The 71,496-nt window shown below is 40.9% G+C and overlaps 2 protein-coding genes across 3 annotated transcripts; both read left to right on the forward strand.

Annotated features, from left to right (window-relative positions):
- Positions 1-21,796: 21,796 nt before the first annotated feature.
- LOC129842992 (dual specificity protein phosphatase 3-like) lies at positions 21,797-38,732 on the forward strand. Of its 2 annotated transcripts, none has more exons than XM_055911816.1 (3): positions 21,797-22,191; positions 32,853-33,085; positions 35,499-35,731. In XM_055911816.1, the coding sequence occupies exons 1-3, from the start codon at positions 22,010-22,012 to the stop codon at positions 35,630-35,632; spliced, it is 549 nt and encodes a 182-aa protein (XP_055767791.1). In that variant the 5' UTR covers positions 21,797-22,009; the 3' UTR covers positions 35,633-35,731. The 2 variants fall into 2 exon arrangements, with proteins under 2 accessions (XP_055767791.1, XP_055767710.1); XM_055911735.1 differs by having other exon boundaries at positions 21,798-22,191; positions 35,494-38,732.
- A 24,125-nt stretch (positions 38,733-62,857) lies between these two features.
- On the forward strand, positions 62,858-70,053 carry LOC129842905 (sclerostin-like). Its single transcript, XM_055911641.1, has 2 exons — positions 62,858-63,431; positions 66,564-70,053. Exons 1-2 carry the CDS (start codon positions 63,191-63,193, stop codon positions 66,983-66,985), a joined length of 663 nt encoding a protein of 220 aa, XP_055767616.1. The 5' UTR covers positions 62,858-63,190; the 3' UTR covers positions 66,986-70,053.
- Positions 70,054-71,496: the final 1,443 nt, after the last annotated feature.

The following is a 71,496-nucleotide window of genomic DNA, read 5'->3' on the forward strand; positions in this document are numbered from 1 at the left end:
GGGTTGTTTTCTTTTCTTCTTCTTGTAATAGTTGTTGTGGGGGGGTTGTTTTCTTTTCTTCTTCTTGTAATAGTTGTTGTGGGGGGGTTGTTTTCTTTTCTTCTTGTAATAGTTGTTGTGGGGGGGTTGTTTTCTTTTCCTCTTCTTGTAATAGTTGTTGTGGGGGGGTTGTTTTCTTTTCTTCTTGTAATAGTTGTTGTGGGGGGGTTGTTTTCTTTTCTTCTTCTTGTAATAGTTGTTGTGGGGGGGTTGTTTTCTTTTCTTCTTCTTGTAATAGTTGTTGTGGGGGGATGGTTTTCTTCTTGTAATAGTTGTTGTGGGGGGGTTGTTTTCTTTTCTTCTTCTTGTAATAGTTGTTGTGGGGGGGGTTGTTTTCTTTTCTTCTTCTTGTAATAGTTGTTGTGGGGGGATGGTTTTCTTCTTGTAATAGTTGTTGTGGGGGGGTTGTTTTCTTTTCTTCTTCTTGTAATAGTTGTTGTGGGGGGGTTGTTTTCTTTTCTTCTTCTTGTAATAGTTGTTGTGGGGGGATGGTTTTCTTCTTGTAATAGTTGTTGTGGGGGGGGGGGTTCTTTTCTTCTTCTTGTAATAGTTGTTGTGGGGGGGTTGTTTTCATATTGCAATAGTTGTTGTGGGGGGGTTGTTTTCTTTTCTTCTTCTTGTAATAGTTGTTGTGGGGGGGTGGTTTTCTTCTTGTAATAGTTGTTGTGGGGGGGTTGTTTTATTTTCTTCTTCTTGTAATAGTTGTTGTGGGGGGGTTGTTTTCTTTTCTTCTTCTTGTAATAGTTGTTGTGGGGGGGTTGTTTTCTTTTCTTCTTGTAATAGTTGTTGTGGGGGGGTTGTTTTCTTTTCTTCTTCTTGTAATAGTTGTTGTGGGAGGGTTGTTTTCTTCTTGTAATAGTTGTTGTGGTGGGTTGTTTTCTTTTCTTCTTCTTGTAATAGTTGTTGTGGGGGGGGGTGTTTGATTTTCTTCTTCTTGTAATAGTTGTTGTGGGGGGATTGTTTTCATCTTGTAATAGTTGTTGTGGGGGAGGTGGTTTTCTTCTTGTAATAGTTGTTGTGGGGGGGTTGTTTTCTTTTCTTATTCTTGTAATAGTTGTTGTGGGGGGGTGGTTGTCTTCTTGTAATAGTTGTTGTGGGGGGGTTGTTTGATTTTCTTCTTATTGTAATAGTTGTTGTGGGGGGGTTGTTTGATTTTCTTATTCTTGTAATAGTTGTTGTGGGGGGGTTGTTTTCTTTTCTTCTTCTTGTAATAGTTGTTGTGGGGGGATGGTTTTCTTCTTGTAATAGTTGTTGTGGGGGGGGGGGTGTTTTCTTTTCTTCTTCTTGTAATAGTTGTTGTGGGGGGGTTGTTTTCTTTTCTTCTTGTAATAGTTGTTGTGGGGGGGTTGTTTTCTTTTCTTCTTGTAATAGTTGTTGTGGGGGGGTTGTTTTCTTTTCTTCTTCTTGTAATAGTTGTTGTGGGGGGGTTGTTTTATTTTCTTCTTCTTGTAATAGTTGTTGTGGGGGGGGGTTGTTTTCTTTTCTTCTTCTTGTAATAGTTGTTGTGGGGGGTTGTTTTCTTTTCTTCTTCTTGTAATAGTTGTTGTGGGGGGGGTTGTTTTATTTTCTTATTGTAAAAGTTGTTGTGGGGGGGTTGTTTTCTTTTCTTCTTCTTGTAATAGTTGTTGTGGGGGGGTTGTTTTTTTTTCTTCTTGTAATAGTTGTTGTGGGGGGGTTGTTTGATTTTCTACTTCTTGTAATAGTTGTTGTGGGAGGGTTGTTTTCTTCTTGTAATAGTTGTTGTGGTGGGTTGTTTTCTTTTCTTCTTCTTGTAATAGTTGTTGTGGGGGGGGGTGTTTGATTTTCTTCTTCTTGTAATAGTTGTTGTGGGGGGATTGTTTTCATCTTGTAATAGTTGTTGTGGGGGGGTGGTTTTCTTCTTGTAATAGTTGTTGTGGGGGGGTAGTTTTCTTTTCTTATTCTTGTAATAGTTGTTGTGGGGGGGTGGTTTTCTTCTTGTAATAGTTGTTGTGGGGGGGTTGTTTGATTTTCTTCTTCTTGTAATAGTTGTTGTGGGGGGGTTGTTTGATTTTCTACTTCTTGTAATAGTTGTTGTGGGAGGGTTGTTTTCTTCTTGTAATAGTTGTTGTGGGGGGGTTGTTTTCTTTTCTTCTTCTTGTAATCGTTGTTGTGGGGGGTTGTTTTCTTTTCTTCTTCTTGTAATAGTTGTTGTGGGGGGGTTGTTTTCTTTTCTTCTTCTTGTAATAGTTGTTGTGGGGGGGTTGTTTTCTTTTCTTCTTGTAATAGTTGTTGTGGGGGGGTTGTTTTCTTTTCTTCTTGTAATAGTTGTTATGGGGGGGTTGTTTTCTTTTCTTCTTCTTGTAATAGTTGTTGTGGGGGGGTTGTTTTCTTTTCTTCTTGTAATAGTTGTTGTGGGGGGTTGTTTTCTTTCCTTCTTCTTGTAATAGTTGTTGTGGGGGGGTTGTTTTCTTTTCTTCTTCTTGTAATAGTTGTTGTGGGGGGATGGTTTTCTTCTTGTAATAGTTGTTGTGGGGGGGTTGTTTTCTTTTCTTCTTCTTGTAATAGTTGTTGTGGGGGGGTTGTTTTCTTTTCTTCTTCTTGTAATAGTTGTTGTGGGGGGGTTGTTTTCTTTTCTTCTTCTTGTAATAGTTGTTGTGGGGGGATGGTTTTCTTCTTGTAATAGTTGTTGTGGGGGGGTTGTTTTCTTTTCTTCTTCTTGTAATAGTTGTTGTGGGGGGGTTGTTTTCTTTTCTTCTTCTTGTAATAGTTGTTGTGGGGGGGTTGTTTTCTTTTCTTCTTGTAATAGTTGTTGTGGGGGGGTTGTTTTCTTTTCTTCTTCTTGTAATAGTTGTTGTGGGGGGGTTGTTTTCTTTTCTTCTTGTAATAGTTGTTGTGGGGGGGTTGTTTTCTTTTCTTCTTCTTGTAATAGTTGTTGTGGGGGGGTTGTTTTCTTTTCTTCTTCTTGTAATAGTTGTTGTGGGGGGATGGTTTTCTTCTTGTAATAGTTGTTGTGGGGGGGTTGTTTTCTTTTCTTCTTCTTGTAATAGTTGTTGTGGGGGGGGTTGTTTTCTTTTCTTCTTCTTGTAATAGTTGTTGTGGGGGGATGGTTTTCTTCTTGTAATAGTTGTTGTGGGGGGGTTGTTTTCTTTTCTTCTTCTTGTAATAGTTGTTGTGGGGGGGTTGTTTTCTTTTCTTCTTCTTGTAATAGTTGTTGTGGGGGGATGGTTTTCTTCTTGTAATAGTTGTTGTGGGGGGGGGGGTTCTTTTCTTCTTCTTGTAATAGTTGTTGTGGGGGGGTTGTTTTCATATTGCAATAGTTGTTGTGGGGGGGTTGTTTTCTTTTCTTCTTCTTGTAATAGTTGTTGTGGGGGGGTGGTTTTCTTCTTGTAATAGTTGTTGTGGGGGGGTTGTTTTCTTTTCTTCTTCTTGTAATAGTTGTTGTGGGGGGGTTGTTTTCTTTTCTTCTTCTTGTAATAGTTGTTGTGGGGGGGTTGTTTTCTTTTCTTCTTGTAATAGTTGTTGTGGGGGGGTTGTTTTCTTTTCTTCTTCTTGTAATAGTTGTTGTGGGAGGGTTGTTTTCTTCTTGTAATAGTTGTTGTGGTGGGTTGTTTTCTTTTCTTCTTCTTGTAATAGTTGTTGTGGGGGGGGGTGTTTGATTTTCTTCTTCTTGTAATAGTTGTTGTGGGGGGATTGTTTTCATCTTGTAATAGTTGTTGTGGGGGAGGTGGTTTTCTTCTTGTAATAGTTGTTGTGGGGGGGTTGTTTTCTTTTCTTATTCTTGTAATAGTTGTTGTGGGGGGGTGGTTGTCTTCTTGTAATAGTTGTTGTGGGGGGGTTGTTTGATTTTCTTCTTATTGTAATAGTTGTTGTGGGGGGGTTGTTTGATTTTCTTCTTCTTGTAATAGTTGTTGTGGGGGGGTTGTTTTCTTTTCTTCTTCTTGTAATAGTTGTTGTGGGGGGATGGTTTTATTCTTGTAATAGTTGTTGTGGGGGGGGGGGTGTTTTCTTTTCTTCTTCTTGTAATAGTTGTTGTGGGGGGGTTGTTTTCTTTTCTTCTTGTAATAGTTGTTGTGGGGGGGTTGTTTTCTTTTATTCTTGTAATAGTTGTTGTGGGGGGGTTGTTTTCTTTTCTTCTTCTTGTAATAGTTGTTGTGGGGGGGTTGTTTTCTTTTCTTCTTCTTGTAATAGTTGTTGTGGGGGGGGGTTGTTTTCTTTTCTTCTTCTTGTAATAGTTGTTGTGGGGGGTTGTTTTCTTTTCTTCTTCTTGTAATAGTTGTTGTGGGGGGGGTTGTTTTCTTTTCTTCTTGTAATAGTTGTTGTGGGGGGGTTGTTTTCTTTTATTCTTCTTGTAATAGTTGTTGTGGGGGGGTTGTTTTTTTTTCTTATTGTAATAGTTGTTGTGGGGGGGTTGTTTGATTTTCTACTTCTTGTAATAGTTGTTGTGGGAGGGTTGTTTTCTTCTTGTAATAGTTGTTGTGGTGGGTTGTTTTCTTTTCTTCTTCTTGTAATAGTTGTTGTGGGGGGGGGGTGTTTGATTTTCTTCTTCTTGTAATAGTTGTTGTGGGGGGATTGTTTTCATCTTGTAATAGTTGTTGTGGGGGGGTGGTTTTCTTTTTTTAATAGTTGTTGTGGGGGGGTAGTTTTCTTTTCTTATTCTTGTAATAGTTGTTGTGGGGGGGTGGTTTTCTTCTTGTAATAGTTGTTGTGGGGGGGTTGTTTGATTTTCTTCTTCTTGTAATAGTTGCTGTGGGGGGGTTGTTTGATTTTCTTCTTCTTGTAATAGTTGTTGTGGGGGGGTTGTTTTCTTTTCTTCTTCTTGTAATCGTTGTTGTGGGGGGTTGTTTTCTTTTCTTCTTCTTGTAATAGTTGTTGTGGGGGGGTTGTTTTCTTTTCTTCTTCTTGTAATAGTTGTTGTGGGGGGGTTGTTTTCTTTTCTTCTTGTAATAGTTGTTGTGGGGGGGTTGTTTTCTTTTATTCTTGTAATAGTTGTTATGGGGGGGTTGTTTTCTTTTCTTCTTCTTGTAATAGTTGTTGTGGGGGGGTTGTTTTCTTTTCTTCTTGTAATAGTTGTTGTGGGGGGTTGTTTTCTTTCCTTCTTCTTGTAATAGTTGTTGTGGGGGGGTTGTTTGATTTTCTTCTTCTTGTAATAGTTGTTGTGGGGGGGTTGTTTTCTTTTCTTCTTGTAATAGTTGTTGTGGGGGGGTTGTTTTCTTTTCTTCTTCTTGTAATAGTTGTTGTGGGGGGGTTGTTTGATTTTCTTCTTCTTGTAATAGTTGTTGTGGGGGGGATGTTTGATTTTCTTCTTCTTGTAATAGTTGTTGCGGGGGGGTTGTTTTCATCTTGTAATAGTTGTTGTGGGGGGGTTGTTTTCATCTTGTAATAGTTGTTGTGGGGGGGTGGTTTTCATCTTGTAATAGTTGTTGTGGGGGGGTTGTTTTCTTTTCTTCTTCTTGTAATAGTTGTTGTGGGGGGGTTGTTTGATTTTCTTCTTCTTGTAATAGTTGTTGTGGGGGGGTTGTTTTCATCTTGTAATAGTTGTTGTGGGGGGGTTGTTTTCATCCTGTAATAGTTGTTGTGGGGGGGTGGTTTTCATCTTGTAATAGTTGTTGTGGGGGGGTTGTTTTCTTCTTGTAATAGTTGTTGTGGTGGGTTGTTTTCTTTTCTTCTTCTTGTAATAGTTGTTGATGGGGGGGGGTGTTTGATTTTCTTCTTCTTGTAATAGTTGTTGTGGGGGGATTGTTTTCATCTTGTAATAGTTGTTGTGGGGGAGGTGGTTTTCTTCTTGTAATAGTTGTTGTGGGGGGGTTGTTTTCTTTTCTTATTCTTGTAATAGTTGTGGGGGGGGTGGTTGTCTTATTGTAATAGTTGTTGTGGGGGGGTTGTTTGATTTTATTCTTATTGTAATAGTTGTTGTGGGGGGGTTGTTTGATTTTCTTCTTCTTGTAATAGTTGTTGTGGGGGGGTTGTTTTCTTTTATTCTTGTAATAGTTGTTGTGGGGGGGTTGTTTTCTTTTATTCTTCTTGTAATAGTTGTTGTGGGGGGGTTGTTTTCTTTTCTTCTTCTTGTAATAGTTGTTGTGGGGGGGTTGTTTTCTTTTCTTCTTGTAATAGTTGTTGTGGGGGGGTTGTTTTCTTTTCTTCTTCTTGTAATAGTTGTTGTGGGGGGGTTGTTTTCTTTTCTTCTTCTTGTAATAGTTGTTGTGGGGGGGTTGTTTTCTTTTCTTCTTGTAATAGTTGTTGTGGGGGGGTTGTTTTATTTTCTTCTTATTGTAATAGTTGTTGTGGGGGGGTTGTTTGATTTTCTTCTTCTTGTAATAGTTGTTGTGGGGGGGTTGTTTTCTTTTCTTCTTGTAATAGTTGTTGTGGGGGGGTTGTTTTCTTTTCTTCTTCTTGTAATAGTTGTTGTGGGGGGGTTGTTTTCTTTTCTTCTTCTTGTAATAGTTGTTGTGGGGGGGTTGTTTTCTTTTCTTCTTGTAATAGTTGTTGTGGGGGGGTTGTTTTCTTTTCTTCTTCTTGTAATAGTTGTTGTGGGGGGGTTGTTTTCTTTTCTTCTTCTTGTAATAGTTGTTGGGGGGGTTGTTTTCTTTTCTTCTTCTTGTAATAGTTGTTGTGGTGGGTTGTTTTCTTTTCTTCTTCTTGTAATAGTTGTTGTGGGGGGGGGGGTGTTTGATTTTCTTCTTCTTGTAATAGTTGTTGTGGGGGGATTGTTTTCATCTTGTAATAGTTGTTGTGGGGGGGTGGTTTTCTTCTTGTAATAGTTGTTGTGGGGGGGTAGTTTTATTTTCTTATTATTGTAATAGTTGTTGTGGGGGGGTGGTTTTCTTCTTGTAATAGTTGTTGTGGGGGGGTTGTTTGATTTTCTTCTTCTTGTAATAGTTGCTGTGGGGGGGTTGTTTGATTTTCTTCTTCTTGTAATAGTTGTTGTGGGGGGGTTGTTTTCTTTTCTTCTTCTTGTAATCGTTGTTGTGGGGGGTTGTTTTCTTTTCTTCTTCTTGTAATAGTTGTTGTGGGGGGGTTGTTTTCTTTTCTTCTTCTTGTAATAGTTGTTGTGGGGGGGTTGTTTTCTTTTCTTCTTGTAATAGTTGTTGTGGGGGGGTTGTTTTCTTTTCTTCTTGTAATAGTTGTTATGGGGGGGTTGTTTTATTTTCTTCTTCTTGTAATAGTTGTTGTGGGGGGGTTGTTTTCTTTTCTTCTTGTAATAGTTGTTGTGGGGGGTTGTTTTCTTTCCTTCTTCTTGTAATAGTTGTTGTGGGGGGGTTGTTTGATTTTCTTCTTCTTGTAATAGTTGTTGTGGGGGGGTTGTTTTATTTTCTTCTTGTAATAGTTGTTGTGGGGGGGTTGTTTTCTTTTATTCTTCTTGTAATAGTTGTTGTGGGGGGGTTGTTTGATTTTCTTCTTCTTGTAATAGTTGTTGTGGGGGGGATGTTTGATTTTCTTCTTCTTGTAATAGTTGTTGCGGGGGGGTTGTTTTCATCTTGTAATAGTTGTTGTGGGGGGGTTGTTTTCATCTTGTAATAGTTGTTGTGGGGGGGTGGTTTTCATCTTGTAATAGTTGTTGTGGGGGGGTTGTTTTCTTTTCTTCTTCTTGTAATAGTTGTTGTGGGGGGGTTGTTTGATTTTCTTCTTCTTGTAATAGTTGTTGTGGGGGGGTTGTTTTCATCTTGTAATAGTTGTTGTGGGGGGGTTGTTTTCATCCTGTAATAGTTGTTGTGGGGGGGTGGTTTTCATCTTGTAATAGTTGTTGTGGGGGGGTTGTTTTCTTCTTGTAATAGTTGTTGTGGTGGGTTGTTTTCTTTTCTTCTTCTTGTAATAGTTGTTGATGGGGGGGGGTGTTTGATTTTCTTCTTCTTGTAATAGTTGTTGTGGGGGGATTGTTTTCATCTTGTAATAGTTGTTGTGGGGGAGGTGGTTTTCTTCTTGTAATAGTTGTTGTGGGGGGGTTGTTTTCTTTTCTTATTCTTGTAATAGTTGTGGGGGGGGTGGTTGTCTTCTTGTAATAGTTGTTGTGGGGGGGTTGTTTGATTTTCTTCTTATTGTAATAGTTGTTGTGGGGGGGTTGTTTGATTTTCTTCTTCTTGTAATAGTTGTTGTGGGGGGGTTGTTTTCTTTTCTTCTTGTAATAGTTGTTGTGGGGGGGTTGTTTTCTTTTCTTCTTCTTGTAATAGTTGTTGTGGGGGGGTTGTTTTCTTTTCTTCTTCTTGTAATAGTTGTTGTGGGGGGGTTGTTTTCTTTTCTTCTTGTAATAGTTGTTGTGGGGGGGTTGTTTTCTTTTCTTCTTCTTGTAATAGTTGTTGTGGGGGGGTTGTTTTCTTTTCTTCTTCTTGTAATAGTTGTTGGGGGGGGTTGTTTTCTTTTCTTCTTCTTGTAATAGTTGTTGTGGGGGGTTGTTTTCTTTTCTTCTTCTTGTAATAGTTGTTGTGGGGGGGTTGTTTTCTTTTCTTCTTCTTGTAATAGTTGTTGTGGGGGGGTTGTTTTCTTTTCTTCTTCTTGTAATAGTTGTTGTGGGGGGGTGGTTTTCATCTTGTAATAGTTGTTGTGGGGGGGTTGTTTTCTTTTCTTCTTCTTGTAATAGTTGTTGTGGGGGGGTGGTTTTCATCTTGTAATAGTTGTTGTGGGGGGGTTGTTTTCTTTTCTTCTTCTTGTAATAGTTGTTGTAGGGGGTTGTTTTCTTTTCTTCTTCTTGTAAAAGTTGTTGTGGGGGGGTTGTTTTCTTTTCTTCTTCTTGTAATAGTTGTTGTGGGGGGTTGTTTTCTTTTCTTCTTCTTGTAATAGTTGTTGTGGGGGGGTTGTTTTCTTTTATTCTTGTAATAGTTGTTGTTGTGGGGGGGGGTGTTTGATTTTCTTCTTCTTGTAATAGTTGTTGTGGGGGGATTGTTTTCATCTTGTAATAGTTGTTGTGGGGGGGTGGTTTTCTTCTTGTAATAGTTGTTGTGGGGGGGTAGTTTTCTTTTCTTATTCTTGTAATAGTTGTTGTGGGGGGGTGGTTTTCTTCTTGTAATAGTTTTTGTGGGGGGGTTGTTTGATTTTCTTCTTCTTGTAATAGTTGTTGTGGGGGGGTTGTTTGATTTTCTTCTTCTTGTAATAGTTGTTGTGGGGGGGTTGTTTTCTTTTCTTCTTCTTGTAATCGTTGTTGTGGGGGGTTGTTTTCTTTTCTTCTTGTAATAGTTGTTATGGGGGGGTTGTTTTATTTTCTTCTTCTTGTAATAGTTGTTGTGGGGGGGTTGTTTTATTTTCTTCTTCTTGCAAAAGTTGTTGTGGGGGGTTGTTTTCTTTTATTCTTGTAATAGTTGTTGTGGGGGGGTTGTTTTCTTTTCTTCTTCTTGTAATAGTTGTTGTGGGGGGGTTGTTTTCTTTTCTTCTTCTTGTAATAGTTGTTGTGGGGGGTTGTTTTCTTTTCTTCTTCTTGTAATAGTTGTTGTGGGGGGGTTGTTTTCTTTTCTTCTTGTAATAGTTGTTGTGGGGGGGTTGTTTTCTTTTCTTCTTCTTGTAATAGTTGTTGTGTTTTTTTTTCTTTTTTTCTTCTTGTAATAGTTGTTGTTGTGGGGGGGGGGTGTTTGATTTTCTTCTTCTTGTAATAGTTGTTGTGGGGGGGTTGTTTTCTTTTCTTCTTGTAATAGTTGTTGTGGGGGGGTTGTTTTCTTTTCTTCTTCTTGTAATAGTTGTTGTGGGGGGGTTGTTTGATTTTCTTCTTCTTGTAATAGTTGTTGTGGGGGGGATGTTTGATTTTCTTCTTCTTGTAATAGTTGTTGCGGGGGGGTTGTTTTCATCTTGTAATAGTTGTTGTGGGGGGGTTGTTTTCATCTTGTAATAGTTGTTGTGGGGGGGTGGTTTTCATCTTGTAATAGTTGTTGTGGGGGGGTTGTTTTCTTTTCTTCTTCTTGTAATAGTTGTTGTGGGGGGGTTGTTTGATTTTCTTCTTCTTGTAATAGTTGTTGTGGGGGGGTTGTTTTCATCTTGTAATAGTTGTTGTGGGGGGGTTGTTTTCATCCTGTAATAGTTGTTGTGGGGGGGTGGTTTTCATCTTGTAATAGTTGTTGTGGGGGGGTTGTTTTCTTCTTGTAATAGTTGTTGTGGTGGGTTGTTTTCTTTTCTTCTTCTTGTAATAGTTGTTGATGGGGGGGGGTGTTTGATTTTCTTCTTCTTGTAATAGTTGTTGTGGGGGGATTGTTTTCATCTTGTAATAGTTGTTGTGGGGGGGTTGTTTTCATCTTGTAATAGTTGTTGTGGGGGGGTTGTTTTCATCCTGTAATAGTTGTTGTGGGGGGGTGGTTTTCATCTTGTAATAGTTGTTGTGGGGGGGTTGTTTTCTTCTTGTAATAGTTGTTGTGGTGGGTTGTTTTCTTTTCTTCTTCTTGTAATAGTTGTTGATGGGGGGGGTGTTTGATTTTCTTCTTCTTGTAATAGTTGTTGTGGGGGGATTGTTTTCATCTTGTAATAGTTGTTGTGGGGGAGGTGGTTTTCTTCTTGTAATAGTTGTTGTGGGGGGGTTGTTTTCTTTTCTTATTCTTGTAATAGTTGTGGGGGGGGTGGTTGTCTTCTTGTAATAGTTGTTGTGGGGGGGTTGTTTGATTTTCTTCTTATTGTAATAGTTGTTGTGGGGGGGTTGTTTGATTTTCTTCTTCTTGTAATAGTTGTTGTGGGGGGGTTGTTTTCTTTTCTTCTTGTAATAGTTGTTGTGGGGGGGTTGTTTTCTTTTCTTCTTCTTGTAATAGTTGTTGTGGGGGGGTTGTTTTCTTTTCTTCTTCTTGTAATAGTTGTTGTGGGGGGGTTGTTTTCTTTTCTTCTTGTAATAGTTGTTGTGGGGGGGTTGTTTTCTTTTCTTCTTCTTGTAATAGTTGTTGTGGGGGGGTTGTTTTCTTTTCTTCTTCTTGTAATAGTTGTTGGGGGGGGTTGTTTTCTTTTCTTCTTCTTGTAATAGTTGTTGTGGGGGGTTGTTTTCTTTTCTTCTTCTTGTAAAAGTTGTTGTGGGGGGGTAGTTTTCTTTTCTTATTCTTGTAATAGTTGTTGTGGGGGGGTGGTTTTCTTCTTGTAATAGTTGTTGTGGGGGGGTTGTTTTCTTTTCTTCTTCTTGTATAAGTTGTTGTGGGGGGGTTGTTTTCTTTTCTTCTTCTTGTAATAGTTGTTGTGGGGGGTTGTTTTCTTTTCTTCTTATTGTAATAGTTGTTGTGGGGGGGTTGTTTTCTTTTATTCTTGTAATAGTTGTTGTTGTGGGGGGGGGGGTGTTTTATTTTCTTCTTCTTGTAATAGTTGTTGTGGGGGGATTGTTTTCATCTTGTAATAGTTGTTGTGGGGGGGTGGTTTTCTTCTTGTAAAAGTTGTTGTGGGGGGGTAGTTTTCTTTTCTTATTCTTGTAATAGTTGTTGTGGGGGGGTGGTTTTCTTCTTGTAATAGTTGTTGTGGGGGGGTTGTTTGATTTTCTTCTTCTTGTAATAGTTGTTGTGGGGGGGTTGTTTGATTTTCTTCTTCTTGTAATAGTTGTTGTGGGGGGGTTGTTTTGTTTTCTTATTCTTGTAATCGTTGTTGTGGGGGGTTGTTTTCTTTTCTTCTTGTAATAGTTGTTATGGGGGGGTTGTTTTATTTTCTTCTTCTTGTAATAGTTGTTGTGGGGGGGTTGTTTTCTTTTCTTCTTCTTGTAAAAGTTGTTGTGGGGGGTTGTTTTCTTTTCTTCTTCTTGTAATAGTTGTTGTGGGGGGGTTGTTTTCTTTTCTTCTTCTTGTAATAGTTGTTGTGGGGGGGTTGTTTTCTTTTCTTCTTCTTGTAATAGTTGTTGTGGGGGGTTGTTTTCTTTTCTTCTTCTTGTAATAGTTGTTGTGGGGGGGTTGTTTTCTTTTCTTCTTGTAATAGTTGTTGTGGGGGGGTAGTTTTCTTTTCTTCTTCTTGTAATAGTTGTTGTGGGTTTTTTTCTTTTCTTCTTGTAATAGTTGTTGTTGTGGGGGGGGGGTGTTTGATTTTCTTCTTCTTGTAATAGTTGTTGTGGGGGGATTGTTTTCATCTTGTAATAGTTGTTGTGGGGGGGTGGTTTTCTTCTTGTAATAGTTGTTGTGGGGGGGTAGTTTTCTTTTCTTATTCTTGTAATAGTTGTTGTGGGGGGGTGGTTTTCTTCTTGTAATAGTTGTTGTGGGGGGGTTGTTTGATTTTATTCTTCTTGTAATAGTTGTTGTGGGGGGGTTGTTTGATTTTCTTCTTCTTGTAATAGTTGTTGTGGGGGGGTTGTTTGATTTTCTTCTTCTTGTAATAGTTGTTGTGGGGGGGTTGTTTTCTTTTCTTCTTCTTGTAATCGTTGTTGTGGGGGGTTGTTTTCTTTTCTTCTTCTTGTAATAGTTGTTGTGGGGGGGTTGTTTTCTTTTCTTCTTCTTGTAATAGTTGTTGTGGGGGGGTTGTTTTCTTTTCTTCTTGTAATAGTTGTTGTGGGGGTTTGTTTTCTTTTCTTCTTGTTGTAATAGTTGTTGTGGGGGGGTTGTTTTCTTTTCTTCTTGTAATAGTTGTTGTGGGGGGGTTGTTTTCTTTTATTCTTCTTGTAATAGTTTTTGTGGGGGGGTTGTTTGATTTTCTTCTTCTTGTAATAGTTGTTGTGGGGGGGTTGTTTGATTTTCTTCTTCTTGTAATAGTTGTTGTGGGGGGGTTGTTTTCATCTTGTAATAGTTGTTGTGGGGGGGTTGTTTTCATCTTGTAATAGTTGTTGTGGGGGGGTGGTTTTCATCTTGTAATAGTTGTTGTGGGGGGGTTGTTTTCTTTTCTTCTTCTTGTAATAGTTGTTGTGGGGGGGTTGTTTGATTTTCTTCTTCTTGTAATAGTTGTGGGGGGGTTGTTTGATTTTCTTCTTCTTGTAATAGTTGTTGTGGGGGGGTTGTTTTCATCTTGTAATAGTTGTTGTGGGGGGGTGGCTTTCATCTTGTAATAGTTGTTGTGGGGGGGTTGCTTTCATCTTGTAATAGTTGTTGTGGGGGGGTGGTTTTCATCTTGTAATAGTTGTTGTGGGGGGGTGGTTTTCATCTTGTAATAGTTGTTGTGGGGGGGTGTTTTTCATCTTGTAATAGTTGTTGTGGGGGGGTGGTTTTCATCTTGTAATAGTTGTTGTGGGGGGGTTGTTTTCTTTTCTTCTTATTGTAATAGTTGTTGTAGGGGGTTGTTTTCTTTTCTTCTTCTTGTAAAAGTTGTTGTGGGGGGGTTGTTTTCTTTTCTTCTTCTTGTAATAGTTGTTGTGGGGGGTTGTTTTCTTTTCTTCTTCTTGTAATAGTTGTTGTGGGGGGGTTGTTTTCTTTTCTTCTTGTAATAGTTGTTGTTGTGGGGGGGGGTGTTTGATTTTCTTCTTCTTGTAATAGTTGTTGTGGGGGGATTGTTTTCATCTTGTAATAGTTGTTGTGGGGGGGTGGTTTTATTCTTGTAATAGTTGTTGTGGGGGGGTAGTTTTCTTTTCTTATTCTTGTAATAGTTGTTGTGGGGGGGTGGTTTTCTTCTTGTAATAGTTGTTGTGGGGGGGTTGTTTGATTTTCTTCTTCTTGTAATAGTTGTTGTGGGGGGGTTGTTTGATTTTCTTCTTCTTGTAATAGTTGTTGTGGGGGGGTTGTTTTCTTTTCTTCTTCTTGTAATCGTTGTTGTGGGGGGTTGTTTTCTTTTCTTCTTGTAATAGTTGTTATGGGGGGGTTGTTTTATTTTCTTCTTCTTGTAATAGTTGTTGTGGGGGGGTTGTTTTCTTTTCTTCTTCTTGCAAAAGTTGTTGTGGGGGGTTGTTTTCTTTTCTTCTTGTAATAGTTGTTGTGGGGGGGTTGTTTTCTTTTCTTCTTCTTGTAATAGTTGTTGTGGGGGGGTTGTTTTCTTTTCTTCTTATTGTAATAGTTGTTGTGGGGGGTTGTTTTCTTTTCTTCTTCTTGTAATAGTTGTTGTGGGGGGGTTGTTTTCTTTTCTTCTTGTAATAGTTGTTGTGGGGGGGTTGTTTTCTTTTCTTCTTCTTGTAATAGTTGTTGTGGTTTTTTTTCTTTTTTTCTTCTTGTAATAGTTGTTGTTGTGGGGGGGGGGTGTTTGATTTTCTTCTTCTTGTAATAGTTGTTGTGGGGGGGTTGTTTTCTTTTCTTCTTGTAATAGTTGTTTTGGGGGGGTTGTTTTCTTTTCTTCTTCTTGTAATAGTTGTTGTGGGGGGGTTGTTTGATTTTCTTCTTCTTGTAATAGTTGTTGTGGGGGGGATGTTTGATTTTCTTCTTCTTGTAATAGTTGTTGCGGGGGGGTTGTTTTCATCTTGTAATAGTTGTTGTGGGGGGGTTGTTTTCATCTTGTAATAGTTGTTGTGGGGGGGTGGTTTTCATCTTTTAATAGTTGTTGTGGGGGGGTTGTTTTCTTTTCTTCTTCTTGTAATAGTTGTTGTGGGGGGGTTGTTTGATTTTCTTCTTCTTGTAATAGTTGTTGTGGGGGGGTTGTTTTCATCTTGTAATAGTTGTTGTGGGGGGGTTGTTTTCATCCTGTAATAGTTGTTGTGGGGGGGTGGTTTTCATCTTGTAATAGTTGTTGTGGGGGGGTTGTTTTCTTCTTGTAATAGTTGTTGTGGTGGGTTGTTTTCTTTTCTTCTTCTTGTAATAGTTGTTGATGGGGGGGGGTGTTTGATTTTCTTCTTCTTGTAATAGTTGTTGTGGGGGGATTGTTTTCATCTTGTAATAGTTGTTGTGGGGGAGGTGGTTTTCTTCTTGTAATAGTTGTTGTGGGGGGGTTGTTTTCTTTTCTTATTCTTGTAATAGTTGTGGGGGGGGGTGGTTGTCTTCTTGTAATAGTTGTTGTGGGGGGGTTGTTTGATTTTCTTCTTATTGTAATAGTTGTTGTGGGGGGGTTGTTTGATTTTCTTCTTCTTGTAATAGTTGTTGTGGGGGGGTTGTTTTCTTTTCTTCTTGTAATAGTTGTTGTGGGGGGGTTGTTTTCTTTTCTTCTTCTTGTAATAGTTGTTGTGGGGGGGTTGTTTTCTTTTCTTCTTCTTGTAATAGTTGTTGTGGGGGGGTTGTTTTCTTTTCTTCTTCTTGTAATAGTTGTTGTGGGGGGGTTGTTTTCTTTTCTTCTTGTAATAGTTGTTGTGGGGGGGTTGTTTTCTTTTCTTCTTCTTGTAATAGTTGTTGTGGGGGGGTTGTTTTCTTTTCTTCTTCTTGTAATAGTTGTTGGGGGGGGTTGTTTTCTTTTCTTCTTCTTGTAATAGTTGTTGTGGGGGGTTGTTTTCTTTTCTTCTTCTTGTAATAGTTGTTGTGGGGGGGTTGTTTTCTTTTCTTCTTCTTGTAATAGTTGTTGTGGGGGGGTTGTTTTCTTTTCTTCTTCTTGTAATAGTTGTTGTGGGGGGGTGGTTTTCATCTTGTAATAGTTGTTGTGGGGGGGTTGTTTTCTTTTCTTCTTCTTGTAATAGTTGTTGTAGGGGGTTGTTTTCTTTTCTTCTTCTTGTAAAAGTTGTTGTGGGGGGGTTGTTTTCTTTTCTTCTTCTTGTAATAGTTGTTGTGGGGGGTTGTTTTCTTTTCTTCTTCTTGTAATAGTTGTTGTGGGGGGGTTGTTTTCTTTTCTTCTTGTAATAGTTGTTGTTGTGGGGGGGGGGGGGTGTTTGATTTTCTTCTTCTTGTAATAGTTGTTGTGGGGGGATTGTTTTCATCTTGTAATAGTTGTTGTGGGGGGGTGGTTTTCTTCTTGTAATAGTTGTTGTGGGGGGGTAGTTTTCTTTTCTTATTCTTTTAATAGTTGTTGTGGGGGGGTGGTTTTCTTCTTGTAATAGTTGTTGTGGGGGGGTTGTTTGATTTTCTTCTTCTTGTAATAGTTGTTGTGGGGGGGTTGTTTTCTTTTCTTCTTCTTGTAATAGTTGTTGTGGGGGGGTTGTTTTCTTTTCTTCTTCTTGTAATCGTTGTTGTGGGGGGTTGTTTTCTTTTCTTCTTGTAATAGTTGTTATGGGGGGGTTGTTTTATTTTCTTCTTCTTGTAATAGTTGTTGTGGGGGGGTTGTTTTCTTTTCTTCTTGTTGTAAAAGTTGTTGTGGGGGGTTGTTTTCTTTTCTTCTTCTTGTAATAGTTGTTGTGGGGGGGTTGTTTTCTTTTCTTCTTCTTGTAATAGTTGTTGTGGGGGGGTTGTTTTCTTTTCTTCTTCTTGTAATAGTTGTTGTGGGGGGTTGTTTTCTTTTCTTCTTCTTGTAATAGTTGTTGTGGGGGGGTTGTTTTCTTTTCTTCTTGTAATAGTTGTTGTGGGGGGGTTGTTTTCTTTTCTTCTTCTTGTAATAGTTGTTGTGGGTTTTTTTCTTTTCTTCTTGTAATAGTTGTTGTTGTGGGGGGGGGTGTTTGATTTTCTTCTTCTTGTAATAGTTGTTGTGGGGGGATTGTTTTCATCTTGTAATAGTTGTTGTGGGGGGGTGGTTTTCTTCTTGTAATAGTTGTTGTGGGGGGGTAGTTTTCTTTTCTTATTCTTGTAATAGTTGTTGTGGGGGGGTGGTTTTCTTCTTGTAATAGTTGTTGTGGGGGGGTTGTTTGATTTTCTTATTCTTGTAATAGTTGTTGTTGGGGGGGGTTGTTTGATTTTCTTCTTCTTGTAATAGTTGTTGTGGGGGGGTTGTTTGATTTTCTTCTTCTTGTAATAGTTGTTGTGGGGGGGTTGTTTTCTTTTCTTCTTCTTGTAATCGTTGTTGTGGGGGGTTGTTTTCTTTTCTTCTTCTTGTAATAGTTGTTGTGGGGGGGTTGTTTTCTTTTCTTCTTCTTGTAATAGTTGTTGTGGGGGGGTTGTTTTCTTTTCTTCTTGTAATAGTTGTTGTGGGGGTTTGTTTTCTTTTCTTCTTGTTGTAATAGTTGTTGTGGGGGGGTTGTTTTCTTTTCTTCTTGTAATAGTTGTTGTGGGGGGGTTGTTTTCTTTTCTTCTTCTTGTAATAGTTGTTGTGGGGGGGTTGTTTGATTTTCTTCTTCTTGTAATAGTTGTTGTGGGGGGGTTGTTTTATTTTCTTATTCTTGTAATAGTTGTTGTGGGGGGGTTGTTTTCATCTTGTAATAGTTGTTGTGGGGGGGTTGTTTTCATCTTGTAATAGTTGTTGTGGGGGGGTGGTTTTCATCTTGTAATAGTTGTTGTGGGGGGGTTGTTTTCTTTTCTTCTTCTTGTAATAGTTGTTGTGGGGGGGTTGTTTGATTTTCTTCTTCTTGTAATAGTTGTGGGGGGGTTGTTTGATTTTCTTCTTCTTGTAATAGTTGTTGTGGGGGGGTTGTTTTCATCTTGTAATAGTTGTTGTGGGGGGGTGGCTTTCATCTTGTAATAGTTGTTGTGGGGGGGTTGCTTTCATCTTGTAATAGTTGTTGTGGGGGGGTGGTTTTCATCTTGTAATAGTTGTTGTGGGGGGGTGGTTTTCATCTTGTAATAGTTGTTGTGGGGGGGTGTTTTTCATCTTGTAATAGTTGTTGTGGGGGGGTGTTTTTCATCTTGTAATAGTTGTTGTGGGGGGGTGTTTTTCATCTTGTAATAGTTGTTGTTGGGGGGTGGTTTTCATCTTGTAATAGTTGTTGTGGGGGGGTGGTTTTCATCTTGTAATAGTTGTTGTGGGGGGGTGGTTTTCATCTTGTAATAGTTGTTGTGGGGGGGTGGTTTTCATCTTGTAATAGTTGTTGTGGGGGGGTGGTTTTCATCTTGTCTTTAGAATCAAGTGTAGTTTGGGTTGTTGTTTTTTGTTTTTTTCATAAGTAAGTTTCCTATCAATCAAGCCCACCCCCTCCTCCAAAGCCAGACAGAGACCCTGCTGGTGTGTGCTGAGATTATATCCCTCCCTGTGGGAAAGGTCTTTATTCATGGTTAACTGACATGTACTGTCCCTGCCTGGGACCAAGTCAAGGACAATGAAGGGCAAGAGTATGCCCCGGAACAGAAACTATCCCTAGCCCCTACCGATCCCCTAGGCACCTGTGTACTGCAGCTCTGAAAGGATTGGACTGGTATGCGAATATTCCATCCAGCCGATCAGAGGGCAAGGTGGAGAGACAAAGGCCTATGTGACATGATTGGGGAATCTAATGGATGGCACCTGTAAATGTGCTGTTCACATTTCATGTTAACTTATCAAACTCATGCAGCAGCTAACATGATTTACCCTGAATAGAATTTGGATGGGCTCTTAGATTTACAGCTTGGACCCAGGTGGTGAACGTTCCAATCAGCTGGTCAGTATGAGGAATGACCCGGAGGAAACTGTCAATAGAGATGCTATTAAATCAATGCCCTGCCAGTATCCTATCAGCCAGATGGGCTCCTCCATATAGATCCTATTAAATTAGTATTGAGTATTCTAATACATTATTCTATGGGCCCTTCCCTCTCAGCTAGAAATATCACTCATCTAGAAATATCATCTTAGATGGACTCACTTAAAGAACGAAGTCATAGATTAATTTACCTGATAGCTTATGCCCAATAGCATACACTGAGTGTACAAAACATTAGGAACACCGGCTCATTCCATGACATAAACTGACCAGGTAAATCCAGGTGAACGCTACGATCCCTTATTGATGTCACTTGTTATATCCACTTCAATCAGTGTAGATGAAGGGGAGGAGACAGGTTACAGAAGGATTTTTAAGCCTTGAGACAATTGAGACATGGATTCTGTATATGTGCCATTCAGAGGGTGAATAGGCAAGCCAAACTATTTAAATGTCTTTGAACAGGGTATGGTAGTAGGTGTAAGGTGCACCAGTTTGTGTCAAGGCTTACAACGCTGCTGGGTTTTTCACGCTCAACAGTTTCCCGTGTGTATCAAGAATGGTCCACCACCCAAAGGACATCCAGCCAACTTGACATAACTGTGGGAAGCATTAGAGTCAACATGGGCTAGCAGCCCTGTGGAATGCTTTCTGGGTGGGGGTGCAACTCAATATTAGGAAGTTCCTAATGTTTTGTATACTCAGTGTAAATGGACCATTATTACACAATAAGATTGAAAGCGTATCTTACTGGCGTTTTGGATGTATGGTAAACAGCTGATACAGCTAGAGCTTAATCAGTATGAGCCCTGTATGTTAGTGTTGGAGTGAGAGAGAGAGAGAGATGATGGCATTTCATGGAATAATGATGTTGCATCTCCATCTAGTGGTGATATGGGAAGATGCATAGACTGGCCAAAAGCCATGACTTTACAGCCAGATCCAGAAGAGACTGGAAGCCATGATACCGACCACAAAAATATATATATATATTTTGAGGGACCTACTATAATCGGCACTAATAATTTATTTATCGAAAGTACTTTGTTACAGTCTACTATGTTAATTAAGTTGAAATATCACTAAAGCAAATTGATGGAGCAAAGTGGAAAGAGAAAGTTATGATGTAATAGACACAATTTTTAGATGCAATATCTTGTTGTAGGGGTAAACTACATTTCTGGAGGTTTCAGAATGCCAAGAATGGGGTACACTGACCCCTTGTGGGGAAGAATATGGACTCAAAAATCAGAGAGCTTCGCTGTAGGCTATAGCAGGTGCATACACCTGTCATAGAACTGGCTACTGTGTTGAATATTGACCTGCACATGTACGCATGAACATGTTGTCCATCATTTTGGTAGATTATGTTACAATATACAGGTAACTGACTAAATAAAGGAAACACTTGAGTAAATGAGGGATACAAAGTATATTGAAAACAGGTGCTTCCACACAGGTGTGGTTCCTGAGTTAATTAACAAATTAACATCCCATCATGTATAAAATACTCAGTTGCCCATTATTTTGGCTACTATGGCTAGAAGAGGTCTCAGTGACTTTGAAAGAGGGGTCTCAAAGGAGCATAGCGGGTACAAAGGGGGGGGTGTGTCTCAGTCCAGCTTTTCAAAGTTATCTATCTGGATTCCGGCTATCGGATAAGATTAAATGCATAAAAATCTAATGAATAGAACAGGACTCCCCATTCAAGTCAGTGACTTGTCTGTTCTATTCATTCTATTGTTATGCATTTAATCCTACCCGACAGGCAAAATCCAGATAACTTGTGAAAAACTGGGCCGAGATCTCAACCCAACTGAATACTTATGGGAGATTCTGTAGCGGCGCCTGAGACAACGTTATCCACCACCATCAACAAAACACATCCATCCCTCTAATAGTGTGCCAGACACTTGTAGAATCTATGACAAGGCGCATTGAAGCTGTTCTGGCGGCTCGTGGTTGCCCAACGCCCTATTAAGACACTTCATGTTGGTGTTTCCTTTATTTTCGCAATTACTTGTATCTATCTTGGCACTTACATAATCTGGTAATATCAATCACATTTCATTTTCCCCATCCATTGGCAGCGTGCTTATCCACGCCGTGTGATGCAGAGCCATAGAAAGGCCTATATGTCTATATAACTGTAGCTCTGGTGTGACCTCACTGTCTGGTGCGATCAATGTAGTTTTGGCCACTACTCGTGGAGACTGAAGAGCCTATAAGACCCAGGCATGCAAGACTGGCTGTGATGCAACAGGGTTGTGTAACTTGGTAAAATCTTTAGGGCACCAATGACATTATACTGTAGTCATAAGACCTAATGTCTTACTTAAAGACCCATAAGACCCAGTGTCCCAACTTAAAGGCCCAGTGCAGTCAAAAACTAGATTTTCCTGTGTTTTGTGGGGGGTACATATTTCCACATATATATTTCCACACGATGAGGTTGGAATTATACTGTGAAATTGTGAAAATTATGATAATGCCCTTTTAGTGTAAGAGCTGTTTGAAAAGACTGCCTGTTTTGGTGGGACAGATTTGTCCTTCCATGGTGACATCATCAGGCGGTAAATTAGTTAATAGACCAATAAGAAAGAGAGTTCCAAATCTCTCTGCCAATAACAGCTAATTTCCAGTTTTCCCCTCCCCACTCAGACCACTCCCAGACCGTCCAAGCAAAATTCTTGCTTGTGAATTTGAACTTTGCTGAGAAGCTATTTTGGTTTGTTTTTTCGACCATTTTAATTGAAAATAATCACAGTAAGATATTTAGTTGTTAAATTAAAAAAATGGCTGCATTGGACCTTTAAGTAAAAATGTGGACATGGGACATGGGTTATCATGACTGAATAGATGAATGCACTACAGGCTATAGGTGCAATGATTCATTAAAAGTTACAAGGACAACAGCAGCAGGTCTGCACATTTTGCAATAGTGTTACTGTGTAGACTAGTGTTGGGTTATTCATTGCTTAAGGTGCTATTTAAGTCTTAATAAACGTATTCTGCAAAGTCAACGATCCACCGCAACTTTTCCGTGGAATCCTAAGAAAATTATATTATTTGAAAAAAGTAGACAAAGGGCTATATTTCAAAGATGTAAAATATTGTTTTAGAGAGAATATGCTATGTTCATTATCCTGTTGGTTATTGCTACTTGTTGGATCAGCAATGGAAATACAATGGACCTCTCCACTAACAACTAATATAATCTATAGATAGCTTTTGCATTAGGCCCATATAACTGCTGAATACTGACTAAATGTTCCTAGGCTTATCAAAATGTATGCATGCAAAAATATCCCTTAGACATCAGTAGCAGCCCTAATTAGCTAATTGACTCAATCAAGAAAAAAACATTTTTTTTTAAACTGCCTCGTTGATGAGTCTACTGTAACTGAATGACAGTGATGCTGTGTTGGGATGCTTCATATCATCTTCATTCATTATGGTCACCAGTATTTTCTCGGGCTTTACCTCTTCCCAGCTTCAGCAAGAGTATAAGAGATGCCATTCGAAAATCAAAACAAACGTAATTGAGTGGTCTCTCCAATGGCGCCCTCTCTGCCTTGTTTATAGTGTCTTCGTTTACCACACTTGCGCGCGCGTGCCGCTGTCGTCAGCCAATTCCTGTCTGGAGTGTCTGACCGCCGGTGGGCGAGTGGGGTGTGTCTGCAAGCGGAGAGAGCGTGTGATTCAGACTCCTTGTACACAACACGACTCGAGTGAGAATAAAATGCTGCAAAATCTGAAATTGACACGACTCAGAGTCTAGCAGTAATCTGACACTTGTTTGTTCGCCAGTTCGGAGAGAGACTGCCTGGAACCATGAAGAAATCGAGCCCGGCAAAGCAACAACCACCACCACCACCTCCGGCTGAAGTCACCGTGCCAGATAACGAGGTTACTGTGCAACAACTGAACGAGCTTTTGTCAAACAGCAGCGGATTTTACAGTTTACCAACACAGCATTTCAACGAGGTCTTCCCTAGGATATACGTTGGTAACGCGTAAGTTATTTTTATTTGACCAAAATTCTGAGGAATATGTGCACGATAGTTGATATTTTTTCCCTTTAAACAAACAGTAACCTACGATATTTATCAGATGACACCGACAGGTAGGCTATTGCTTCATCGTCCCTAGCAACGCATCACTATCTGTTCAGACAGACACGTTCATGACAATATTGAGCACAGAAAATGTCAGAATAATATATAACAATATTTGCAGGCTATAGAATGTCATTGTTGACACCCATGAATTAAACTAAACGAATATTGTCCAATTTAACAAATTGCAAAATTCCAGCAACAAAGGCTATAGCAACCTACCATCATCAATAAAAAGTGTTTTAGGATTCAAATGGATTTGACAACTAACAGTATGAAGGGGATTGGTGTTGATATGCAATCTCTTAATAATATTTGTCACGAGCATGGGAGGAGGCTGTTCTCTCGCTCAGAATAGATGAAGGAAATAGTGCATTTTCTAGAGGCACATCGCTCTGAATAGATGAAGGAAATAGTGAATATTCTAGAGGCACATGTTCCCTCTCGAACGTTCATATTTGAAGGGCGATACAAAACGCCCGATTTTATTTGAAACGACTCCATTATGTTATCGGTATCTCCCGCGGTTTCATTCAACGCCGCTATTCTATTGTATTAGACATTTACATATACAGCAGTGCTGAAATAATCTGGTTTTAAATGTTCGTACGAAACAAAGAATCGGATATGGAATCCATACACACAATTTTCTCAAACTGTTGGATTGTGAGTGTCAATGTAGGCTATATTGATCAGGGAACTAGACATTGTGCAGCCTAAATGAATGAAGCAGACGAGACAAACATTTTCATTATTATATATTTTTTAAACAAATGTACTCGCTCTTCAATCAGTTTAATTCCACCTGTGTAAATAATGCTGATGAATGCACACTGGTCCCCAAGGCTCCACTGGGGGTTTCAATATTGTTTCTGATATTGAAACACCTTTTCATTGATAACACCCCTCTACACACCTTCGTCTCTCACTTACCTTTATACACACACACACACACACACACACACACACACACACACACACACACACACACACACACACACACACACACACACACACACACACACACACACACACACACACACACACACACACACACACACACTCTCTCTCTCTCAAAGGGGGGTGGAGGGCTAGACCAGTCTCTCATGCTATTCCCCCAACTGGGTTGTACCAACCATTAGGTGTCTTTTGAGTAGTGTCAGAATAATGCATAATCAGCCATCACTTCCCTTGGGACAGGAAGCTTGTGTGCAACAGGGAGGGGCAATGGAATGCAAGCTTAACAAGAAAATTGCATTTGTTAAAACATTTGTAGCCTGTCTATCTACAGTCTGGGTAACAGGGTTGATGTGTTAAACTCAACCCGCTCAGATTTCCACCACAAAACACCAGAAAATTGCCGAAAAGAGTAGAACCAGCCAGCCCTGCTTTTACATTATGATTTAACTGGAGAAAAAATATTTAAAAAGGAACATTTTCATCACGTAACAGGGTTGACCTTAAAATTAATCAGTAATCACATGAAATAAATAATAACCTTCAGAAATAACTTTGTCAAAGTAACAAAATAACTCGGTATTTAAAATAATGTTAAACATTTGGAGAGATGTTGTGGTTAAGTGGGTTAAAATCTTCTTAGAAGTCAGAGGGTGACAGAGGGACATGTCAAAATGCTGAATTTTGGCACATTACCAAGTCTTTAAAATAAAAATCTGATTGAAAATATTGCATTTTCAAAGTGTTCTACAGAGCATAAAGTATTCAGACCCCTTGTCTTCTTCAGCCTTATTCTAAAATGGAAAAACTGAAATCACATTTACATAAGTGTTCAGACCCTTTTCTATGAGACTCGAAATTGAGCTCAGGTGCGTCCGGTTTCCCATTGATCATCATTGAGATGTTTCTACAACTTGGTTGGAGTTCACCTGTAGTAAATTCAATTGATTGGACATGATTTGGAAAGGCATACACCTGTCTATATAAGGTCCCACAATTGACTGTGCATGTCAGAGCAAAAACCAAGCCATGAGGTCGAAGGAGTTGTCCGTGGAGCGTCGAAACAGGATTGTGTCAAGGCACAGATCTGGGGAAAGGTACCAAAACATTTCTGCAGAATTGAAGGTCCCCAAGAACACAGTGGCCTCCATCATTCTTAAATGGAAGAAGTTTGGAACCACCAAGATTTTTCCTAGAGCTGGCCACCAGGTCAAACTTAGCAATCGGGGGATAAGGGCCTTGGTCAGGGAGGTGACCAAGAACCTGATGGTCACTCTGACAGAGCTCCAGAGTTCCTCTGTGAGAACCTTCCAGAAGGTCAACCATCTCTGCAGCACTCCACCAATCAGGCCTTTATGATACAATACTAAACCTGTTTATTTCTCATTATGGGGTATTGTATGTAGATTGATGAGGAAAAAAAACAAGTTATTACATTTTAGAATGAGGATGTAACGTAACAATGTGGAAAAAGTCAAGGGGTCTGAATACTTTCCGAATGCACTGTATACGATCTTACAGTGCTTTCACAACGCAATTCAGAGAAACTGATCATAATTTTGGTGCGCATAGAAAGTCATGAGTGCATTCAGGTGCATATGCCGTGGTGACTTTTCTTCCCATTAAACGAACAGGCTCATTGTGTTCAGAACATCCCAGGGTGTGACGCCATGTCATCTTGTAACTGTACATCAAGCATAGTGATCAGAAACGTTGACACATTATGACAGGAGTTTTATGATTTGGAAATGTGAAGTGCACATTTGGACTCTGTGTTTGGCTTGCTTGTATGACGTCAAAGCGGTATATATTATAATCCTCAACGTTTCATCTTTTAAAAATACATAGTCCTCTAAATGTACAGAATTTCCCTCAGACAACAAAAAATGTGCAAAAGCTGCCCAGTTACGGGGAGGGATGGGGGCAACTTCTTGTTGCGTTTGGTGCTCAAATTCAGAATGGCTGTCAGTCAAAACCCATACACCGCTTTGAAGCGCAGAGCCAGAGCTCTGACATCATGAATAGCATGAATGCCATTTTCGACCCTTATACAGGTATGAGTGTAAAGCGCTACTATATCCAAGGCAGGCAAAAGGCACTCATTTCGTGGAATGACCCAGCTATAAATGCAATGTGGTTGGTTGACTGGGTACTATGTAACGAGGGTGCCGTGTCTTTCCCACAATTTACAGCCCGCCATTCCAGTGAGGTCAGTCCCTAGTAATCCCTTATGCTGTGTGCATGTAGGAGGTGTGTCAGTCCCAATGTATATGTAAAGTCCAGCACACATACACTACACATACCTAGTCGAGACACTATGAATAAGATGTCATGAATAAAGTCCATGCATGGCGTGTGTTTTACATGTACTTGGGTGAAAGAAATCCACATTGAGGACATACACAATAACGTGAAATAGCTTGGTCTTAAAGTGGCAATATGTAACTTTTTGGGTGTCCTGACCAAAATGTACACCAGCTTCAAACAGCTGAAACAACAATATATTTGGTTATGGAAAATATATTTCACAGCGGTTTAGATTGTACAATGATTCTCTACACTATACCAGCTTATTTTGTCACAAACTGAAATTAGGCGAACTATTTGAGTTTTAGTAACCAGGAAATAGAGGAGAAATTTCTGAATAGTGCAACTTTTAATATACAGAATTTGACAATCAATAATAGATTGTATAGTTTTCCTTTATCCATGTACAGGAAACTCCTAAGTCTCTCCCTCTTGTCTAATGATATCCATCACTTGGCTCCAGTCATTGCCAAGAGAGCATTAAGAGGGTGAGCTGGATAGAAAGCAAGCACATTACCTCTGTGTTACAACAAAATCAATCTGAATGTGCCACTCTCTCGGGCCAAGAGACAACTGACACATTGACAAGACATCTTGTCTTCGACTAAGTTTACACAATGGTCATGTTCTAAGTGGTTAAATGTCGTCTGGGGTTTTTTACCTTTATTTTGAAATGTGTAAAGAAGACCCTTAGATATTGGAGACAGCACAGTAAATAGAATATGTCTATATCCTTTCTGTAAATTTCATGACAAAATATTTCACTGTCATATTCATTGTATTTGTGAGAAAACAGATGCTTAAAATGACCTCATATCTTGAAGTGCATCATCGTCCAATGTAGAGTAAAGGGTTTATGGCAGAGGTACCAGGAAGATGTATGGATTGCCTATTGATTAGGGTCTACACACTGACCACTCACACCACTGTCTGTTCCACAGGAACCAGTGGCTTCTCACATGTTCTATGTTGAAGGTCAGCCAGAGAAGAGGTGTATTCATTACAGAAACCGTTTACCGTTTCTAAGAACCAAGCGGAAGCAAACAGGGCAAATGAAACGGGGCGGGACCTACCTGAATTTGTCCAATGAAAACAGACTAAACATTTTGCAACAGAATCTGTGTGATGGTTAGACCACTGTTGCCACATAGCTAAAGCTGATAAGTAGCTGGCTGCTGTTAATTTAAAACAATGTACAGACAAATACACACACACACAGTGTCATGCCCATTAAGTCTGAGTGGGCAGATTGATCAATTTTCACTGTAAAAAAAAATAAAAAAATCTAATATATTATAGAAGATATTGTTTATTTTACCCTATAATTGGCATTATTTAATTATGAGCTAAGTTTCATTGTACATGTGGCACCTTGACACCAAAATGCTTTTAATATTTGCCAACAGATGTCTGTTAGCTTCTTAAGCTATCATGTTAAAACACTCCCTGCTTGAAAAGTCTAGTAGGCTCGTAACACAAACTTGAGTAGTGAGTTGCTCTCTGGAAAAAAACACCATCCATGGAACCCGGATGTCGATGGAAGCCATGATGTAAGGTGTGCTAAAATGCTTTCGTCGACGCCCACTCAGGCTTTAATATAAAAGCGCTGGGCAGCCCCTGGTTGATGGCACACTTTGGCTCTTTGTAAGGGCTTGTATTAATAATGGATAGACTGGGACTGCAGAGAGGAGGAGTATGAGTGGAGGACATGTAAACACACACACAAGCAGGTATGCATACACATGCGGCAGGCACTGGTGTACACACTCACATTCAGACGCACGTACGCATAGATGCTCAAATAATATTGGCTATATCTGTAGAGTCAGGAGCTTACAGGCACATACTCTGAAACACATACATGCACTGTACACGTGCTCAATGTGACACACACCTTCCTCTCACACAGAGTCATCGTCATTTCAGGAGAAATATGACCGCAATCTTCCATGGCTCCACCAAGATAGACAAAGCCTCACAGCAGGAAGAGTGAGAGAGAGAGAGAGAGAGAGAAGAAAAAAGGGTAGACACAGTAGGGAGAGAGATGGATAGACACAGTGGGGAGAGAAAGGGGGAGAGCGAGAGGGTGTGTGTGTGTGAGTTATGGGTCTCTGTGGGCAGATCTGAGCGGCTGAGCCCCATGTACAGAAGCCATCGCTCCAGCACCTCGGAGGAGCCTTGGCCTACAGGCAGGCAGACAGATGGGCTTCCTCATCCCCAGTCATAAAGAAAGATGGTGGCAGCCTGGATCTTTATTAGTCAGCCCGGCAGCGTGGGTGTGTTGACCCTCTGTCTCAGGGGACCCATGCAGGGTCACTCAGCCTCTCCACATCTCTGCCTGGAGCCGGATGATATGCTTATCCAACTGTAGAGCATAGTAAGTACAATTAACAGAAACGGTATTCAATTAGGTAGGTAGGTAGAGTGCCTTCAGAAAGTATTCACACCCCTTGATTTTTTTCCTACATTTTGTTGTGTTACAAAGTGGGATTCAAATGAATTTATTTGTAAAAAAAAAAAAAAAAAAAAATGTCAGTGATCTACACAAAATACTCTGTCAAAGTGTAAGAAAAATGTGAACGTTTGTAAAAAAATATATACAGTACCAGTCAAAAGTTTGGACACCTACAAGGGTTTTTCTTTATTTTTACTATTTTCTACATTGTAGAATAATAGTGAAGACATCAAAACTATGAAATACCACATATGGAATCATGTAGTAACCAAAAAAGTGTTAAACAAATCAAAATATATTTTATATTTGAGATTCTTCAAATAGCCACCCCTGGCCTTGATGATAGATTTGCACACGCTTGGCATTCTCTCAACCAGCTTCACCTAGAATGCTTTTCCAACAGTCTTGAAGGAGTTCCACATATGCTGAGCACTTGTTGGCTGCTTTTCCTGCAGTCCAACTCATCCCAAACCATCTCAATTGGGTTGAGGTTGGGTGTTTGTGGTTTGCCAGGTCATCTGATGCAGCACTCCATCACTCTTTAAGCACCAGCTGTCAGAGCAGCTCACAGATCACTGCACCTGGATGTAGCCAATCTGTAAATAGCCCATCCAACTACCTCATCAACATATTTATTTTATTTCTTTTTGCTCCTTTGCACTCCAGTACCGCTACTTGCACACTCATCTTCTGCACATCTATCAACCCAGTGTTTAATTTGCCATACTGTAATAATTTTGCCACTATGGCCTATTTATTGCCTCACCCCCCTTATCCTACCTCATTTGCACACACTGTATGTAGACTTTCTCTATTGTATTATTGACTGTATGTTTGTTTGTCGTTTGTCACACTGCTTTGCTTTATCTTGGCCAGGTCACAGTTGTAAATGAGAACTTGTTCTCAACTAGAATAAATAAAGGTGGACAAAAAAATAAACTCTCCTTCTTGGTCAAATAGTCCTTACACAGCCTGGAGGTGTGTTGGGTCATTGTCCTGTTGAAAAACAAATTATAGTCCCACTAAGCGCAACCCAGCTGGGATGGTGTATCGCTGCAGAATGCTGTGGTAGCCATGCTGGTTAAGTGTGCCTTGAATTCTAAATAAATCACAGACCGTGTTACCAGCAAAGCACCATCACACTTCCTCCATGCTTCACGTTGGGAATCACACATGCCGAGGTCCTCCGTTCACCTACTTTGCATCACACAAAGACACAGCGGTTGGAACCAAAAATCTCACATTTGGACTCACCAGACCTAAGGACAGATTTCAACCGGTCTAATATCAATTGCTTGTATTTCTTGGACCAAGCAACTCTTCTTCTTATTGGTGTCCTTTAGTAGTGGTTTCTTTGCAGCAATTCGATGCAAGGCCTGATTCACGCAGTCTCCTCTGAACAATTGATGTTGAGATGTGTCTGTTACTTGAACTCTGAAGCATTTATTTGGGCTTCAATTTCTGAGGCTGGTAACTAATGAACTTATCCTCTGCTGCAGAAGTAACTTGGTCTTCCTTTCATGTGGTGGTCCTCATAAGAACCAGTTTCATCATAGCACTTGATGGTTTTTGCGACTGCACTTGAAGAAACTTTCAAAGTTCTTGACATTTTCCGGATTGACTGACCTTCATGTCTAAGTAATATTTGAGCTGTTCTTGCCCTAATATGAACCTGGTCTTTTACCAAGTAGGGCTATCTTCTGTATACCACCCCTACTTTGTCACAACACAGCTGATTGGCTCAAATGCATTAATTTGTGGAATTTCTTTCCTTCTTATCTTTTAAAAAGGCACATTTGTTTAATTTAAATGCATTCCAGGTGACTACCTCATTAAGCTGGTTCAGAGAATGCCAAGAGTGTGCAAAGCTGTCATCAAAGCAAAGGGTGACTACTTTGAAGAATCTCAAATACACAAATCCAAATATATTTTATAACACTGGTTGGTTACTACATTGGTTACTTTGTGATTCCATGTGTTATTTCATAGTTTTGTCTTCACTATTATTCTACCATGTAAAAAAATTAAGAAAAACCATTGAATGAGTAGGTGTCCAAACGTTTGGCTGGTAGTGTGTGTAATATATATACCTAAAAATATATGGGGGATTGGAAATAATGCTGACAATTACATTGAGGGAAGCCACAATCTATCTGCAATATAAACAAAATATATATATATTAAACTGTCACTCGGCCGCTCAGGAACATTCACCGTCTTCTTCCTAAGTAACTCCATTGTAGAGATGGCCTTGTGTTTAGGTTATTGTCCTGCTGAAGGTGAATTCATCTCCCAGTGTCTAGAGGAAAACAGACTGAACCAGGTTTTCCTCTATGATTTTGCCTGTCTTAGCTCCATTCAGTTTTTTTTATTCTGTACAAGCTTCCTTATTTTCACTCTGTTAATTAGGCTGGTATTGTGGAGTAACTACAATGTTGTTGATCCATCCTCAGTTTTGTCTTATCGCAGCTATTAAGCTCTGTAACGGTTTTGAAGTCATCATTGACATCATGGTGAAATCCCTGAGCGGTTTCCTTCCTCTCCGGCAACTGAGTTAGGAAGGACGCCAATAGCTTAGTGGTGACTGGGTGTACTGATACACCATCCAAAGTGTAATTAACAACTTCACCATGCTCAAAGGGATATCCAATGTCTGCTTTTTTTACCCATCTACCAATAGGTGCTCATCTTTGCGAGGCATTGGGAAAAACTCTCTGGTCTTTGTAGTTAAATCTGTGTTTGAAATTCATTGCTTGACTAAGGGACCTTACAATTATCTGTATGTGTGGGGTACAGAGATGAAGTAGTCATTCACAAATAATGTTAAATATTATGGCACACAGTGATTCCATGCAACTTATTATGTGACTTGTTAAGCACATTTTTACTCCTGAACTTATTTAGGCTTGCCATAACAAAGGGCTTAGAATAATTATTGATTCAAGACATTTCAGCTTTTCATTTGTAAAAATGAAATAAAACATAATTCCACTTTGACATTATGGGGTATTGTGTGTGTTTGTGTGTGTGTGTGTAGGCCAGAGACCCAAAAAACAAAATTTTAAATTCCAGCTTTTACACAACAAAGTGTGGAAAAAGTCAAGAGGTGAGAATACTTACTGAAGGCACTGTATAGACCGAGTGATAGGAGTATCTGGAAGGCGGCTAGTTTAAATACCAGGTAGGGCATCTGAACTGGCAACTGGAGAGATACAGGTTTCAGGTCATAGCTACCATCTACTGCCGTTTTGCCCTTGAGCAAGGCATGAATCCCTTATTTAGCTCCAAAAGCGCTACACTGCGGCGGACCCTGTCCTACCCCAATTTATTTTTATTTTTTTTTTTGGGGGGGGGGGGGGGGGGGGATTTTCTGGCAGGGTTGGATTTGTACTCCTAAGCATGTGATAAATCTGTGCCCCATAGTGGCCATGAGTTGAAACTAAACTGCAATGGGAAATGCATGAATAAAACTGGAGAAGGAAGGGAGCAGAGATGGAGGAGAGCAGAAAGAGATGTATAGTTGTCTGGAAGTTGAGTAGATGGAGATGCAGTCACTGGAGTGGAGCTGGCTGAGTATGGAACTCTAGCCTCTCTTCTCTTCCTGGCCTTGTCTGAAATCTGTCTTCCCTACTACTTACTAAAATGACATGCTGTGTACTAATCATACTACATTCTATTTAGAATGTACTGTTTAGTAAAAACGTGTGCAGTAAGCAACAAACATGCTGAGAAGACGTCATCTAACGCGCAATTTCGATTATTTTTGGAGAGCACATCCCCTATTCTGATTATCAGCTGTTGTCAAAAACACTGAAGTGTAAAAAGACGATTATTTTCCTTAATAGTGTGCCGTGAATTCTACTCGATGAAAAGCCGAAATGAGTATGACATCCTGGCATTTTGGACACGACCCCGCTCTCTATCCTTCATTCTGTCTCTCTCCCTCTGGCCCTATCTGTATCTCTCTTTCCTCTCCCCCTCTGCACTCTCTTTTTCCTCTCTCCATAGTTTTTATTTTCTTTCGTTTTTTTATTTTCTCCTTTGTTTTCTTTTTACTTTTCTTATCTTCATCTTTTATTTATTTTATTTTATTATCTTTTTTCTTTCTTCAACCTTTTTTCTTTTCTTTCTCTTTCCTTTCTTTTCTTTCCACCTCCCTGGGTGTCGTAGCCCTATTTCGGTCAGTGATCAAGATGCCCGTGGCTTTCTGTCTTCCCCTGGGCAGCACCCAAGATCTAATTTTCCTTGGCATGGCTCCGGACATTCCCCTGGGGGGGGGGGGGGGGGGGGCACTAACATAGACAGACATCTCCACTGTTTAAAAGCGAGAGACATCTCCACTGTTTAAAAGCGAGCTCCACCATTTATTCCGTTCAAGCTCCAACCAGCCATGGCAGAGCAAGGCCACATCGACAGTTAGGTCTGAGACCGGGCTAGATGGGGTGGCCTGTGTTGGGTGTGAAAATCGACATGCAGTAAAACCCATTCAACACAATTTTCACAACGATGAGCTAAGAGTGCTGTGGCAACTCTTAACATTTAGGATGACGAGCTGGAGAGGCATTGATGGTGTTAGGACAATGGCTTGAATAGCAGGTCTGGGACAACTTTGGACTGTAGTTTTAAAACAGTCAGCTGCTAAAACTTGTTTTTGTGCAACCTTGTACATTGTGATGTTTAGTTTGACAGCCATTGCTTATTTACTCTAACTTAGAGTAGCTACTCTACAAAGCTGATAATAGTGACTCTGGAAGCCACTGTTCTCAGATGTGGCCCATTTGTAATCAATGTCTGATGTCTACCTCATAGAAATATCTATTTCTATGGTCTACCTCCCCAGGTTTGTGGGCCAGAATCTGATGCGTCTGCAGAAGCTGGGCGTGACCCACATCCTGAACGCGGCGGAGGGCAACTCCTTCATGCACGTCAACACCAACGCAGAGTTCTATGCTGGCTCGGGCATCACCTACCACGGCATCCAGGCCAACGACAAGCCTCAGTTCAACCTCAGTACATTTTTTGAGGAGGGGGCGGACTTCATTGAGAAGGCTCTGGCACACAACAATGGCAAAGGTGAGACTGATTACTCTGGGTTCTCTTTTACCACAGGAGGCTGGCGAGGGGAGGACGGCTCATAGTAAATGATGGAATGGAGTGAATGGAAGGGTATCAAACACATGGAAACCATGTTCCGTTCCAGCCATTACTATGAGCCCGTCCTCCCCAATTAAGGTGCCACCCAGCCACCTGTTGTTACTGAGCTGTTTGTTCGACTAAGTGACAATCCGTTTGGCATTCCATAGTGATGTACATTGAAGAGGCCCAGTTCAATTGACTTCAGGACACGGTTGACTGAGGTGAATTGATATGCCTTTAGCATTGGTCTCCATACGGTCTGTCTCTCTTCTACAGTAGGTTGTCTGATGTAAAGAATTGGGGGAGCTTTATTTTACGGTACTGTTTCTACAGGTATTTACTTGGTATAAGTTATTGTGTATTTACCATTTCACTATGTCATTTAGAAGCCAATACCTGATTTATTTCTGTACTGTAAAATAGAGCGCCAATTGCCCCTTATTGGTCAAAGAGCAATATGATCAAAGAGCAGTATGGTGTGTTTCCCCTCAGTCATTTTTTTTCTCATTTCAAAATATTTGTTCCCCTGGTTAAAACTGTAGACCACCTCTTGTTGCTCCAAGTCTGTTATGAGAAGAGGAGTAACAGAAACTGTCCTTCAGGGTATAAAATGTTTACTGATGCATTCTTTGTCACTGGTAAGAGATATTCCTGTGAATGGTTTCTCAGGCTAGTCCTATTGCACATTGCTACATCATCGGATGTTTCGATTAGTTGAATGTGGTGAGAACATTTTGCACTGGTCATAGATGGATCTATTGTACCAAACCAGACACTCCACATTTTTCCAGAGAGAGCAAGCACAGACACCGGTTTGGCACACATTATTTTTCCTTTGCGCTGTGTTCCAGTAAAAAATGCTTAGAAGATGTCACTTCAAGAGGGCCATTTTGATGTGATTAATTACCATGACACCGTTTGAAACATTGCATTGAACAGCACATTGAATGTGTTTTGACAGTACTATTTAACATATGTGTCGGAGATTTGTAACAGAGCACCAACCAAGACAAAACAAAGGGAAATCTAGCAGGGAAGCCGAACAACAAAAGATAAAGGGAGTGCCATTCACTTCAACCAAACCCCTCTAACTCATAACAGCCTCTGTAGACCAAAAGAACAGGAACAGCCATCTATCTCTGACTACAACTCTGGCTCCTCTCTCCCAAAACATTACTGGGGTGTTGACATACCCTCGGGGCCCATTTAATTGGAGCCCTGAACCCTGTGTTTTATGGCATTGATTTAATGTCATCTTTGACACAGCGGAACAATTATAAAGCGTCTTAATTCCCGGGCAATTTGGCAGCAGCAGCGTCTACACCCCAGTCAATCACAGTGGCTACAGTAGAGGAGGAAGAGGAGGAAGGACACTTATCTTTCCAACAAGCCGGAACACCAGCTCACTCTGGTGGATATAGTGTCTAGCTGTAACCCATCAAGGCTTGATCAGTGACATTTTGTGACCCCCTGCCGAGCTGTGGAAAGGTCAAAGGTCAGGGACGGAGCTTGTGCATGTGTCTCGTCAGCAGGGTTGTGAGTGTGTATAGAGTGAGTGTGTGTGTGAAGCGATGAGAAGCTGATTCCGTGTGTATGTTCTGAGCGTCTACAGTCAGACCTGGATTGATTGGCGGGAGGCAGGGTGATTGGGGATTGGACAGAGGTCACTTAAATGGCAAGAGCCCCGAGACGCTGGGAGCGGTGTCAGGTTTCAAACACTGCAGAGTCGGCAGATCGGAATTGAGCACGAGCAGATTGGCTTCTCAGTGAAATTGGCACAGTGTATTCCTCCTGGGGAGTAGGGAGGTCGATAATAAATACATGAGTTGAGGAGTGAGATGTTGAGGTGTATTTATGCACACACAAATGCATGCATAGTTTACATATCCACTTACACACACACTGCGCTGGTGAGGCTACGGCAGTGGTTAGGAAAGTAAAGAAGTAAAGGTGGTTGACATTGACTTGTCTGCTGCAGAGGTCAGGCCCTGGATTGGCATCTCTCTGGCTGAGATGCTTCGCTGGGCAGTGTTTATACGGAGTATCTGTTCCCTCGCTCTTTTTCTCCCTCCTTTCGTCCCTGTACCTCACTGTCTTCCCTCTTTCCTTCCTTTTACTTCAGTCCCAGTCTTCGTCAGAATCCCAATAGCCAGAAATGGTCTCCTTTCGTTGTGTCCATTCCTTCAAGACCTCTGATCTGAAAGCATTTGATGGGTTTAAGCATTATAGTGGAACCCTATCCAGTCCTCTCAACTATCAGTGTTCATGAAGGAAAAGGAGTTGAGTCAAGGGGGCCATTGAGGAGAATTGGGATGTAGCCCTAAGTGTCTGTCTGTGTCCATCAGGGAAGGTGTACGTCCACTGCCGAGAGGGCTACAGCCGCTCGCCCACCATTGTCATCGCTTACCTCATGCTGCGCCACAAACTGGACGCCCGGGTGGCGGTTGCCACGGTGAGGCTGAAGAGAGAGATCGGCCCCAATGACGGCTTTCTGCGCCAGCTGTGCCAACTCAACGAGAAGCTGGCAAAAGAGGGCAAGTTGAATGGGGTGATGCCAGTTGTGGCTGCCAGGTTAAAGACAAAGTAAGAGAGGGAGAGAGACCCAACCCCTCCTATTCTACCTTCCATAGGAGACAACCTGACTCAATCCATCCTGACCGGCAAACGTCTCACACACATGCACACACACATATATGTAACATACATGCATACACTGTACATACATTGTGACAGTCACACAATAACTCTCTCTCACACACACAAACTCTCTTCTATCTGTCATGCTGCCGTCCTCTTTCTCACCTTCTCTCTGTCTCTCGCTCTCTGTCTCTCGCTCTGCTGTTGTCCTTGGGTACATTTGTCTAAACCTCAGCCTGTTCCGATAGTGGGGGAAGTATGTTGGGGGCATGCAGGCATCCTTCTAACCCTGGCTCAGTGCTTTACAGTTACTCTGTCACCCATCTTCTCTCTGTAGATTCCATAAGCATACGGCCCACAGCTGGCACACACAGCCCCAAAGTTCCCTGAGTGTGATGTTTTGACTTGACCAATGAAGCATTCCCTAGACCATAGGTTTAAAACACTGAACATTTCTTTCTGTGTTCAACTTTTGGAGCTCTGAGGTCGGAAGAGTTGTACAAATAATATATTATAGCACAATCATTAAACAGAATCCCACTGCCGGGACTGTCAGACTACAATGATGTCATGACACCAAAAAAATGATCTCTGACCAGTCTGGAATGTTTTGGGACATTTTGGTTTAGACTACATTTTGGTTTAGACTATTCCTGATTGGGTGTGACAATGAAGCACCCTGACATCACACAAGGAAGTGACATGGGTAGTGTTGGGTGGGCTAATTTGGTGTATAAAAAATAAAAAAAACATTCCATAGAGACTGGCTCCCCAAGATGTCATACACACACACACACCCATCATGTCTAAGTAGAAGCAAGCAGCAGCACAATTTCTTTTTTGTGCATTTACAGGGATGGATCCTATTTACAAAGGAAAATGCACTTACCATGCCAGACAGGTACCCACTGCCAATTCCAAAGTGCACATCCGTCGTTGTGTACATCCCATAGATATACAGCTCAACTGTCAATCAATGCCACAATTGGCCCTTATATGTCCACTGCCTTGAACCAATATGTGCATACTAATGTTATGCCAATTTGGAGGTGAAATCCCAAGGCTTTTCTGTTTGTCTGTATTAGTACATTGCGGTATACTGTATGTCTCAATGCCCTGCCATCCTATTGAAGTATATATTTAAGCAATAAGGCACGAGGGGGTGTGGTATATGGCCAATATACCACGGCTACTGGCTGTTCTTTCGCACGATGCAACCCAGAGTGCCTGGATAAAGCCCTTAGCCGTGGTATATTAGCCATATACCACAAACCCCCTAGGTGCTTTATTGCTATTATATACTGGTTACAAACACAATTAGATCAGTCAAAATAAATGTGGTATACGGTCTAATATACCACGTATTTCAGCCAATCAGCATTCAGGGATCGAACCACCCAGTTTATAATATATGATCAGAACCAAGAGCGAAACGTCTCAGAAATGATTATAACCAGTGTTGCATATGAATTGAGATGAATTGTGGTAGGCTCCACAGCTTTCTGAAACAATTTCTGTCTTTAAACGACATTAGAATCAATGGAAAGACCAAAGGCTCCAGGCAAGCTCACAAGACAACTAACCATTAGGGGGGGTTTACCCCTCAAATGTCCCTGTTGCATCCGGAGTTGTCTTTGACTTAACTTCATGGTCAAGTGTAATAGACAGTCACTGGATCCAGCCCCACTAACAGGGACAGCGAGTCCTAACGACCCATCACTCCATTTTGGAAACGATGTACTGAAGAGTGGTCTAGCACAGCCACGGTTAGTTCACCCGGTTCTTCCCATGTGTCAAATCAGATAGCGCTCAGTCGCTCACCATAGAGGCCTAAGGGCTTATTGGTGCATCCATGGGTGGAATGAATAGAAGTGGAAATAGTTATCGCTCTGTCTGAGAAAATGAACTCTGAAAACTAGGTTACGTTATGTCATACGGCACCATCTATTCCTCATTTGATATATCTATATACATAGAAATATTATACATGTATATACATATTTAAGCATTGACATATATGAATGTAGAGCAATGTGTCTATAATGTGTAAGTATCGTTAGTACATGTGTATATCACTCTGGCACTTATACTGTAGTTCTTATGTCAACATTAGATCACTCAGTCCTCTACTAACTCTTCTACATTCCTCCTATATTCCAATATCTGTATTTAAAGATGCCTTCATGCTTTTTCCTCTGCGTTCTGTTGAGGATATACATGGAGATCAATGGCGGGATTGTAGATCTATTTTTATTAGAATCTATTGATTCTGTGACTCATGCTGATGACTGACGGGATGTTCTCTCTAACTCGGATGCTCTATGCTCTGACCCCAAGTCACTTCATAACGCCTTCTATCATTGACAAGTCAAGGAGGAGGCTGGTGGGAGGAGCACTATGAGCATGGGCTCATTGTAATGGCTGGAATGGAATGGTATCAAACATATGGAGGTCCGTTGGTTCCATTCCAGCCATTACAATGAGCCCGTCCTCTTATAGCACCAGCCTCCTCTGTCACACTACTATTTATAAGCACCATCACGCAAACTACACAAAATTGGATTTGTTTTCCTAATTAATCCATTTTAAAAACAAAACGATATTCCGGAAAGATCTCTCTAACATTCCTGTATGATCTGGAGACCAACCTAACCTACTGTAGTTACTGAGTACCTTTGTGCCGTCAACTCAAACGTATTTCATAGATTTCCTGTGCCAAGCAGCCTACAGTAGCTGTTTTATGACTGGCTTTGTTTTCTCTGTCGTGTTCTATCAGGCCAATATACCATGAGGCTGGTTTCCTACTGACCAACAATAGACAACAAGACACTGTTGGAGACATTGAGATATCTTTTGTGGGGGGGGGGTGTCATTCAAATCTTATTGATTACAAAGGAAAGGTTCAGTTATTTAACCCCTTTGGAGAATTTCGGTTTATTGTTCTAAGATGAGGTTTATTTGTTTCAGCATTTAACTGCCTACAGCCTAGCGATAGTCCTTTTGTTAGTATTTGCTTTACCACAAATTAGGTTAAATGGTTAACTTTATAACATACATAAGGGGTTGTAAAATACATTGAACCAGATCCATAGATCAGCATGAAACACACCCTTATGTTAATGTGTTGAAGGATGGGGGAAACAGTGCCCCCTGCTGTCTCAAATGTTTTTTGCACAATTTATTATGTAATAGTAATGCCGTTAAGATGACACTTTATTTGCCAATTATCGTTACTCCTGGTTTCTGCTGTGTCTATTATACAGTTTAGATTATTGTAAAACATGGACTGAAGTGGGACAATTTGTTCTTGTCTATTTTTGAATGATATGTCATTGATGTACTGCAGGGGGATGCAACACTGGTCCTAGATTGCCGCAGGCACTTCATGTTTTTGGTTTACCAACCTGGAAAACCAGGTGTGTTGAATTTAGGCAATCACTGAACTGATCAATTAGGCCTGTTGGCCAGGTGTGGTGCCTAGTTGGAACAAAATCCTGCCGTTCCTGTGGCCCTCCAGGAACAGGGTTGCCTAACCCTGATGTACTGTATATTCACTCTTGAATATAATATACTATTGAATTGTCAATGTATTAATGTTACAACATCTCTGTGCTTATGGTTTTGCTATGTGTTGTAATGTCAGGAATGGGAAATATGATATTCCTCATCTATATGAGGGATGTTTAGTCACCTCAAATTATTGGCACCCTTGATAAAGATACTAAAAATATATTGTATACTAATGCAATTGGTCAGAGTAAGAGATTTTTAACAAAAATAAAACAAAAGTATAAAAAAAGATAGGCATCTGACCATAGCACCGGTTTTAATCTGCGTGCCAATTCCGTTTAGCAAGCTCATACTGTACCTAGTGTAAAATATGCTGGTGGAGCTTTGATGTTATGGGGCTATTTTGCTTCCACTGGTCCTGGGGCATCATGAACTTTACCCATTACCAGGACATTTTAGCCTACAATTGTGTTGCTTCTACCAGGAGGCTGTGGATCTTCCAGCAAGACAATAACCCCAAGCACACATCCAAATAGTTAATTGACCACAATATCAACATTTTGCGATTGCCATCTGTCTCCAGACTTGAACCCCATTGAAAACCTGTGGTTTGAATTGAAGAGGGCAGTTCATAAGAGCAGATGAAGGATATCAAGGATCTGGAAAGATTCTGTATGGAGGAATGGTCTCAGATCCCTCCCAACGTGTTCTCCAATCTCATAAAACATGTTAGAAAAAAGTTCAGTGTTGTAATACTCACATGGGGAGGGTCCTAGAGTACTGAAAACAGGGGTGCCAATCATTTTGACATATATTTTAGATTACTTGTTAATAAACAAAATCTCTTTCTTTGACCAATTGTTAGCATAATAGAATTTCCCTGATGTTTTGAGCATACAATATATCTCAGTATTTGATATCTTTGTTTGCTCATCTTTATCACTGGTGCTAATAAGTTTGGAGGTGTGTTACAGTAACTGCACTCTGGCCATTGTGAGTCACTGCATTTTACCATAACGAAAGGTATTTAATCAGCCCTATAGTAATGTAATATCCTTGTGTGTTCAAGTATGCTGTTTGTAAAGAGAAAATGAAATAATGGGTATGGTTTTATTGTTAATGTGTATAGCAATGATCACCGTGTGTGTGTGGTGTTACCCACTGGGCACAGACGTCAGTTCAACGTCTAGTTTTGATTTACATTTGGGTGAGTTGTCAACGAATGTGAATTCAACAACAAATGGCACCATGTCATTGGATTTAGGTCAAGTGGAAACAAAATGAAATTCCCTTATTAAAAAAATAATAATAATCCAAATCCAATCAGTTTTCCACGTTGATTCAACGTCATCACATAGTTTTTGGGGAATTTATTCATCCAATTTTTGCCCAGTGGGTAGTTTGTCTCATACTTTGATTATTTTTCTGTACTAATAAATGCTGCTCTTTTTATTATTGTTATAAACACTCAACAGTTAATATTCCGACGCCGCCTTCCCCAAGTCTCCCTTCACTTTCACTGAAATGTCTTCCATGTTTCCAGCCCCATCTGATTTACCTTCAGATAGACATAAAGGTCACTGATCTACTTTTCCTACTCTGTTGCCATTGTGGCCCCCTCCATTACGTTCCCTACAGGCGTTATGGAGTAGCAGGAGATTTAGCACAAATGACCCCACACTGCCTGGCTTCCACAGCCCAGTTATCCTCGCACGTTCTCACAATGTTGCATTCATGTTTTATTAATGTCACTGAGGATTTCCACTATCAACAATATTTGGTTGTTTTGTGTTGGGTTCATTCCGATCTGTCCCTTTTCATACTAACAGTAGCGGGCACTGCCTGGAGATGGAACAGGATACGCATCACAGGAAATGCATCATGACATTAATGACACAGAATCCCACCCAAAAGCCTTACACTGAAGATAGAATCAATCTCTATATTTTAGTTCTGTGTACTTACTTCACACAGTATGGAAGGACGGCTCCCTTGCAGACGGAGATGACGCTGTTTGTTGAAGTGCACTTGGTTTTAAATTGTAATGTTATTTTTTCTTACCTTGAAAAGTCGACTCTTTCTTGTGTTTAAACAATAAATGGCTAAGATGTAAACCTTGTTTTTGGTTCATGGCTCATTTTTATAGGTTGCTGTATAATGATATACAGTGTTTTTTTCCTCCACAAAGAAACCCCAGTTGTTTATCTTGATTATAGTTCATCTTTAGATATTCTATGTCTCTATTTCATGTCTTTGCTCTTTTCTCTGTGATTTTGGTCCAATCAATTACCCTGTAAACATGCTAAAACATACTGTATTATATGGCCATCATTGCAAAATACTATAATAACTCATAAGTCCATGTTTTCCTGGTAGAGCGGATCCAAGTAGATCCGTGCATGAGAAGGACTCATTTTGGTGTGGCTTGCATGACAATACCCTATTACTGGAGCATTTCCCATCATATGCTGCTGCAAGCTATCCCATCCTTTGCCTTGATGGGCCCTTGATTACCACAGCAGAGATGAATGCATTTAAGAAAAACGGAGCACACAATAGCCCCAAATCACTCGAGGCCTCAAATTCAACTCTGGACCTTGAAGCCAGTTCCATTGCTTTTCATTTTTATTTGGATACTATTCCCCTCTAACCAGGGATCGATTTTTAGACCTGGGACACCAGGTGGGTGCAATTAATTATCAGGTAGAACAGAAAACCAGCAGGCTCCGGACCTCGTAGGGTTAGAGTTGAATACCCCTGCACTAGAGTATACGCAGCAGAGACTACACCATGACCAGCCACGCGATATGACCTGGACAGAGACCGGATCAAACCAAGCAAAAAACACTTGTGGCCAAATGAAAATGCTGATCTAACCGAATACACATTTTCAAATGCCCTAAGAAGTGCTTACTTGAGAGCTACTTTGGAATATTTTATGATCGGGCTTTGGTGTTTTTAGCCCTGGAAAATAGACTACATTCCTCACTCTAAAACCCCTTCTAGCTTGGCAATAAAGTAGTCATACTTGTCAGCCCTGTATCCCTGACACGTTAGACAGGAGCAATATAGCACACTACCCTAGTGCATTATTTTACTGGCTCAGTCTGTGCTCCACGCTTCAGCTAAATGAACTTTGGACAACAATGAACACATTGCTGTGTTTCTCCAGTGCAACAGCTGTGATACACATTTCTACTGGGGAGTTCTTTGTGATTAACCTGTCAATCCAGTGTTGGCACTATGATGAAACCAGCACAGCTTGCCACGTTGGTGAGGTGACACTGGCCCAATGTGACTTCCTCTCTTCAAGTCTGATCTCTCTTTCGCTAATTGGTCTGTGTTTGTCTTTTGACCAATCACATCAGATCTATTCAGAGCTGATCTGATTGGTCGAAGACTAATTAGTGAAAGAAAAGATCAGTATTGGGCTGCCTGTCTAAACACAGCCTAACTACAGGATTCTACTTGCTGATCGACATTGTATCACCTGACCATTAGATGGAGACAAACTTAGATGGAGCCTTGTTGAAACAAAAAAAGCTTCCACATCTCTCTCTCTCCCTCCCTCCCTGGGATCCTGAGTGGCGCAGCGGTTTAAGGCACTGCATCGCCGTGCTAGAGGCGTCACTACAGACCCGGGGTCGATCCTGGGCTGTATCACAACTGGCCGTGATCGGGAGTCCCATAGGGCGGCGCACAATTGGCCCAGCGTCGTCTGGGTCAGGGGAGGGTTTGGCCGGGGTAGGCCGTCATTGTAAATAATATTTTGTTCATAACTGACTTGCCTAGTTAAATAAAGGTTAAAAATAAGTTGCGAAGCCTTTTCACACAGCAAGCCAGCAGCCCTGATTGGATCTAAATGCTCTTTTAGGTTTAACAACATTGAAGCAGCACACACCCGGGGATGGAGCCTCTCAAACAGCATGTGTCCACCAGGACTATTGAAAAGACTCAAGTCAATTGGCCCGATTCTGATTCTGCAGAGACTCCCCGCTTTCACTGCGGCTGCTTGCACTCTGCAATTACTGCAGCCCAGCTGTAACAGTCCCCAGGGGGCCCCATATCCAGGGCCCCTGCTGAAGAAACAGGCGAGGAAAGAGTCCAGGAGGGAGAGCGGAGGTCAGAGAGTAGCAGGAGTAAAGTGGATGGATTATGTGTTGGATGCAGCAGTTTATGGATCTTTGCAGCTCAGTGTAAATCCAGGATAGCTGTATCCAGAATCTCATCAATAATCGTGTGTCAGTTAGTTCAGCTATTTGCTAGTGGTACCACAGATAGAACAATGTGACAGATATTTCACTGGATGTATAAATGTGAAGCCTCTGACTTGCCACGGACGTCCATTCAATGTTTATTCCACGTCGGTTCACATTGAAATGACGTGGAAAGAACGTTGATTCAACCAGTGTGCCCTGTGGACTCATTCCTCATTCTTTTCGCTATATTAGGGAATCAGATATCCTGAGGATCGGAATGCTGGAAGAGAGAGACTTGTCAACAGAAACCAGCGGAGGCTGAGAGGAGGACGGCTCATAATAAATGGCTGGAACGGAGAAAATGGAATGGCATCAAACACGTGGAAACTAGCCATTATCACAGCCCGTCCTCCCCAATTAAGGTGCCACCAACCTCCTGTGACAGAAACATTCCCTCGTATAGAGCTGTCATTACATCACCATCAACCCAGCGTGTTCAGACTAGGATTCATCTTTTGTGCAAGTTTTGTGTGAATATTTATTCGCTTAGGGAGGTGATGCTTCAGTGGTGCAGTATACTAGTCATATATGTCAATATCATGGGTTTCAACCTAAGACAATTATCGATGTGTCTTTCCCATAATTCCACCAAGTAAAGTTGTCAGATGTCTATTTAAATGTTTATTCTTAGTCGACTCATTTATCCCTTTCCCCTCAGGTTTATTAAGTCAAAATAACAGAGGGCTAATTTCCAAATTCAAAACTAACTCTGCGTTCTGGGTGAAACCCACATTTGGGTTAACCCAACATCCAACAGCTTCTTTCTGAATTCGGTCTTTGCAGCGATACTGTAGGTTCTCGTGTAATTATTTACAGATTTTTTATTTTTCATGTAGGCCTTTCCGCTTTTATCTTTGTCCTCTTTTTAATGACTTTATGAAATTAAAAGCACATGATGCTCCCCTTTACTCCTCGGCCTAATACTCCACGATGCTCACTTCACAAAAAACAGGGGGATGAGGGGGAGAGGGGGAGGGAAGAGGGGGAAATGCACATCTGTGGCGCAGCGCTAATTATTGGGAAATATCGGAGAGAATGGGGTTTGGAATGGATGGCCCTCAGATCCTCTTCCAACTGCCTGTGCCCGTGGTGGTGTTGCTCTTTTCATCTCCTCCTGCTCTGTTGTTTTACAGCGCTATGTGGATCCTGTGGGCCGAGGCAAGCACGCCTGTCTGATGTTTATTAAGGCGAAAGAAGAAACTGTCAGTCAGGCTTGACACAAGATGGCCGCCATGCTCCTTGGAACAGCCCATCCCTTTTAGAACTGGGGTGAGAGCATAGAATACAGATGTAGGATCTTAATTTGATCACTTTTGTTGCTGAGAATTTTGGAAAATAGAAACTTGTGGTGTATTCAAGGTTTAAAAAGGCTTCTAAAGTTTGTAATTTTCACTTTCAAATGTCAGACTTGATTAGCCCTAACGAAAAATGTATCCACACATACAAAAAGTTTCCATTAATTATAATCCACATAATATTTCACATTTCCTGTTGCTGCAGGATTATTTTCCTGCTGTAAAAAAACTGGCTCAAAATAAGATCCTACATCTGTATTGTCCCCCCCACAAAACAGTAAGGAAGAGAGAAAAAAACATGTTTTTTCTGCCCTATGGGGGAAAGCGCAGGGGAGCGTATACCTCCATCTTGGCTGTGGTGGGATGTCTGTTATTCTTTCCAAATGTTTTCATTAGATTTGTGTTGGGAAACATGCAGAGTAATGGTAATAATACTGGCAGACAGCAGTAATAATATTGATCGATTAACTTCATAGGGAACCAGTGAATTATTTCGGGAGAGCAAACATAATGTAGTCAAATTATCCACATACATAACATCCACATAAAAAGCTTGCTGTTCTGGGGTACTGTAATAGCATGTCATATAGAGGAAACTGGGGTGATTTTGTCAGACTGGCTCCGTATATGGCTTGCATATCCTCACGGACAAGGTAAGCCTTATGTGTGTTTGGATACCAATTGTGTAAAGTGACATTGAGTACTACTTACATTAAATTGCTCCGGATGTGTGCGTGTGTGTACCACCCAAATAACATAAAATAGATTCAAAGTTAGCTTGACAGGATGATGATGTTGGCAAAATACACAGTACATCTGAAAGTGAACAAGAAAGTTACAAAATATACTTCAGGGTATATAAAAATATATATCCTGTGTTTGCACACTATTATTGCCCCTGGCTGTGAGAAGCACGACTTCGGTCTATAGGGTAATAGGCAACATTCTTGCAAGATATAATCATAGCATGACCAAAGAGATGTTTGTTATAGATGTACTGTTTTTCTTTATTGTCACCTACAGTGCCTTTGGAAAGTATTCAGACCCCTTGACTTTTTCCACATTTTGTTCCGTTTCAGCCGTAAACTAAAACGGCAATCTACACACAATACCCCATAATGACAAAGGTTTTTAGACATTTTTGCTAATGTATACAGTATAAATAAAAATACAAATAAATACCTTATTTATGTAAGTATTCAGACCCTTTGTTATGAGACTCGAAATTGAGCTCAGGTGCATCCTCTTTCCATTGATCATCTTTGAGCCGTTTCTACAACTTGATTAGAGTCCACCGGTGGGAAATTCCATTAATTGGACATGATTTGGAAAGGCACACACCTGTCTATATAAGGTCCCACAGCTGAGAGTGCATGTCAGAGAAAAAAACCAAGCCATGAGGTCGAAGGATTTTAAAATTATATTTCACCTTTATGTAACCAGGTAGGCCAGTTGAGAACAAGTTCTCATTTACAACTGCGACCTAGCCAAGATAAAGCACAGCAGTTCGACACATACAACAACGCAGAGTTACACATGGAATAAACAAACATACAGTCAATAATACAGTAGAATACAGTGGCGAAGTAATTACAATATAGCAATTAAACACTGGAATGGTAGATGTGCAGAAGATGAATGTACAAGTAGATATACTGGGGTGAAATGGAGCAAGATAAATAAATAAATACAGTATGGGGATGAGGTAGTTGGATGGGCTGTTTACAAATGAGCTATGTACAGGTGCAGTGATCTGTGAGCTACTCTGACAGCTGGTGCTTAAAACTAGTGAGGGAGATATGAGTTTCCAGCTTCAGTGATTTTTGCAGTTCGTTCCAGTCATTGGCAGCAGAGAACTGGAAGGAAAGGCGGCCAAACGAGGAATTGGCTTTAGGAGTGACCAGTGAGATAAACCTGCTAGAGCATGTGCTACGGGTGGGTGCTGCTATGGTGACCAGTGAGCTGAGATAAGGCGGGGCTTTACCTAGCAGAGACTCGTAGATGACCTGGAGCCAGTGGGGTTGGCGATGAGTATGAAGCGAGGGCCAGCCAACGAGAGCATACAGGCCGCAGTGGTGGGTAGTATATGGACTTTGGTGACAAAACGGATGGCACTGTGATAGACTGCATCCAATTTGTTGAGTAGAGTGTTGGAGGCTATTTTATAAATTACGTCGTCGAAGTCAAGGATTGGTAGGATGGTCAGTTTTACGAGGGTATGTTTGGCAGCATGAGTGAAGGATGCTTTGTTGCGAAATAGGAAGCCGATTCTAGATTTAATTTTTTAATTATAAAAAGTTTTTTAAAGTATTATAATATATATTTTGGGGGGACATAAAATACTCTTAAAAACACCAAAATGAGCTCTAAGTGATTTTAGTTTAATAAATCTCTTCCCAAGTATTCCCACACATAATAGAGAGACGTGATCATTTACAAATGTAAGCAAGGTTTGAAATGATTATGTTTTAGTCAAACATTATATCTGTTTGGGCTTCTTACAGTCAATATGCAGTCTACAAATTATTTGTAATTATAAACTGGGTGGTTCGAACTCTGAATGCTGATTGGCTGACAGCTGTGGTATATCAGTCTGTATATCACGGGTATGACAAAACATTTATTTTTACTGCTGTAATTACGTCGGTAACCAGTTTATAATAGCAATAAGGCACCTTGGGGGTTTGTGGTATATGGCCAATATACCACGGCTAAGGGCTGTATCCAGGCACTTCGCGTTGTGTCGTGCATAAGAACAGCCCTTAGCCGTGTTATATTGGCCATATACCACACCCCCTCGGGCCTTATTGCTTAATTATGTTCTGGCCCCCCGACAAATTGCTCAAGAAAAAGACGGCCTGCGGCTGAACCTAGTTGATGATCCCTGCTTTATTGCATTAGATACCAGAGCTGGAGAGTATTTTAACATGCTTGTTATCTCGTTTTACTAATCCTGTAAAAAGGCTAAGTGGTGAGGCGGTTTCTCAGAACGGCTCTAAGAAGAAGGGTTTTACGCCCCGAGAGTGAATGTCAATTCTTGTCTGTTCGGCAGCTGAACGCTGTTTGTACTTTCATGGCTAATTAGAATACCTCGCTATGTATTCTGGGAGATTATGACACTCCATTGGAATGTGTTGACTTTCTCTGGGTTCGTATTCATTGATATGTACCATGCTTCCTATAGATAAGATTTGGGCGGGCCATGCTGCTAGTCCTTATACTTTCTCAATTTGGCTTTGGGTGTATACTTGTCCTCCCTATATTTGCTCAGGTTGGCTTGGGCAAGGAATATTGAAAGCTTGAAAAAACACAGTCAGGGAATATTTGTCGGGAGAAGAAATACTTTGGAAATACCACGTCGTACATTGGACCTGAGGGTTCAATAACAAAATGCCCTGGATCGTGTTAGCTTAGTGAAAAAGGACCAATTCAGTATCTCTCTGGCATACCACAGGCATACCACTATATGGACACACACACATGAAAAAATAATACAGTTTACTATAGAATTCTGTAGTAAACTGTAGAATACTATACTACACACTGTACTATCCCTCGATTATGTGTAGTACTTACTATGGAGTGTGCTATAGTATTATCCACTAAAAAACACTGTAATACATACTACAGCAATGTCCGCAAAAACACTACAGTCCGCAAAAACAGTAAACTTCTTTGACTATAGTAAAAACTGCAGTATTTAATTAGCATATACCCATATCGGAATTTGTGCCACCCAGAAGTGAGAAACCTACATGCCCAGTATACACCATATATTGTGTTCCCTACAGGTTATAGAAAAGAGCAGAAGCTCTGAACTGTCCGTTCATACCCCAGTCCTACCTACAGGTAATGGAAAATGTTATCTTTTAGTATTTCTGAAGGAGAATGCCTCTACTTCTATTGTATGTCAAAAAATAATAAAACAATTTAGTAAATACTACAGTAATTTCCGCTAAAAACACTACAGTAAATATTACCGTATACTACAATCTGCAAAAACACTACGTTAACTACTATAGTATATAATACAATTGTATTTTACTACAGTATGTATACTATAGTTAACTGTAAATACTACAATAAAGTCAGCAAAAACACTATAGTGAATGACATAGTATTTATAGTGCATTCGGGAAAGTATTCAGACCTCTTGACTTTATCCACATTTTGTTAAGTTACAGCCTTATTCTAAAATTGATAGAATATTTTTTGTTACTCATCAATCTACACACAATACCCCATAATGACAAAGCGAAAACTAGTTTAGAAATTTTAGCAAATTTATTACAAATAAAAAAATATATCTTATTTACATAAGTATTCAGACACTTTGTTATGAGACTTGAAATTGAGCTCAGGTGCATCCTATTTCCATTGATCCTCCTTGAGATGTTTCTACAACTTGATTGGAGTCCAGCTGTGGTAAATTCAATTGATTGGACATGATTTGGAAAGACACACACCTGTCTATATAACGTCCCACAGTTGACAGTGCATGTCAAAGAAAAAATGTCCCAAGGTTCCCAGGAACACAGTGACCTCCATCATTCTGTAAAATGGTATATAATCAGCTTGATCAGCTTGATCAGATTGGACCTTCTTTTTTGATATTTTCAGTTGTATTGTTAACAAACACGCCCCCATAAAGAAAATGAGAATGAAAAACTGGGTCAGCCCCTGGTTTCGACCGTGATCTTGCAGAGTTACTCCACCTCAAGAATTGCATTTGGCGAAAGGCTCGGTACACGCATACTCAGGCTGACTGGCTCTCGTTCAGGCAAATGAGAAATAAGTGCACTCAGGCTATCCGGAAGGACAAAGTGAGTTACCTTAAGAAGCGATTCTCTCTCTGTGGGTCTAACCCCAAGAAGTTCTGGAAAACGTTAAAGACCTGGAGAATAAACCCTCCTCCTCACAGCTGCCCATGTCCCTTAAAGTTGATGATGTGGTTGTTACTGACAAGAAGCACATGGCTGAGCTCTTTAAATCACCACTTCATTAAGTCAGGATTCCTATTTGACCCAGCCATGCCTCCATGCCTGTCCAACATTTCCTTATCTCCCACCTCTTCTAATGCGACTATCCCCGATGCTTCTCCCTCTTTTCCCCCTGACCCTCTACAAAGTTTCTCCCTGCAGGAAGTAACTGAGTCCGAGGTGCTAAAGGAGCTCCGTAAACTTGACCCCTGTTATGGGATTTTTATGAATAATGACTAAATTATGTATACATTTAACTTAGAACTATAACTAAACAGAATACTACTCTGTTACTGTATGAATGTATGAATCTTAATATAATCATAATACTGAATATAACGTGTGTAGTTTTAGTCAAGAATTAGAACAAGGACTTTCTGTTCCTTGTTAGAAACGAATGGAGCTATCGTCAGACTGGCTGGAATACTGTGTTCCTTACAGGACATTCTGTCCCCACCCAGGGAGGGGAGAGACCATGGCTTTGTAGTAGATTGTATAACAGGTGGCGGACAATGTATGTGAAGAGGACTTGTGAACTATGTTACCATTGTATCTGAGAGGAGGAGGGACGTTTATGACGAAATGTGAGGCATATAAACCAATGTACCGGAAATGATAGGCAGAATGTTCCGTAAATAAACATTTGACTATTGTAGACTGGGCCTCTGTCTGTTTTTATTTCTATCGGTATTCTCTTAACACCCCCAAAAAACATCTGGATCAGATGGTTTAGACCCTTTCTTCTTTAAGGTTGCTGCCCCTATCATCGCCAAGCCTATCGCCTACCTTTTTAACCTGTCTCTCCTTTCTGGGGAGGTTCCCATTGCTTGGAAGGCAGCCACGGTTCAACCTTTATTTAAAGGGGGAGATCAAGCTGATCCTAACTGTTATAGGCCTATTTCTATTTTGCCCTGTTTATCAAAAGTGTTGGAAATATGAAAGTGTGAATATATGGAAAAAAACTGCCGACCTTGATGTATTTATGCTTTCTGAAACCTGGCTTAAAAAATGTATTACAGGCCTCCCGGGTGGCGCAGTGGTCTAGGGCATTGCATCGCAGTGCTAGCTGCGCCACCAGAGTCTCTGGGTTCGCGCCCAGGCTCTGTCGCAGCCGGGACCGGGAGGTCCGTGGGGCAACACACAATTGGCATAGCGTAGTCCGGGTTAGGGAGGGTTTGGCCGGTAGGGATATCCTTGTCTCATCGCGCTCCAGCGACTCCTGTGGCGGGCCGGGCGCAGTGCGCGCTAACCAAGGGGGCCAGGTACACCGTGTTTCCTCCGACACATTGGTGCGGCTGGCTTCCGGGTTGGAGGCGCGCTGTGTTAAGAAGCAGTGCGGCTTGGTTGGGTTGTGCTTCGGAGGACGCATGGCTTTCGACCTTCGTCTCTCCCGAGCCCGCACGGGAGTTGTAGCGATGAGACAAGATAGTAATTACTAGCGATTGGTTGGATACCACGAAAATTGGGGAGAAAATGGGATTTAAAAAATAAAATAAATAAATAAATCTATTACAGACAAAAATATTGGCATAAATGGTTACAATGTTTATTGTACAGATGGTAAATCTAAGGGTGGTGGTGTTGCTGCATACGTAAAAGACAAGTTCTCGCCAGTTGTTCTGACTTCTGTTACTAAACCTAAGCAATTTGAATATCAGTCTTTGAACCTAAACCTTGGCTCATCTTTAAATATGATTTTATCTTGTTGTTATAGACCTCCATCTGCTACTGTTGGCTCTCTGGATTGTATTTTCGAATTGATATAACAGAATGTTAATTCTGAGTTTGTCCTGATGGCTGATCTGAATCAGGATTGGTTAACATCTAGCTCTGATCAACTCAAAATTCTATGCAATACCTATAATCTCACTCAGATTGTCAACAGTGTAACTAGGTTGAATATAAAATCATCATCTGAAATCCTCTTTGATTGATTTGATCTTAACCAATACTCCTCATCGTTTTAATGCTTCCTGTATTTTTTCAAATGACATAAGTGATCACTGTGCTATTGCCTGTGTGAGAGATGGAAAAATTCCTAAGAAATCTCCACGTGTCATTACGAAAAGAAACTGGAAGCGGTTTGATATTCAAGGTTTTTTATATTTTTTACATATAGCATTGAATGGAATAGAATGGAATTAATCCCTGATGTTGAACTAGCCCTTTCTTACTTCCACAACGCATTCCAGGATGTATGCAATAGGCATGCCCCTTTAAAAAAATTCAGGATTAAGGGCAGAGAGAACCCTTGGTTTACTAAGGAACTTATAAATATCATAAGGGAACGAAATGCTATGTGGGCTAAAGCAAGAGGGACTGGTTTGGCAGATGATTGGATGGCTTTGAAACGTCTTCAAAATATGGGTGTGGCTATGATCCATAAATTGAAAGCAGACCACTATCTGAAATCTACTTCACATAATTTAAATAATTCATCCAAATTCTGGCAAGTAGTGAAAGGTTTGTAGTGCAAAAAAGATACACAGCTTCCCAAACAATTGTTGGTAGACACACAGATTGTAACTGAGAGAACCTCCATTCTGAAACCCTTGAATCAGCATTTTTAGATGCAGGCAGTCTATTTGAAAAGGTCAAAGGTATAATTGAGGCCCCTATGAATTTACCCAACACCCCTGTGTACTTTTTTCACCAGGTTCTCCTTTTCATCCTGCTCTGTTTCAGAAGTGTGTAAAGCGCTGAAAGAAATTGAATCGCCTGACCCTGATGAACTAGACCCCCACTTCCTGCACCTAGCTGCACACATCATTGCTCCCCCTTAACATGTATTTTTAACCTCACGCTTGATGTTAAGGAAATCCCCAAGTTATGGAAATCTTCTTTTGTACTGCCTCTCCTGAAAGGTGGAGATCCTTCGCTACTTGACAACTATCGACCCATATCAAAATTGTCTGTACAGTCTAAGGTACTGGAGTCCTTAGTTAGTAGGCAGCTAAAGGCCTACTTCCAAGAAAACAACATCTTAAATAGAATGCAATCAGGTTTTAGGTCTGGCCACAGCACTGTTTCAGCAACATTGAAGGTTTTAAATGACATCCACTGTGCTCTTGATAAGAAGTTACATTGTGTGTCTGTCTATTGATTTGTCGAAGGCTTTTGACACCGTGGACCATGCTGTGTTAGTGCAAAGGTTCAAATGTTGTGGAATTACTGGTCATGCTCTAGATTGGTTTATAAATTACCTGTCAAATCGTACACCATGTGTAATGGCGGATGGTTGTAAATCTGAGTCCATAGAGGTGTACTCAGGTGTTCCGCAAAGTTCTATTTTGGGCCCACTGTTGTTCATTTTGTACATCAACAACATTGGGGATCTTATTGAAACAGAGGATGTTAATTATTTTTATGCAGATGATACTGTTCTTTATTCAAGTGATAGTAGTTTATCTTTAGCTTTTGAAAATGTCCAAAGATCATTTAACATCATACAACACAATCTGTATGATTTAAAGCTGGTTCTAAATTCGGGTAAAACAAAATGCATGATATTTTCAAATGCCAGGCATGTTACTAACCATGTCATTGCTACATTGGCTGGATATACTATAGAGCAAGTTAAAGTGTACAAATATTTGGGTCTGTGGGTTGATGATAAGCTGAGCTTCACTGTGCATGTAGAGGACTTGTTAAGGAAGCTCAAGCTGAGAATAGGTTTTTATTACCGGCATAAGTCTTGTTTTTCTTTTGAGGTCAAAAAGAGCTGGTACGATGTACATTACTGGCGGTTTTAGATTTGAGTGATGTTATATATATGCAGGCCTCAACCACTACCCTGAGAGCACTTGTTTAGTGTATCATGCAGCCCTCAGGTTCATTACACACCATTATGATCTCTGCAGCGTTGTTGGCTGGTCGTCATTGACCTTGCATAGGCTTAAACACTGGTGTACACTGATTTTTATTTTTATATATTTTTTTACCGTTATTTTACCAGGTAAGTTGACTGAGAACACGTTCTCATTTGCAGCAACGACCTGGGGAATAGTTACAGGGGAGAGGAGGGGGATGAATGAGCCAATTGTAAACTGGGGATTATTAGGTGACCATGATGGTTTGAGGGCCAGATTGGGAATTTAGCCAGGACACCGGGGTTAACACCCCTACTCTTACGATAAGTGCCCTGGGATCTTTAATGACCTCAGAGAGTCAGGACACCCGTTTAACGTCCCATCCGAAAGACGGCACCCTACACAGGGCAGTGTCCCCAATCATTTATAAGGCCATATTGGGTAAAATGCCATTTTATCTCTGTTCTTTTTTAGTCAGGTTGGTAAATAAACATCAATTACGGTCCCATTCTCATTTGCTTCTAACAGTACCAAAAATTAGAACAGGTTGTGGTAGAAATAGTTTTAGTTACTTAGCTCCGTGGTCCTGGAATTCTCTCCTGACCATTTTAACATTTGATGATCTAGTTTCGTTGGTGGAGTTTAAACACTTGATCGATGTATATATTATAGAAGAGTGTAATTGTCTTTAGCACAGCTGTTTTTAGTCAAATGTTTTGTTGTACTGTATGTGTGTTTATAGTTTGTTTAATGTTGTGTTAGTGTATGAGTTGTTTTGTCTGAAACGTTGTTCCCACTGCTGCTACTGGACCAGGTCTCTCTTGAAAAAAAAAAGTATAAATAAAGGTTGAAAAAAACTTGTCAATAATCAACTGACTGGCTTTCTTGATGTCTATAGTATTCTCTCTGGTATGCAATCTGGTTTCTGCTCAGGTTATGGGTGTATAACTGCAACCTTAAAGGTCCTCAATGATGTCCCGTGTGGCTCAGTTGGTAGAGCATGACGCTTGCAACGCCAGGGTTGTGGGTTCATTCCCCACGGGGGGACCAGGATGAATATGTATGAACTTTCCAATTTGTAAGTCGCTCTGGATAAGAGCGTCTGCTAAAATGACTTAAAAAAAATAAAATAAAATAAATGTCACCATTGCCCTTGATTCTAAGCAATGTTGTGCTGCTATTTTTATTGACTTGGCCAAAGCTTTTGATACGGTAGACCATTCCATTATTGTGGGCCAGCTAAGGATGTGGCTCTGAGGGGTCTTTGGCCTGGTTTGCTAACTACCTCTCCTTCAAAGAGTGCAGTGTATAAAGTCAGAAAATCTGCTGTCTCAGCCATTGCCTGTCACCAAGGAAGTACCCCAAGGCTCGATCCTAGGCCCTACACTGTTCTTTATTTACATAAACAACATAGCTCAGGCAGTAGGAAGCTCTCTCATCCATTTATATGCAGATAATACAGTCTTATACTCAGCTGGCCCCTCCAAGGATTTTGTGTTAAATGCTCTACCACAAAGCATTTTTAGTGTCCAACAAGCTTTCTCTACCCTTAACCTTGTTCTGAACACCTCCAAAAAAAAGTTAATGTGGTTTGGTAAGAAGAATGCCCCTCCTCCCACAGGTGCTATTACTACCTCTGAGGGTTTAGAGCTTGACGTAGTCACCTCGTACAAGTACTTGGCAGTATGGCTAGACGGTTAAATCTAGACTTGGTTTCCTCTATTGTAATCGCTCCTCTTTCACGCCAGCTGCCAAACTAACCCTGATTCAGATGACCATCCTACACATGCTTTATTACGGAGACATCATTTATAGATTGGTAAGGGTGCTCTCGAGCGGCTAGATGTTCTTTACCATTCGGCCATCAGATTTGCCACCTTATAGGACACATCACTGCACTCTATACTCCTGTAAACTGGTCATCTCTGTACACCCATCGCAAGACCCACTGGTTGATGCTTATTTATAAAACCCTCTTAGGCCTCACTCCTCCCTATCTGAGATATCTACTGCATCCCTCATCCTCTACATACAACACCCATTCTGCCAGTCACATTGTGTTATAGTCCCCAAAGCACACACATCCCTTGGTCGCTCGTTTTTTCAGTTCGCTGCACCTAACGACTGGAACGAGCTGAAACATACACTCAAACTAGACAGTTTTATCTCCATCTCTTCATTCAAAGACTCAATCATGGACAGTCATACTGACAGTTGTGGCTGCGTTGTGGGATGTATTGTTGTCTCTACCTTCTTGCCCTTTGTGCTGTTGTCTGTGCCCAATAATGTTTGTACCATGCTTGCCTTTTGGTAGGCTGTCAATTGTAAAGAATTTGTTCTTAACTGACTTGCCTAGTTAAATAAAAGTTCCACAAAATCAAATAAAAATAACAATTCTTAAATGGAAGAAGTTTGGAAGCACCAAGACTCTTCCTAGACCTGGCCGCCTGGCCAAACTGAGCAATCGGGGGAGAAGGGCTTTGGTCAGGGAGGTGACCAAGAACTCGATGGTCACTCTGACAGAGCTTCAGAGTTCCTCTGTGGAGATGGGAGAACCTTCCAGAAGGACAACCATCTGTGCAGAACTCAACCAATGAGGCCTTTATGGTAGAGTGGCTAGACGGAATCCACTCTTCAGTAAAAGGCACATGACAGCCCGCTTGGAGTTTTCCCTTAACTAGGCAAGGCAGTTAACTAATTATGGCTGCAGGGGCAGTATTGAGTAGCTTGGATGAAAGGTGCACAGAGGTGCCCAGAGTAAACGGCCTGCTCCTCAGTCATAGTTGCTAATATATGCATATTATTATCAGTATTGGATAGAAAACACTCTGAAGTTTCTAAAACTGTTTGAATTATGTCTGAGTATAACAGAACTCATAAGGCAGGCAAAAACCTGAGAAGTTCCACTTCCTGTTTGGATTTTTTCTTAGGCTGGTAAATTTTCAAACAAGCTCCCATTGAAATTACTGCGAGATATGGATGAGTTTTCACTTCCTACGGCTTCCACTAGATGTCGAGAGTCAATAGAACTTCGTCTGATGACTCTAATGTGAAGGGGGGCCGAAGGAGACAGGAATGATTCACCACTTCCATGAGGTGACCACGCATTGAACACGCGCATTCACGTGAGAGGCAGCTCCGTTCCATCGCTCAACTGAAGTCAATGTAATTCTCCGGTTGGAACGTTATTCAAGATGTATGTTAACAACATTCTTAAGATTGATTCAATACATCGTTTGACATGTTTCTACTGACTGTTACGGAACTTTTGGACATTTCGTCACGTTATAGTGGACGCGCTTTGTGACTTTGGAATTCTTTACCAAACGCGCTAACCAAAGTAGCTAATTGGACATAAATAACGGACATTATTGAACAAATCAAGCATTTATTGTGGACCTGGGATTCCTGGGAGTGCATTCTGATGTAGATCATCAAAGGTAAGCAAACATTTATCATGTATTTTCTGGTTTCTGTTGACTCCAGCATGGCGGCTAATTTTACTATTGTTCTGAGCTCCGTCTCAGATTATTGCATGGTTTGCTTTTTCCGTAAAGTATTTTTGAAATCTGACACAGTGGTTGCATTAAGGAGAGGTATATCTATAATTCCATGTGTATAACTTGTATTATCATCTACATTTATGATGAGTATTTCTGTTGAAACGATGTGGCTATGCACTATCACTGGATGTTTTTGGAACTAGTTAATGTAACGCACCAATGTAAACTCAGATTTTTTTATATAAATATGAACTTTATCAAACAAAACATGCATGTATTGTGTAACATGAAGTCCTATAAGTGTCATCTGATGAAGATCATCAAAGGTTAGTGATTCATTTTATCTCTATTTGTGCTATTTGTGGCTCCTTTCTTTGGCTGGAAAAATGGCAGAATTTTTCTTTGAGTTGGTGTTGACCTAACATAATCGTTTGTGGTGCTTTTGCTGAAAAGCCTATTTGAAATCGGACACTTTGGTGGGATTAACAACAAGATTACATTTAAAATGGTATAAGACACATGTATGTTTGAGGAATTTTAATTATGAGATTTCTGTTGTTTGAATTTGGCGCCCTGCACTTTCACTGGCTGTTGTCATATCGATCCCATTACCGGGATTGCAGCTATATGAAGTTAAGAACAAATTCTTATTTACAATGACGGCCTACACCGGCCAAACCCGGACGACGCCTGACCAATTGTGCGCCGCCCTATGGGACTCCCAATCACGGCCGGTTGTGATACAGCCTGGAACCACCTAAAGACTCTCAGACCATGAGAAACAAGATTATCTGGTCTGATGAAACCAAGATTGAACTGGCCTGAATGCCAAATGTCACGGCTGGAGGAAACCTGGCGCCATCCCTGGAGAGACCTGAATATAGCTGTGCAGCACCTCTTCCCATCCAACATGACAGAGCTTGAGAGGATCTGCAGAGAAGAATGGGAGAAGCCCCCCAAATACAGGTGTGCCAAGCTTGTAGCGTCATACCCAAGAAGACTCGAGGCTGTAATCGCTGCCAAAGGTGCTTCAACAAAGTACTGAGTAAAGGGTCACAAATACTTATGCTAATGTGTTATTTCAGTTTTATACATTTGCAAACATTTCTGAAACCCTGTTTTTGCTTTGTCATTATGGGGTATTATGTGAAGATTGATGAGAAAAATATATACCTATAATCAATTTTACAATAAGGCTGTAACGTAACAAAATGTTGAAAGAGCCAAGGGGTCTGAATACTTTCTGAATGCACTGTATACCATAGTATACTATAGTATTTTTTTTTATGTTGGCACACAAACACACACACAGTGAGAGAGGGCTCCATTAACAAACCATATGGCCACAATCCCACAAGCAGACCTCCTCTCCGCCTGGCCCAGCAGGGCTTCACATGCAGCGATGCAGTCAGCCCCGTTGGAGCTTCCCATTCTAAGAGGTTAAATAAACATTGTGCACATAATTTATTGCCGATGTATAATACAGTCTTGTAAACCTACAAGGTTCTTCATCTAATGAATAACATCGACAGTGAACATCAAATGGCAAACATAGGTCACGGAGAAGACTGACAATGCCAAACCAATTAAGTGGGAATTTCAAGGCATGGGAAACAACACAGTTGTTTCTCTGTTGAATCTCAGTTGGCAATCCTCGCTTCCATTTGATAAAAGCGTTTCAAAAGTAGCAATCTGGATTATAACAAAGCGGAGCAGCGCCCGACGACAATGAGGAGAAACATACCGGCCTGAACAGAAAGAAAGGGGGTGGGGGTGGAAGTTGATATTGGACGATTAAAAAAAAAAAAAACCTTGCTCTCCTCCAAAATATCCCATCAGAGATTTCTCTTACTGGCGTGAGCTGTGTGTATTTGGTGACAGGTCATTCAAGGAGAGCAAAAAACTACCTACAATAACAGCATGTTCTTTTGCATAGAGGATAATCTACTGCTATGTGAGAGCTCGTAAAATGTGACGGCAAAGCCTTCAGATTAGGAGTGGATAATTTCCAGGGTAATAACATGGGCAGCTAAGAATAGCACCTGCGGCGTGGTGAGCAGCATGCTGGGTAGCGCGGCTGGTTAGCACATGGCCTATGGTGGCCTGTGAGGCCTGTCCAGGCTCCCCAGTCAAGTGCAGCCAAGGTTCCCACAGTTCCCACCACAAGGCTCATGTGTACGGAGCGGATTTAGATGATGAAGGCTCTGTCTGGAACGCACTGGTTACAACAGATGAAGGAAGCTATGTTCTCCTGCTGGTGTCTACTTAGCCTGGTTCGCCAGGGCTTGGAATGAGACTAGCGTCTACCTACGTGAATAGACGGGTTGGTTGTTGTACAATGAGCACTATTTGGCTCTCAAAAATCGTTATAGTTGATTAGCTAGCTAGCGAATTTTTGCCGTAATTAGCATTGACATGAAATCTGTCAAAACATCTCAAAACAAGACATGGTATCAAGAACAAGACAAATCTTACTGAAACGATCCACCTATGATTCCCCACATGGCAGATTCTTATCATTGAAGCCAGCTATCTGACCATTCATAATCATAACAAAGCACGGCTTGAGGCCACATCGATGCGTGCACATCCTTTTCCTGACATTGTTAGCCGACCTTTCCATTCAGAGCATTAGGTTGGAGACCTATGTTTTAGAACAGCGGATGGAGCTGGGAGATAAACTGCATGCTAACCTCAGGTGTTTCTTCATATTTCCGATTCTTTCACACAAACCATACAGAAAGATGGGTGGTGTAAAGCTCAACAATTCCAGTCCTGTCAATGACAAATGTTTGAAATTCAGGCTTCACTTTTCAAATTGTAGAGGATTTTCACACAGTTAGTTTGGCTTCAGCTGTAGAGTTGAGGCACAGTGAAAGTCAATAACCCGAAAGCCTTCCCTGAAATGGAAACATCTTCTGTTCTGTGGAGAGTGTTACTTTATGGCCCGGACCAGGCAACATTATACCGTATGTTGATAAATCTTCTCGTTGTGTGACAATGTGCAGATACAGTTTAGAATGAATTGTGTGTATATGCATGGATGATAAATCATTTGCCTGGCTTGTTGGAAAGCGAAGCAGTGCACTCCTGCCCTGCAAGATATACACTGATACAATGCAGAACCCCTGCCAATAATGCAGTTATTTTAAACATGTCCAGGGTGTACTTCCATGGATTGATAACATCATATTTCCCAAGTAGCTTCGCTCATGCACATTGTTCCATTTTTACATGTATCCAATAGCTCCTCTCCAAATCCCATAGCGACTCTTAGACAGATTCCTACGACATCTCTTATCATTCGTGGTTATCAGGATCCCTCCATTTAATTGAGCTAATGTTAGATGTAGTGCATTCTTCTTGTCTCTTGAGTTGCTTGGAAACTCAACACAGTACTGTGCAGTTGTCATGTGTGAAGAGAGGGACATGAACGAATGGTGACACAGTATATAATTAAGCAATAAGGCATGATGGGGTGTGGTATAGGGCCAATATACCATGGCTAAGGGCTGTTCTTATGCATGACACAACGCGGATTCCTGGATACAGCCCTATACCACAAACCCCAGAGGTGCCTTATTGCTAGAATAAACTGGTTACCAATGTAATTAGAGTAGTAAAAATGTTTTGACATACCCGTGGTATACGCTTTGATAAACCACGGCTATCAGCCAATCAGCATCCAAGGCTCAAACCACCCAGTTTATAATGTTTCATAGCTTGCGTGAATTGTATATTTTCCAGGTTACACTCTATATGACCCTGTCTACAAATATAACTCATACTATGTAAGCAGGGTGTATACAGAGTGTATACATTGTGAATTTAGGGGAAGATGCCAGACATCTGAAGCATTCTGTTGATACTCTGCATAACTACAGACAACACATTGTTGACTGACTTATTAAACAATAACGAAATATCTCAACAATTCAGAATTTGGGCAAGCATCATTGTAAAACAGACCATTTGACCATTTCACATACTATTTACCATCATTTTCACCCAACAGTATACCGCATCTGAAATCAACATCTATTTCAAACCTGTGTGTTCAAGTAGTTAGCATCCTCGTCAGATGAATCACTGTTTCCCAACTCCCAGTCCTCCAGACCCGAGGAGCTAAATGCTTTGTTTATGTGGCTCAGACGTTGTGTTTGTTCATCTCCTATAAAATAAAATGTCCAACCATCCCTTTACGCTGCTGGCGGCCCTTACACAATCTGGAGAGCATCTGATTGTTATTCAGGGCCTTGACTGTTATTATGATGAAGCAGTAGAAAAGTGCTGGAGCCCGGGTGCTCTTTTCAGAAAACCAAAAACAGGAGGACTGTGAGCGACAGGGAGGGAAGGTAGTAATCAGAGCTGGCGCTGTGGTGGACACGGGACCGTTCTTTACCAGGGGGATGACAGGAGCACAGACATGGAGAAACACGGAGTCTTATAGGAAGAGCTGTGTCCAGTCCACTAACCCACTGTGTCAAAGCTAGGAGCACATAAGCAAAGCAGGTTGATCTCTCTTTGTGACAGGTTCTAGGCTGGTTGTTTATTGTGGCTCCTGGGGTGGCTGAATTAGAGAAAGGAACATTGCAACAATAATTAAATCATCCTTATCCTTGATTATTATTGGCATGGTTTTTGAAGCCTGTTGGCTTGCTCCATCAATTTCAACTCGGATGTTTGATTTCAACTGACTGGGCACACACTGGTTGAATCAACGTTGTTTCCAAGTCACTTCAATTAAATTATGTCGAACTAACTAACGTGTAATAGACATTGAGTTGATGTCTGTGCCCGGTGGGAATACGCCTAAAGCTAGAAGGAACCCGTCAAACATCTCATTATGAGACAGCTCAGTTCCCAAAATGAATGATAGGTGACAATGTGTCATGAACAGTACTATTTTCTCCAGAATGTGAGTGTGTTCACGCAGCACACTGGGCACGTCCGCTGCGTCCTCCTCAAAATAACTCCAATAGGAGAACATGTCATGTTGATCAGAGCCCCGTCAAAAATCCTATCTATTTCCACTGAACAGTTTATTTGTTTATTGTCCCTCAAGAGGGCAGCATTTGTACAATGGAGCCTCCATCTTTCAGCACTTCCAATCGGGAAGACTGTGATTTCAAGGATGCCAAGAGTTTGCTGGAACCCTCTTTTCCGTCCAAATCATTTGATTAAAACCAGAGTACCAGACACTAGATACAGGATGGGACCTGTCATTCTCAGTGGATCAAAGAATCAGGAAGAAAATGGTGATAATGTGTTATGAGTTGTCTGAAGAAGAATGGTGTTACATTTCTAGATCCTTTTTCAAGATGGTGCAATAAACGTTTGGTCAATAGTCTACACTAACTCCAAAGCAGATACACGAGCCTACAATAAACAACAAAATACATGTAATAAAACAAACGAGTAATATTACAAATGGACTGCTGCGACCTGTCAAAATGTACGAATTTCACAATGATTTGTTACCCTATTATTCATGTTTTTTTTTTATTATTATTATTTTTGACTTATAATTGTTTTAACAAAATTGCGCTAGCTATCAAAAGTTGTCTATGAAAGTTGTCTACGATGGAGAGGGAAGCAGCCTAGCCATGAAACGTCACTCTGTCGCCTTCCCGACTGCGCCCTGCATCACTTTCCAAACAAAACACTTAAATACAACTAGAATAGTTTTGAGACGCATAGTGCGTTAATCATAAAGGAAAGGGGAAAAAGGAAGGAAAAAGCTGCGTTACAGGAACTCAAAGAGACCAGAGACGGAGGTGGATGCGGTGTCTCCCTAAAACCAACGTACCCAAACCCGTGCGCACCTCTCCTTGCGAGCGCCCATGCACCTCCCCAACATTTTTTAAATAAATGAATTTGGCTGGGGCTGGACCCCTCCCACTTTGTGTAAGCTCTTAATTGTCAGTTTTGACGAAAGCTTGAGTATTTAAATAGCGTCAACGTCTCTTGTATGGGTGGAATTGGTGAAGTTGTTACAGAGCGCATCTTACTCGACGTTTTTTTACCCTCTCTACCGCCGATCGATAAGCATGCAGGTGTCTCTCGCGCTCCTCGTCTCCAGCACCGGGCTGCTGCTGCTACAGGGATGTTGTACGGTCGTGCAAGGATGGAGGGTACTTAAAAACGATGCTACAGAAATCATACCAGAATATACTGAAAACGCACCGCCTCCCGAGCAACCAATACTACAGGCTTCTAATAATAACAGTAATACAATGAATCGACCAAAACACGGGGGAAGAAGATCATCAGCAAACACAGCCTCTTATAGTGAGTATTTCCGTTTGAACGTTATCTGGTAGCCTACATAGCTATTAGGACTAGGATTACATGTCCATATTCGGGGCGCATTATGATTAGGCCTACTTGTAATCATAACTCGCATTACTTGTAAAACATGTAAACCACCCGTACAATGTGAGGTTGGTCTTCAGAAAGGATGAAACTGTATGGATAATCTTTAATCAATTTCATTGAATAATTTGATATTGTTTAATCAATCTAATACTATTTCATTTGAATTATACTGTAACACTTTGTTTGAATAAGTGGTACTTCTATAACATCTAAACGTTTCAAATAAACAGCTCGGGATGGTGCTAATATCACATGGAGATCTATGAACAGCTGTACTGTAGTCGCGCGAAATATGAGCAATCACTTGGTGAAAAAAGATCGCTTTCAATTTATGGTAAACCGAGGCGTTTTTACAGTATCTAATAATGTGTCATGTTAGATTGACATTATGTTCTCAAGCACATAGCTTTTGGACCGTCTGTACTGTTCAAAGAACGCACACTCACCACACATGTAATTTCCCAGCATAGTTTGTCGTCCTTTACGCACGAGTTCATTCGTTTCCGTCCATGTGTAAGACCACACACGTCCTTTTAATCTTAAAACATGCACGGTATCGATTACATCCTCAATGTATGGTCACTCTATAACCCGGAGAATGATACCTCACCTGTGTGGTTTATGTGGATCATTATGTCAAAGAAACCCTCCAAAGACCACACAGAACATCCAATAATTTTTCATTTAATTTCTGGAAGTGCCGAAAAGTGCTACTTTTCTATATAGAATATTCAATATCAAGTCATCATGGATAAAGCTTAAGAAACTCCAGTGGCCATTTTTAATTGCAGCTTTCCCTGTTGATGCTTGACAATGGTGTTTAGACTGGAACAGCTGTACTGTAGAATGGAGGAAGCAGGGTTGCGGTGAAATGAATGCTACGCAAAAGCTGAGAGCGCAACATGTTAATTTATATGCCTGTGGTTTTCTCCTCACACAATCTGAAGAGGTGGAAGTACAAGAGATCATGGTTTTCACTCTATCCTCCATGCTATTTCCCTCTCTTTTATACAATTAGTCAAGCTCTGCCTATGCCAGAACTATTTAATCGCAACAACATGTGTCCAAAAAAGAAAATGCCAGGGTTTCTGTTCTTATGGGATTTCTTCAGGGTATTTGTAAATTGCTGGTTAAATTCAACACGGTGCTGGAGAATGACTCCCGCCTGTGGCTAGTAAAGGTTATGCTGTAGTCATGCTGATTTGTACAGAGGACATATCTCTGAATAGCCTCTCATGGATTCAAGATGCACAATGTCATTTTTTCCCAGTTTCTCCCAGTCTCATAATGTCAAATCTAATAGAGACTGTACATAGAGTACAAATGACAAACCTTGTACCTCGGATCTAAATGGCTGTAATGAAATATGAGATACATTTGACATAATACTTGAAAACCTCATAAACAACAGATAGCTTCAGAGTGGATTTGGAAGAAAATGCACATTTCGAAATCGCTTCTTATACTGAGCAATATCCATCAACAGAGAGAGAGAGTGAAACAATCATCTATTCAGTAGTCATTTGAAACATATTCAAGTGGTTCGCCTTATGAAGATGGAAACTTGGTTGCAATTTCTGTGCCACAATGCTAAAAAAAACAACCACATATTTAAAACTGTCTATCAGAATGTGTTGTTAAATGGCTACAATTTGATGACTGTTTGAAGTGTGATTTTATGATTGCTTACTAAAAAGCTATTGTTTACCTTTTGTATTTCTAAATAGATCATGTCTATTTGTTCAGTCCGCTGCCCACCACTCAGATTATATTTTGGCCCACTAAGCCCAAAGGTTTGAGCACCCCTGATCTAATGGGTCATATCATACATGATAAGGGTCTTCCTCATAGGCCAATCTGCCTCCCTCTGGGAGGACCATATCTTCCCATGACTCTTTCCCTGGTCCCAGTGGGGTCATGGAGGCAGAGAGGGTCTGTCTGGCTCCCCCTCCAGTCCCTCCCTGGTCCCTGTGCTCAGCAGTCGGCGCTCTGAGAGAGACCTGAGACCAGAGCAGAGCCCTTATGCTGTGGCCTCCCGAGCAGCCGAGACACAAAAACACCAGATCAGGTTCTCTGAATGAAAAAAAGGAAATCATCCTTCCATAAATCCTTTGTTCTCCTTTTCGCAAAAGAAAAGCTACAAAAGAAAAACAGATCCCGCTCGGAGTGTATAGTTTCCTTACCGACACGTCCTCTGCTATTCTGCACGCCACTTGTAAAGAAAGAGAACAATAACTAATGCATAGAGCTGTTGAGAAAAGGCCATGGCCAAAATATTGGATTACCAGTCATGCACTGAATATGCTCTCTTCGTTTAGCTTTTTTCCAATTGTCAAATTGTTCATTTTGGAATTAAAATACTTGTACAGCAAGCAGTTAGACTGTTTCCAATCTTCACATCCTTTACGGCGGACCTGCATTGTGTATGGCAGCTTTGGTTCCGACTTAAATCTGCATTATGTTTGATTGAGCTGTTTAATAGCACTCTGTTCTGGGTTTGCTATCAGCTGATGGCTGCCAGCTGTAATTCCACATCCAACCTTATTTTCAGGCAACAGTCGTCATCAGATCATGCATCAACGTTAGTGTTGAGTTGAACTCTTCTCCCACCTTATACTGAGCCCTTCCACCAAACAAATGTGACAGTATTGATTTTGAAATGGATTTTGTACATGTTCAATTCTAAAAAAAAGTGCACTCTGTTGAGATTAAAAATTGCCGAACGGTGAAACAGAAGGAAGAGTTTATGAACATTTTAGATTATTTAAATTCTGACTCATATTCCATTTCCCAGCCCAGCTCTACGCACGCAAACTAACCAAGTTCTTAGAACGAACGAATAACAGTATATGAACAATGGGAACCATGCGTTTTTGACACAGGCACATTTTTGACACGTTCAGCACAAGGAGACACAACTGTATAGCTCTCTGCTCTTGAATAGTTAAACGGAAGATTGTCCCTCGAGTCGTATCGTCTTCAAAGTGTTTGATTTGGAGCGATGCCACAGAGTGTGTAAACCTCATTTCCTCCTCTTCACCCCAGGTGCCTCGGAGCTGAGCTGCAGGGAGCTGCGCTCCACCCGTTACATCACTGACGGCTCCTGCCGCAGTGCCAAGCCCGTCAAGGAGCTGGTGTGCTCGGGTCAGTGCATGCCCGCCCACCTCCTACCCAACTCCATCGTGCGCGGCAAATGGTGGCGGAGCAGCGCCTCTGACTACCGCTGCATCCCGGCCCACTCCCGAACCCAGCGGGTGCAGCTGCAGTGCCCCAACGGCAACTACCGGACTTACAAAATCCGCGTGGTCACCTCCTGCAAGTGCAAACGCTACAGCCGCCACCACAACCAGTCAGAGGCCAAGGAGAGCTCCTCAGAGGCCAAGTCCAGACGCGACAAGAAACGCACCCGGCTGCCTGGGAGTCGGAACAAAGGCAACACGCCGACGTTGGTCAGCAATTCATACTGAGGATGCTCTTCCTTCCTTCGTACACGGACAGAGACCAAAGCAGTACACACGCACATGTTACACACACCCAACACGGCTCCTTCACTGGAAGAGGGAGAAGAAGAGCCTTTTCAACAACAAAAAAGGATTTGTAAAGCTGTTTGTTGGACTGATTTGACACAAGTCTCTCTCACCAGAGAGGCACTATAGATTTTGCAGCCTATTTTACAAAATATTTCAGAACTTTTGATTTGCATGACCAAATGAGTCGACAGAATGCCAGGGAAGGCCATGTGACTGGTCAGGAAAGGTGGGACACTGCTAGGATGGGAGCGTACAGTATTATACATGTTCCGGGTTCAAAGGTAACAGCCTCTGAATCAGACACTAAGAGAATCCACCTTCGCCACAGCAAGAGGTGCACCTAAACTCAAACCCCACCTGTCAAAACATCCACTGGGCAGGCTACATTGCCTGATAGGCCTATAGGGTTGAAAAGTGTCTCTGTGCTCTAAATGTGCTCTAGCGCCTCTTTGGCTGGGTGTTCTGTACTGAGCAGCCCGTGGCAGCCCTGGGGCATCCTGGCTATGGAGGTGGGCTGCTGACAGGCCCTGGCCTCGACCCCAGACCACGCAGCCTCCTGACAGCCCGGGGAGCACCGCACTCACCAGGAGCCCCCCCAGGGTCCTCCTCGCTCCATAGCAGCCGTATAGGAGCTGACAGTTAAGGCCCCTGGCCCAGTGGCCCTAGTGGCCCGTGATGGTGAAAGAGATAGGGGGAGAGAGAGGGGTGGGGAATGGTTGTGTCAGCACTCCAAGACCAGGGTGCCTGCGGTCAAACAGGTGACTGGGCTTTCCAGTGACCCGTCTTAATGACTAAATGAGCCCATTCCTGTGTTTAGGATTTGAGTCATGAAAAGCCATTTCCTCTAGACATGGCTAGTTCCTGTTTGCTGAAATACACAGACACACAAAAGATCCTCATGTGTAGAGGAGGCTCCAGCAATTGTGCCTGTTGTTACCTTGAGGCACAGCATTCTATACTCAACTACACCCTGAATGGAGACTATTTGTTACCAGCAAATAGCATTGGCAACCAACTAGCCATATCCCTATTCTATTCATTGAGAACCTAGATGGTGAGGGAGAGAAAAAAAACTCCACTTCTCTGACTATCAGCCCTACACTGTAAATAGCAATTAGTTCTGCTAACAATTTTTTTGGGGTGGTAACCACCCAACTCAAACTATGCAGTGTTCAATACTTAAAGTAATAAAGTGACATCACCCATATTGTTATATTTTTAAGTTGTAAATACTTGTTTTGGGTTTTCTGAACTATTTGACACGGAATCCTATTATGTATTCTGAACTATAAAAATGGAAGTTACTTTAGCATGAATATTTGTTGTAGTGAACCTAAACATTTAGGGTCCCTTCTACTTACATTTTCAAGTGCAAATAGTAAGTAGTTCTGATGAGTAATTTTCAGCGGTCGTGTCTAACATTGTTTTATGTATTTGACAATTTGTCATTTTAGCCCACCTTAGCAGGTGTTGTTGAGCACAGTGGTCATTCCTCTAGCGGTAACTGGAGGTAGAGTTGTAAGCATTACAGGATTCTGCATTTGCCTCTGTCAATCAGAGTGACTGTTGACAGTGGGAATTTCTTGTCTCATTATTGAAAGTACATTTGCCCGATGGTTTTGATATTGTTTTCCATAATCTGATACACTTCATAGCACAAAAAACTGCTTAATACTATTTTAGAAATATACTTCTCTTTCTTCAAACACGCATACAACATTGTGTAAAAGTACTGTATCATAAAGTACTTATTTTTTTTATTACCGACAATCCTATACAACAGAGGCATGTGGCATTATTAGGTATTCATAACTTGTAAAAATACGTAACAATTCTATATCAGCACAAACACAGATAATTCAAGTGTTTTTTACTCCAATATCCATGTCTGACTACTACTTTATTATTTTAAGTATAGATGTAAAACATAATAGAACCAAGTAACAACAATTTGAGTAATGTTAAATGTTAGATTGACTTTAAAATATTAAATAATCATTACTTGTAAAGACTCAATAGCTTTAGATTAGCAGAACGCAAATAAATCAAGTTATATTTACTCAATAAGCTAATATTTGTGAACAGTTCTTAAAAAATATTAAGTGGCATATGAGTTAGTTACTTACCGTTGGAAATGTTTGAATAGCCACTAATCAATTTCTTTAATGAGTTAGACAGTTCATTTTTACAGTGCAATCTCTGAATAGAACTGTCAGGAAAGATAGGAATGAGGTAAAAGACTGAAACTAAATCTGAATTGTTTTATATTGGCTGCTGCTATCCCGCAGGATACAGACAGACACACAGACAGACAGACAGAGACAGACAGACAGAGACAGACAGACAGACACAGACAGACAGAGACAGAGACACAGACAGACAGAGACAGACAGAGACAGACAGACAGAGACAGACAGACAGACAGACAGAGACAGACAGACAGAGACAGACAGACAGACAGAGACAGACAGACAGACAGAGACAGAGACAGACAGAGACAGACAGACAGACAGACAGACAGACAGACAGACAGACAGGAAAAGGTTCTGGATCCCCAATTTGCCCATGCTGACAAACCCATTCCCCTTTCTCATCCCTAATACAGACTGACCTGTATTTAATTAAGAATACGATGAACCTTTCAGCTTATTGTCCACATTCCGTTCTGCCATTCTCTCATAATACTTCCTTGTTTCAGTGTTCTAAACTGTACTGACAATGTTTGCTTCTTGTTCAATTGTGTGTTTGAAATAGCAACTGGAAGGGATTTTGTCATGTAAGCAGAGTTGTCCGTGTATAGTCTGATTGTACTTTAGAGACTCAAAGAAGGACTGTTACAAAGAATGAACTGCATATTTATATTTTATTTCTACATTTAAATTATTTATGCAACTTCTTGTAGTAAATGATGAAGCCATTATTGTCTCATAAAATAATAGTGACTTTCAGATAATAATGAAATACTGTACAGTACAAAAATAAAGTAGAGGCAGGTATATTTGAAAGACGTGTGTTTGTTATCATTCTTCTCTGAATGGGCTGCTTTGACAAGGCCTTTCTCTCCTCTGTCTTTACCTGCACACTAAGCGTATCTCTCATGTAAACAAAGATCAGCAATCAGGAAGTTGAGGTTTAGCAGCTCTTTGGAATGTCTGGCCCGGCTCACAGAGGGAGAGGACGAGGAAGAGGAATTCACGCGTGAGAGGTTAGCGGCTCAGTCACAACAGCAACACTGCTTCGTTCACAGAGATGGATATGAGCCAGAGCCGTCATTCAGCCTGTTATTCTCTCACAGCCTCTCGCCTCCCTCAAGACCTAAAGATTCAGACACTGAAAAAGACTTTCAGTTCAAAACGCATCTTTCCTCACATTATCTTAGGACTTTGTGTATGCTGTATCTGGAGCACACTACAATACTGCATTTATTCACTGAAAACTTGGGCTTCCAGACAACTACCAAGACTTACTGGAGTCAGGCACTCCAGTGCACCAAATTAGGTGTTTATGGCAGTTTTATCGACCGACGCAGTTCTGAATTATCATAACTGGCACCTACTATACTACAGGTATTTGGATGACCAAACAAATGTGGAACTGTAGTAAATAAAAAACAGAGAACCCACTGGAAACTATTTGTAAGTGAGTGCTTGTCAATACCCGTACCAATGACTACCAATTTATATTTAGGTTTACTGCAGCAGGAGCGGTAGAGATACTCTGAATGATCGGCTATGAAAAGCCAACTGACATTTACTCCTGAGGTGCTGACCTGTTGCACCCTCGACAACCACTGTGATTATTATTATTTGACCCTGCTGGTCACCTATGAACATTTGAACACCTTGGTCATGTTCTGTTATAATCTCCACCCAGCACAGCCACCCCTCTCTAGGTTTCTTCCTAGGTTCCTCTCTAGGTTTCTTCCTAGGTTCTGGCCTTTCTAGGTAGTTTTTCCTAGCCACCATGCTTCTACACCAGCATTGTTTGCTGTTTGGGGTTTTAGGCTGGGTTTCTGTACAGCACTTTGAGATATCAGCTGATGTAAGAAGGGCTTTATAAATACATTTGATTTGATCATCCAAACAGTCACTCATTATGTCATAATCAAGCCCTATCCAAGACAACAGGCATGGCATGCTTTTGCTCAAACTACTGGCATCCGACTAAGTTTTCCAGTAATTCAAGAACAGGTACTTAAGTGGACTACATGAGTAGTAGTACCTAAACAGATTGATGCTGACAAAAGCATCTGCCCCGCGTTACCGCGTTCCTACAGGTTATTACTCCACAACGACCTAGCGTTGACCTCGGCAGGCCGAGGGAACAGGAGTGTGTATGGGAGGTCAGACATAATCCGTTTTCCTCAGGCCTCTTATACGTCTACTTTAATGTAACTACTCTCCAATACGAGGGCCGTCAATGACGTTCTTAGCACCAGGTGCAGAAAG

Source organism: Salvelinus fontinalis, chromosome 1, assembly GCF_029448725.1.
Source record: "Salvelinus fontinalis isolate EN_2023a chromosome 1, ASM2944872v1, whole genome shotgun sequence".
NCBI classification, from domain to species: Eukaryota; Metazoa; Chordata; class Actinopteri; order Salmoniformes; family Salmonidae; genus Salvelinus; species Salvelinus fontinalis.

What these genes read in the sequence shown, in the direction of transcription:
- LOC129842905 (XM_055911641.1), top strand. Translation starts at nt 63,191, where the DNA reads ATGCAGGTGTCTCTCGCGCTCCTCGTCTCCAGCACCGGGCTGCTGCTG. An exon ending in AGCAAACACAGCCTCTTATA is followed by an intron (nt 63,432 to 66,563) that starts GTGAGTATTTCC and finishes TCTTCACCCCAG; the next exon opens with GTGCCTCGGAGCTGAGCTGC.
- LOC129842992 (XM_055911735.1), top strand. Translation starts at nt 22,010, where the DNA reads ATGAAGAAATCGAGCCCGGCAAAGCAACAACCACCACCACCACCTCCG. An exon ending in AGGATATACGTTGGTAACGC is followed by an intron (nt 22,192 to 32,852) that starts GTAAGTTATTTT and finishes CTACCTCCCCAG; the next exon opens with GTTTGTGGGCCAGAATCTGA. An exon ending in GGCACACAACAATGGCAAAG is followed by an intron (nt 33,086 to 35,493) that starts GTGAGACTGATT and finishes TGTGTCCATCAG; the next exon opens with GGAAGGTGTACGTCCACTGC.